This window comes from Cynocephalus volans, chromosome 13, assembly GCF_027409185.1.
Source record: "Cynocephalus volans isolate mCynVol1 chromosome 13, mCynVol1.pri, whole genome shotgun sequence".
NCBI classification, from domain to species: domain Eukaryota; kingdom Metazoa; phylum Chordata; class Mammalia; order Dermoptera; family Cynocephalidae; genus Cynocephalus; species Cynocephalus volans.
In genome coordinates this window covers 104,758,462-104,830,550 of record NC_084472.1, presented here as the reverse complement: position 1 = coordinate 104,830,550, position 72,089 = coordinate 104,758,462, and positions in this window count along the sequence as shown.

Genomic DNA, 72,089 nt, shown 5'->3' with positions numbered 1-72,089 from the left:
AATCAAAAAATTTCTTGAAACTAATGAAAATAAAGATACATCATGACCAAAACCTACAGGATACTGCCAAAGATCAATGAAACAAAAACTAGATTTTTTGAGAAGAGAAATAAAATAGACAAACCATTGGGTAGGTTAACAGAGAGAGAGAGAGAGAGAGAGAGAGAGACCCAAATAACAAAAATCAGAAATGAAAAGGGAGACATTACAACCAATACTACAGAAATATGAAGATTCATTAGAGATTAGTATAAACAACTGTATACCAACAAATATGAAATCCTGGAGGAAATGGATAAATTTCTGGATATACACAAACTACCAAGACTGAACCAAGAAGACATAGAGAACCTGAACAGACCAATAACAAGCAATAAGATTGAAGCATTAATCAGAAATCATGCAACAAAGAAAAGCCCAGGACTGGATGACTTTACAGCTGAATTCTAGCAAACCTTTAAAGAGAAATACGACTTCTTCTCAAACTTTTCCAAAAAATTGAAACAGACGCCATTCTCCCAAACTCATTCTATGAGGCCAACATCACCCTGATACCAAAACCAGATAAAGATACAAGAAAAAAAGAAAACTTCAGACCAACATTCTTGATGAATATAGATGCAAAAATCCTCAACAAAATGCTATCAATCATATTACAGCAACACATTAAAAAAATTATACACCATGATCAAGTGGGATTCATCCTAGGGATGCAAAGTTGGTTTAAGATATGCAAGTCAGTAAATTTGATACACCACATCAACAAAACCAAGAACAAAAACCATATGATTATCTCAACTGGTGCAGAAAAGGCATTCAACAAAATTCAACATCCTTCATGATTAAGACTCTCAGCAAATTAGGTACAGAAAGAAATGATCTCAATACAATAAAAGCCATTTATGACAAACCAATTGCCAATATCATCTTGAATTGGGAAAAGCTGAAAGCTTTTTCCTTAAGAACAGGATCAAGACAAGAATGCCCCTCTCACTACTCCTATTTAACATGGTATTGGAACTACTAGGCAGAGCAATCAGGCAAGAGAAAGAAAGAAAGGGCATCCAGACTGAAGAGGAAAAAGCCAAACTGTCCTTGTTTGTAGATGACATGATCTTATATAGGAAAAACCTATAGGCTCTACCAAAAAACACTTATGGCTGATTAACAATTTTGGTAATGTTGCAGGATACAAAATCAACACCCAAAAATCAATAGCATTTTTATACTCCAATAACAAACTAGCATAAAATGAAATTGAGAAAGCAAGCCCATTTACAGTAGTCACCCCCCCAAAAATAATAATAATAATAATACCTAGGTATCAATTTAACCAAGAAGGTGACAGATCTCTACAATGAGAACTACAAAACACTACTGAAAGAAATTAAAGAGGACAAAAAAAGATGGAAAGACATACCATGGTCTTGGATGGGAAATCATGAAAATGTCCATTCTACCCAAATCAATCTACACATTCAATGCAATCCCCATCAAAATACCAATGACATTCTTCAAAGAAATAGAAAAAGCAATCCAAACATTCATATGGAACAACAAAAGACCCTGAATAGCCAAAGCAATACTGAGCAAAAAATAAAGGAGGAGGCATAACACTACCCAACTTCAAATTATATTACAGAGCTATTGTAACCAGACCAGCATGGTACTGGAATAAAAACAGACACTTGGATCAATGGAACAGAATAGAAAACCCAGGAATCAACCTACATAGTTAAGAGCCAACTGATCTTTTACAAAGGCAGCAAGAACATACATTGGGGAAAAGATTGCCTCTTCAATAAACGGTGCTAGGAAAACTGGACATCCATATGCAGAAAAGTCAAACTGGACCTGCACTTCTTACCATATAGCAAAATCAACTCAAAATGGATTAAAGGCCTAAATGTAAGACCTGAAACTATAAAATTACTAAAGGAAAATATAGGGCAAACACTCCTGATAATAGGACTGGGCACAGACTTTATGAATAAGACTCCCAAAGCACAAGCAACAAAAGAAAAAAATAAATAAATGGGATTATATCAAACTAAAAAGCTTCTGCACAGCAAAGGAAACAATCAACAGAGCAGGAAGATAACCTACAGAATGGAAGAAAATATTTGCAACTATACCTCTGATGAGGGATTAATATCCAGAATATACAAAGAATTCAAACAACTATACAGTAAAAAAACAAATAATCCAATCAAAAAATGGGCAAAGGAGATGAACAGACATTTTTCAAAGGAAGACATACAAATGGCCAACAAGTATATGAAAACATGCTTAGCATCACTACTCATCAGAGAAATGCAAATCAAAACCACATTGAGATATCATCTCACCCCAGTTAGACTGGCCATTACTAAAAAGACTGAGAATGAGAAATGATGGCAAGGATGCAGGGAAAGGGGAAGTCTTCCATGCTGTTGGTTGGACTGTAAATTAGCACAGAAATTACAGAAAATAGCATGGAGATTTCTCAAACAACTACAGATAGAGCCACCATATGATTCAGCAATCCCACTACTGGGTATATATCTAAAGGAATGGAAATCATCATGTTGAAGGGATACCTGCACTCCGATGTTCATTGCAGCTCTATTTACAGTAGCCAAAATATGGAACCAACCTAAGTGTGTATCGACAGATGGCTGGATAAAGAAAATATGGTATATATACACAATGAAATGATACTCAGCCATAATAAGAATGAAATTCTGCCATTTGCAACAACATGGATGAGTCTAGAGAAAATTATGTAAAGTGAAATAAGCCAGCCAAAGAAACAGAAGTGCTGCATGTTCTCATTCATAACTGGCTGCTAGGAAGGAAGGGAGGGATGAAGGGAGGGAGAGAAGGAGAAGAGAAGAAGGAAGAAATGAAGGGAAGAAAAAAAGGAAGAAAATACCACAACAATACGTTGAACTTTCAGAAGGGGAGAACAAATCTAAGGATACTAGAGATGGGGGGAAAGGATGGAGGGGGTTTGGGAACTAACAGGTCAGGCAAAGGGCATAAAGAAATATCATGATTTGTAAGAATGAATATGCAAATCTAAATTTTAAAAAATTTAAAGGAAAAAAACTACATGTATCATGTCTAAAAGACTTAGGAGCCAACTTGGATAGATTTCCACTGCACAAAGATGGGACAGTTTCACTGTAAATAAGGATAATAACCACAATGAGTTAAAACATCTTAAATTAAATGACGAGTTCATATGATACTCATAAATTAAAAAATAAAGCCTTCACTGGTCAACTTTACAGTATGCTAAGCATCTAATTTATATTTCTGAAACTGGTAAAGGGAAAGGAACAAGCATTTATGATGTTTCCTATTCAAAATTCAAATAGTAGAAGTTGTCTTATAAAAACATTGCACTTAAATAGGATCAGATCTCTATATCTTACTACCAATTTACATAAAATACAGAAAGAAGACTATTAAAGGATGCTATGGAGATACAATTGACAGATAATTTTGTTGTTTTTTCAACAAAACATTGCAAGGAAAGAAAAAGAGATGGCAGGGCATTTCATAGATTAAAATGACTTGGGTATTTCAGTCAGTTGAAATATATGGATCTAATTTGGATCCTGAGTAAAACAAACACTTAAATAATGTATAAGACAATTACATAAATGTGAACAGTAATTGGATATTTAAGAATATTGAGGAAATCTTAAGTTTTTAAACTGTAATAATTGTCTTATGTTCATATTTTTACAAGAGTTTCTATCATTTATATAAATATAAAACTACCTGCAAATGGAATCATAGGAAGTTTGAGATTTGCTTGTGAATGGTGTGTGTGTGTGTGTGTGTGTGAGAGAGAGAGAGACAGACAGACACAGAGAGAGAGAGAGAGAGAGAGAACCAGGTGGAAGGAGAGATGAAATAAGATTGGCCCTGATGTTGCAGTTTGGTAATAATGACATGTAAGTTCATCATGCTAATCTCTCCACTCTTGTATACACTTAAAGTTTTTCTAACAGAAAGTTAAAGAAATCTTGTTGATTCAAACTAAACTGGTTTAATCATGAATCTCATAAATTGATGTTCACATATATGTTAAATAAGTTACTTCTATAATGAATCCTTTATGAAAAACTTTTAAATTAAATACAGACACATAAACAGCTCACTCTGCAATAAGCATAAATTGAAATTCCTTCTTCTCAATTCTATTGTGAACTTCTTGAAGACAAGAATATGTTTTTAATTTTTGTGTTCCTAGCGTCTCTTATTCTCGACACATGGTTGGCCTTTGATATTTTTATAGATTAACAATTAGCCTTTTTGTCTAGGAGTACAGGCTCTGAGGCAGGCGGACTATGTTCAAATTCCAGCTCTGCCACTGAATTTGCAACTTTAAGTAAGTCATTTCTTCATAAAGAAGGTATTTTAATAAGTACCTAATAATGTTATCTTTAGGATTGATGAGATAACGGAAGTAAAACACTGAGTACAGTGTCTAGGAATAGCAGGTCCTCAGTAAGTGGTGTTCTTAATTATTGTTAGTCTTCATCAATTTTTTTCTCTGTGATAAAATGCATCAGTGCAGCATGTCATCTTTTCCTTGAAGCAATGTTGACACAAATTCACCAATTCAATACAAAATTTAGCCTGATGGAGTTTGGATGTATTGTCCTCCCAGAACTCATGTGGAAATATGATCTCCAATGTGGCAGTTTGAGTCATGGGGTGGATCCCTCATGAATGGATTAATGCTCTCCCTGGGAGGTGGGGATAGTGAGTGAGTCTTCACTCTATTAGTTCCCATGAGAGCTGGTTGTTTAAAAGACCCTGGCACCTCCTCTCTCTCTCGCTCTCTCTTGCTTCCTCTCACCATGCGGTCTGCTTGTACCCACAGCTGCTCGCCATTTTCTGCCATGAGTAGAAGCAGCCTGAGGCCAGTGCCAGATGCAGCTGTCCCAGAAACATGAGCCAAATAAGCCTCTGTTCTTTATAAATTTCCCAGTCTCAGATATTCTGTTATAGCACTACAGAAACAGACTAATACATCACCCAAGTGTACATGTTTCTGTCTTAGACATTGTTCTTGTCATTAAAACATCCAAAATCTAGGTGAGGTTAGTATCATTAAAATAAGAAATTAAGTCTTCCACTTCTGGAAAGATGGAAAAGATATACTTTTCCCCATTCCTCCCACTAAGTACAGCCAAAACCCCTGAACATTATATATAAGCAAACATAAGAAGACTCTGCAAGGTGAAAGACAGATTGTCTACAGAGCTCAAAATCTAAGGAACATCACAGCAGTCTGGGATTTCTTTTTGCCTCAAGTCTTCTGGACTAGGTGCTAGAGAAGCCAGAAATGCCAATAAGCACAGACAAATAATAGTAGCAAGAAAAGCCTGCTCTTGCTAGCCAAGGGACCAGGAAATGGGCAGTCTAGCAGGACAGAAAATTTGTATACAACAACTATTCTCCTGAGCCAAACACCAGCCCAAGTTCATCGACAGGGCTGATTAGGAAGCCTAGATTTCTCCTTTGTCTGACTGTTGCAAGCCACTCCTCATGTATCCCCAACCAGAGTGGTATCAGAAATAGCCAAGGAGGGAGCTGGGACTTTTGCCACCATCCAGCAGTAACAGGGACTCTCCCTGCCATGGTGTCAATGGAGGCCAGCTGGGGAGCAGCAGTTATGAGTCTCCTCTCCTCTACTAGGATGTCAATGGAGGCCAACTGGAGAACCTGGACTTCAGCCCCCACTGGGCACTAATGAGGTGACATTCACCTTTTCTTACGGGTGTGGTTTCAGAGAAGTCCTGCTAAAACAGAGGATTTAAGAAAGAACCACAGTATTATAAAATAATGCACCAAATGTTTAAAATTCAAACAAAAATCACTCATAAAGAACCATGAAAATCTTAACTTGAATGAGAAAAGACAATCATCAGATGCCAACACCAAGATGACACAAGTGTTGGAAATATCTGACAAGGATTTTAAAGCAGCTGTTGTAAAAAATGCTTTAACAAGAATTAACAAACACTCTCTTGGGGGGAAAAAAAGAGAGAAAGCCTCCGCAAAGAAGTTGAAGATATAACAGATAGACAAACGGAAATGTAATAGCCGAAATTAAAAACTCAATGGATGAGCTTGAAAGCAAAATGGAGAGGACAGAGGAATGACCCATTAAACTTGAATACAGAACAATAGCAATTAGCCCATATAAACAACAGAGAGAATGTAGACTGAAAATAAAATGAACACAACCTCAGGGACCTATGGGACTGTACTAAAAGATCCAACATTTGTGTCATCAGAATCTCAAAAAGAGAGAAGAGATACAATGATCCTGCAAAAGTATTTGAAGAAATGATAATGGCTGAAAATTTCCCAAATTTGGTAAAAGACATAAACCTACAGATTTAAGAAGCCAAGAAAACTGCACAGAGGATGAACCCAAAGAAATCCATGCCAAAATATATCATAGCCAAACTTCTAAAAACTAAAGACAAACAAAACTCTTGAAAACAGCCAGAGAAAAAAAGACACCTTACCTATAGGGGAAAATAATTTGAATGACAGAAGATTTTCACATTAGAAACATAGAGGCCAGGAGGAAGTGGCACAATATTTTTCAAATGCTAAAAGTAAAGAACTGTCCACCCAGAATTCCATAGCCAGTGAAAAGTACTTTGAGGAATAAAAGAGAAATCAAGACATTCTTGGGTGAAGGAAAACTAAAAGAATTTGGTTCCAGCAGATCTACCCTAAAGTAATGGCTAAATGAAATTCTGTAAACAGATAGGAAATGTAAGAAATGTTGGAACGTCAGGAAGAGAGAACAATACAAAGAGTAAAACTGTGAGTACATACAGCAGAATTGTCTTCTCTTTTGTAGCTTTTTAGATCATATTTGATGGTTGTAGCAAAAATTATAACAACAGTCTGATGTTGTACTCAATGTATGTAGAGAAAAACTTTAAGACAATTGTATTATAAATGGGAGAGTGTAAAGGAATGCAAAGAAAGGTAAGGTTGTCATAAGATGACTCTGATAAGGTTTAAATATAATGTAGTATCTAGAGAAACCACTAAAAACCTTATGCAAAGCGATATACTTAGAAACACTATAGATAAACCAAAATGCAACTCAAAAAAATTTCACATAACCCACATGAATGCAGATAAAAGAAATAAAACCAGAAACAAACAAACAAAAAGGTAAAACAAGCAGAAATGACAGATACAATCTCTAATATAACAATTATATTTCAAGGGCATTATGCTGAATGAAAAAAGTCTATCACATACTAAATAATTCCATTAATATAATATTCTCAAAATGAAAAATTATAGTTAGAGAAAAGAAATTAGGAGTTCAGGATGGTAGGGATCAGTGGTGGGGGTGACTTCAAATGGGTGGTGTGAAAATCACTGTGGTCATGGAATGGTAATGCGACTTGACTGCATTGTGTTTTATTACAGTATAATAAAATGGCATAGGACTAGAAACCATACAGTGTACCGATGTCACTTTCCTGTGTTGATATTTTACTGTAGTTCCATGAGATATAGCCACTGGGAAAAACTGGATGAAGGGTATGGGGGATTCCTTTGTAATATCTTTGCAACTTTCTATGAATGTATAATTATATCAAAATTTAAAGTTAAAAAAAGAAGTATAAAAAAACCAATGTTTTGAAAGTTATAAGGTAAATATGCACCCAGAGGTGTGCTAATGAAGATAAATTAGGACCTGATTCAACATACATAAACCAAGGTCAGCTTGACAGAGGAGGCAACATTTGCACTGGAACTTGAAGTACGAATAAGAATTTGTCAGGCAAAGCACCAAGCTGACCAAGACATTCCAGTTTTATGGAATCGATGTGCCCAAAAGAGAAAAATGGGAGGGGAGAACACATCTGGAGAATGGCAGGCCGTTCACCAAGAATGAACAGCTTGAAGAAATAATAATGGCTTATGGTTATGTCGCATTAGTGGGCAAGCGGCAGCAGGTCTAATGAACTAACCCTGCCCTCTCTACAGATATTTGGTAAAATCAAGTTTATTTGCTCATGCAGATGCTGTCTAATGTCCTTTCCTTAAAATACACGTTATGTCCCCATGGTTTTATAATGGAACTTTTTTATGTCTCATGCCACTGACCTTCAATTATCCTTCCTGGTCATGCACGTGTGCTCCAGATTATAATGGAAGAAAGAGAACAGAAGAATCCAGGTAGAAAGTGAGAAGAGGCAGAACTGGATTTTAAACATGTATTGAATAATGAGTTAGGATACCACTTTAAAAAATATACATATATATATAACTACCAAAAAAGCATTGATCCTATGGAATGGAAAATATCTAGAGGGGCCATCTGGGGACCGAATGCACAGAATGCAGGGATTACGGGCTTTGTTCAAGGCTCCTGTGAAGGAGACTATATGCTGTGGTAACTACCACAAAGTCTGTTTCCATCAGAAATTTGGTACTAGCCCAAGTTTTTCTTGTGGTTTCAGGTCATATTCCAATGACTGAAAGAACTGGCCTGCATCTTCAGAAAAAAGAATGAAGCTATTATTGTTTGTCTGCATGTGTCAAATATTTAATTAGTTCCTTCACATTCACTTGTCAAATATTTATTGAGCATTTATTTTGTGTTAGGCATTCTTATAAATACAGGGGCCTTTCAAAGCTTAAAAGCAATAAAATAAATTTGTCACATAAAATATTAGAAATTTTTGCACGTTAAAATAAAAGAAAGAAATATAATTAAGATACTCAACAAACTGGGGGAAATGTTTGCCAAAAAATAGTAAAGACAAATGTTTAATATCCTTAAAATACAAAAAGCTCACATAATTTTTCAGTTGAAAAAATGGCATGAAACTAAAATAGATAATTTAGAGATGAAATATGAATGTGAATAAATATTTGAATTGCTATTTATCCTTACTATTAATTGAAGAAATGCAAATTTGAACAAAATATTTTCACTATTAAAGAAAATAAATATACACTGTTCCCAAGGGTGAACAAATACAAATAAGTTCAGATTTTTTGGAAAGTCTTTTCTGAATATGAGTTAAGAGTCTAAAAATGTTTAATAACTTTTAGAAATGTTTTAGAAATGACACTTGTAAGAATTTGTCATGAGAAAATCAAAAGGCAGGCACAGAATTTTATATATATATATATGGATATTCATTTAGATATCAGAATAAAAAAATTTAAAACAACCTAAATTTCAATGAGGGAGCAATAATGTAAATAGCAGTACATTTACAAATTGGACAATTATGTAGACATTGAAAATAATATTTTTGAAGATTGACATGGCAAAATACTTAAACTACAAATAAAGTAAGAAAGTAATAATCGTGTATGTATGAATCTTTTGTAAAATAATATTATGCATATATTTTTTTCCTATTATATTTTCTATATCTTCCAGATTTTCTACAGTAAACATATTTTACTTTTGCAATTGTCAAAGCAGTAATAAGTTTAATATATTTAATTATATTACTTCATTTGGGAACCATATTTAATTTTTTTTTTTTTTAAATTTTATTTTGTCGATATACATTGTAGCTGATTAATGCTCCCCATCACCAAAACCTCCCTCCCTTCTCCCTCCCCACCTCCCCCCCAACAATGTCCTTTCTGTTTGCTTGTTGTATCAACTTCAAATAATTGTGGTTGTTATATCTTCTTCCCCGCCCCCCCCCCCCCCGGTTTGTGTGTGTGTGTGTGTATGTGTGTGTGTGAATTTATATATTAATTTTTAGCTCCCTCCAATAAGTGAGAACATGTGGTATTTCTCTTTCTGTGCCTGACTTGTTTCACTTAATATAATTCTTTCAAGGTCCATCCATGTTGTTGCAAATGGCAGTATTTCATTCGTTTTTATAGCTGAGTAGTATTCCATTGTGTAGATGTACCACATTTTCCGTATCCACTCATCTGATGATGGGCATTTGGGCTGGTTCCAACTCTTGGCTATTGTAAAGAGTGCTGCGATGAACATTGGGGAACAGGTATACCTTCGACTTGATGATTTCCATTCCTCTGGGTATATTCCCAACAGTGGGATGGCTGGGTCGTATGGTAGATCTATTTGCAATTGTTTAAGGAACCTCCATACCATTTTCCATAGAGGCTGCACCATTTTGCAGTCCCAACAACAATGTATGAGAGTTCCTTTTTCTCCGCAGCCTCGCCAGCATTTATCGTTCAGAGTCTTTTGGATTTTAGCCATCCTAACTGGGGTTAGATGGTATCTCAATGTGGTTTTGATTTGCATTTCCCGGATGCTGAGTGATGTTGAGCATTTTTTCATATGTCTGTTGGCCATTTGGATATCTTCCTTAGAGAAATGCCTACTTAGCTCTTTTGCCCATTTTTTAATTGGGTTGCTTGTTTTCTTCTTGTAAAGTTGTTTGAGGTCCTTATATATTCTGGATATTAATCCTTTGTCAGATGTATATTTTGCAAATATTTTCTCCCACTCTGTTGGTTGTCTTTTAACTCTTTTAATTGTTTCTTTTGCTGTGCAGAAGCTTTTTAGTTTGATATAATCCCATTTGTTTATTTTTCCTTTGGTTGCCCGTGCTTTTGGGGTCGTATTAATGAAGTCTGTGCCCAGTCCTATTTCCTGAAGTGTTTCCCCTATGTTTTCTTTAAGAAGTTTTATTGTCTCAGGGTGTATATTTAAATCCTTAATCCATTTTGAGTCGATTTTAGTATACGGTGAGAAGTATGGATCTAGTTTCATTCTCCTGCATATGGATATCCAGTTATCCCAGCACCACTTGCCGAAGAGGCAGTCCCTTCCCCAGTGAATAGGCTTGGTGCCTTTGTCAAAGATCAGATGGCAGTAAGTGTGTGGGTTGATTTCTGGATTCTCTATTCTATTCCATTGGTCAGTGTGTCTGTTTTTATGCCAGTACCATACTGTTTTGGTTATTATAGCTTTGTAGTATAGCTTAAAGTCAGGTAGTGTTATGCCTCCAGCTTTATTTTTTTTGCTGAGCATTGCTTTGGCTATTCGTGGTCTTTTATTGTTCCATATAAATGTCTGAATAGTTTTTTCCATTTCTGAGAAAAATGTCTTTGGAATTTTGATGGGGATTGCATTGAATTTGTATATCACTTTGGGTAGTATGGACATTTTCACTATGTTGATTCTTCCAATCCAAGAGCATGGAATATCTTTCCATCTTCTTGTATCCTCTCTAATTTCTCTCAGCAGTGGTTTGTAGTTCTCATTATAGAGATTTTTCACCTCCTTGGTTAACTCAATTCCTAAGTATTTTATTTTTTTGGTGGCTATTGTAAATGGGCAGGCTTTCTCGATTTCTCCTTCTGCATGTTCACTATTGGAGAAAAGAAATGCTACTGATTTTTGTGTGTTGATTTTGTATCCTGCTACTGTGCTGAAATCATTTATCAATTCCAACAGTTTTTTTGTAGAGGTTTTAGGCTGTTCGATATATAGGATCATGTCATCTGCAAACAGGGACAGTTTGACTTCATCTTTTCCAGTCTGGATGCCCTTTATTTCCTTCTCTTCTCTGATTGCTCTGGCTAGTACTTCCAACACTATGTTGAATAGGAGTGGTGAGAGTGGGCATCCTTGTCTAGTGCCTGTTCTTAAAGGAAAAGCTTTCAGCTTTTCCCCATTCAGGATGATATTGGCAGTGGGTTTGTCATATATGGCTTTAATTATGTTGAGATACTTTCCCTCTATACCTAACTTATAGAGGGTCTTTGTCATGAATGAGTGCTGAACTTTATCAAATGCTTTTTCAGCATCTATAGAGATGATCATATGGTCCTTGTGTTTGAGTTTATTAATATGGTGTATCACATTTATTGATTTGCGTATGTTGAACCAACCTTGCATCCCTGGGATGAATCCCACTTGATCGTGATGAATAATTTTTCGTATGTGTTGCTGTATTCTGTTTGCTAGTATTTTAGTGAGGATTTTTGCATCTATATTCATCAAGGATATCGGCCTGTAGTTTTCTTTTTTGGTTATATCTTTACCTGGTTTTGGTATCAGGATGATGTTTGCTTCATAGAATGAGTTTGGGAGATTTGCGTCCGTTTCAATCTTTTGGAATAGTTTGTAAAGAATCGGTGTCAATTCCTCTTTGAATGTTTGGTAAAATTCTGCTGTGAATCCATCTGGTCCTGGGCTTTTCTTTGTTGGGAGCCTTCTGATAACAGCTTCAATCTCCTTTATTGTTATTGGTCTGTTCAGATTTTCTACGTCTTCACGGTTCAGTTTTGGGAGCTTGTGTGTGTCCAGAAATTTATCCATTTCCTCCAGATTTTCAAATTTGTTGGCGTATAGTTGTTTATAGTAGTCTCGAATGATTCCTTGTATTTCAGATGAATCAGTTGTAATATCGCCTTTTTCATTTCTAATTTTTGTTATTTGAGTCTTCTCTCTTCTTTTTTTTGTTAGCCATGCTAATGGTTTGTCAATTTTATTTATCTTTTCAAAAAACCAACTTTTTGATTCGTTGATCTTTTGAATTGTTTTTTGGTTTTCAATTTCATTCAGTTCTGCTCTGATCTTAATGATTTCTTTCCGTCTGCTAACTTTAGGATTGGATTGTTCTTGTTTTTCTAGTTCTTTAAGGTGAAGTGTTAGGTTGTTCACTTGCCATCTTTCCATTCTTCTGAAGTGAGCATTTAATGCAATAAATTTTCCCCTCAATACTGCTTTTGCAGTATCCCACAGGTTTTGGTATGATGTATCATTGTTTTCATTAGTTTCAATAAACTTTTTGATTTCCTGCTTGATTTCTTCTTGGACCCATATGTCATTAAGTAGAATGCTGTTTAATTTCCATGTGTTTGTATAGTTTCCAGAGTTTTGTTTGTTATTAATTTCTAGTTTTAATCCATTGTGGTCTGAGAAGATACATGGGATAATTCCAATTTTTTTGAATTTATTGAGACTTGATTTGTGACCTAATATGTGATCTATCCTGGAGAATGATCCATGTGCTGATGAGAAGAATGAATATTCTGAGGTTGTTGGGTGGAATGTTCTGTAGATATCTGCCAATTCCAATTGGTCTAGAGTCTTGTTTAGATCTTGTGTTTCTCTACTGATTCTTTGCCTAGATGATCTGTCTAATATTGACAGTGGAGTGTTCAGGTCCCCTGCTATTATGGTATTAGTGTCTATTTCCTTCTTTAGGTCTAATAGAGTTTGTTTTATAAATCTGGCTGCTCCATCATTGGGTGCGTACATATTTATGATTGTTATGTCTTCTTGATGGATCAGTCCTTTTATCATTAAGTAGTGTCCCTCATTGTCTCTTTTTATGGTTTTTAGTTTAAAGTCTATTTTGTCAGATATAAGAATAGCCACTCCAGCTCGTTTTTCTTTTCTGTTTGCATGGTAAATCTTTTTCCATCCTTTCACTCTTAGTCTGTGTGAATCTTTATGGGTGAGGTGGGTCTCTTGTAGGCAGCATATAGTTGGGTCCTGCTTTTTGATCCAGTCAGCCAGTCTGTGTCTTTTAATTGGGGAATTTAAGCCTTTAACATTAAGAGTTGTTATTGAAAGGTGTTGATTTATTCCTAGCATTTTATTGGTTGTTTGGTTGTCTTAGGTGTCTTTTGTTCCTTGCTTTCTGATTTACTGTTTGGTTTCTTTGTTTGTTGGTTCCTTAGGTTGTAGATAGTGTTTTTGTTAGCTTGTTTTCTCTTCATGAATGCCATTTTTATTGTACTAGCGGGTTTAGATTTTTCTTAGGTTTTTATGGCAGTGGTAGTTATTTTTCAGGAACCAAACCCAGTACTCCCTTCAGGATTTCTTGTAAGGGTGGTCTTGTGGTAGTGAACTCCCGCAGTTTTTGTTTGTCTGAGAAATATACTATTTGCCCCTCATTTCGGAAGGATAGCCTTGCAGGGTAGAGTATTCTTGGCTGGCAATCTTTGTCTTTTAGTATTTTGAAAATATCATCCCATTCCTTTCTAGCTTTTAGGGTTTGTGATGAAAAGTCTGATGTTAACCTGATTGGGGCTCCCTTATAGGTGATTTGACGCTTCTCTCTTGCAGCTTTTAAGATTCTCTCTTTGTCTCTGAGTTTTGCCAATTTGACTATGACATGTCTTGGAGAAGGCCTTTTTGGGTTGAATACGTTTGGAGATCGTTGAGCTTCCTGAATCTGAAGATCTGTGATTTTTCCTATACCTGGGAAGTTTTCTGCCACTATTTTGTTGAATATGTTTTCAATGGAATCTCCATTTTCCTCCCCTTCTGGAATACCCATGACTCGGATATTTGAGCGCTTGAGGTTGTCTGATATCTCTCTCAGATTTTCTTCCATGTCCTTGATTCTTTTTTCTTTCTTTTTGTCTGCTTGTGTTATTTCAAACAGCCCATCTTCAAGTTCAGAGGTTCTCTCTTCAACTTCGACAAGCCTGCTGGTTAAACTCTCCGTTGTGTTTTTTATTTCGCTGAATAACTTCTTCAGTTCAGCAAGTTCTGCTACATTTTTTTTCAGGACATTGATTTCCTTGTATATTTCCTCTTTCAGATCCTGTATACTTTTCCTCATTTCATCATGATGTCTAGCTGAGTTTTCTTGTATCTCATTCAGTTTCCTTAGAATTATCACTCGAAATTCCTTGTCAGTTATTTCAAGGGCTTCTTGTTCTATAGGATCCAGAGTATGAGATTTATTAACTTTTGGTGGTGTACTTTCTTGATTTTTTGTATTTCTGGTGTCTTTTTTTTGGTGTTTATTCATTGTGGCAGGGGGTTTCACAGTCCACCGGTTTGAGACTAATGACTAACTAGGATGTTGCTGTGGTTGCCAATTTGGTATGGCTCCCGCCGTGACTGCTCAGTTGGCCTCTAGTGTCTTGTGTGTGTGGTTGCCTCGGGTCTTGGGCTTCTCCGGGGATCCACCTTTCTGGTCAGCTTGTACTCTGCTGGGCTGGTGGATCACGTACCACAGGGTGTGTGATCTCTGTTGAGCTTTCACTTCCTGTACAGGACTTCTCCCCGTTCCGTGTGCTCTGGCCCAGGCTGTTAGATCGTGCAGTGGCGACCCCACCGGGTGTGTGGTTTCTGTCGAGTCTCCGCCTCCCTGGCCGCATGTCTCCCCCCTCTGTGCACACTGTGCTGGGCTGGGGTGTGTCTTCTGCACCCCTCGTCTATCAGCTGGGCCTTCAAGACCCTGCTCAGCACCGCCTCGCCCAGGAAGTCTACCAGGTTTCTGCTAGGCACAGACGACCGGTCTCTCTGGGTGCCTTTGTAGCACTGTGTAGATCTTTCTCGGGTCTTGTTCACCTTTGTATCCCCCCGGTATAAACCGAGTCTAGTGCCCGCCTGCAGCCTGCTCTCCGGCAGGTTCAAGCGGACCTGGGAACTCTCCTACCACACTATTCCCAACCAGAAATTCGTTAGGCTTTTTTCCAAACTGGTGGTCGCAGAGATGGTATCTGCCTCCCAGTAACAGGAAGTTTACCGGGGCGGAGTCCAGGGTGTGGTGGAGTGACAGTCGGCCCGCCCGTACTTCCTAGCCCTCCCAACACTGGTCGGGACGCCCCACACCCCCAGCCCCGCCAGAGAACCGCGGAGGGAGTGGGAGAGGAGGCCGGCCCGCAGGGTCCGGAAAGCCCCGCGCCAGGCCAAGCAAATGGGCTCAGTGATGGCCGAGCAGGGCGGAGCTGCCCGCACCTGGGAAAATGGAGGCAGCACCGAGGCAGTGAGTGGCCTGGTGGTGCAGGTGGGAGTCGCGTGGGCATCCACCCCCCGAACAGAGCTGTGCCAGGGATCACTCACAGTGCTGTGCCAGGTCAGGCGCTCGCTCTGTCTCTGGTTTGTTGCCTTCCGTGTTCTCGGCGCTGCCGCCTCGGGCTGTTCAGTCGCGGCGCCGCTCGGGCGCTCCCAAGAATCTTCTTTAATGCCGGCCTGAAACCTCGAATCCTGAATAGGGCAGCTGGCCGCTTTCAGTGCGGCCCCAGCCTCCGGGATCCTGGCTGCATCCACAGCAGCCCTGGCGCCGTGTTCCCTGTTTCAAGACTCGCTTTTGCAGCTAAGAATCAGTTCTTTTCCTGCTCCACACTTCAAAGCTGTTGCCTGTAAATGAGGCAGCCTCTCCTGCCGGGAGCAAAGTGGCGTTGAGCCCCCACGACCGGCCAGCAGCAGCAGTCCTCCCTTAAGAGATGGCCAGAGGAAGGTCCACAAGTTTCCCGGCTGCCTGAGGCCCAGTGGCCACCTTTTCCACCTCAGCTACTCCGGCCAGCCGCCGCAGCCGCCGCCATCTTGAAACTCTGGGAACCATATTTAAAATTAATTTTTCTAGAAATATGTTTTAGTAACTTAATGTAAGGTGTTTCTTTATAAAATCTATTAATTCAAAATTATTATGTATTTTTTTGTTTGTCTGTTTTCCCTAGTTGAATGTTAGCTTCATAAAGAGTGAAGTTATATCCATATTTGTAGTATAGCTCTGTCCAAAAGAACTTTCTGCCATGAAGGAATTTTTTTTTATCTGTACTGTCTGGTATGGTACCTACTAGCCACATGTAGCAATTCAGTACTTGAAATGTGGCCAGTGCAATTGAATAACTAAATCTTTAATTTAATGTAATGTTAATTAATTTAAATTAAATTTATGTGACTGGTCTTTTTCACTTGCAAAGCCCATGCTCTTTTTTTTTTTTGTCTTTTTCGTGACCGGCACTCAGCCAGTGAGTGCACCGGACCGGCCATTCCTATATAGGATCCGAACCCGCGGTGGGAGCATCGCTGCGCTCCCAGCGCTGCACTCTCCCGAGTGCGCCACGGGTTCGGATCTACACACTGTATTGAACAGTGTGATACTAGAGCCCAGAATAGTGCCGAACAAATATTAGGTACTATATAAATACCCGTACAGTGTATGGACAGGTGACTAAAATTATGTGATGATTTGACTTCATTTGATTATACTGGAATAAGAACAGAGATGAAACTCAGCGTTACCCAATATATAATATTAACATTAAAAATGCACCAGTTTTGGAAGTTCTTGGCCCTAATAGCAAAATGAAATGAGAAATGGTGGCTGTAATGATAATAATAAAATTAACACTTGTTGGTGTGCTTACGTGCTCTATAAATATAAATTTACTTAACCCCAAGAAGTAAATAATATAATTTCCCCTCATTTTACACATAAGGAAACTGAGGCACGGAGCAGCAAGGTAACTTACTCAAGGATGCACCACTGGTGGATCCAGGATTCAGATCCAGGTAGTTTGGATTCATCTGTGCTCTTGGCCTCTATGCTGTAATGTCTAGATGAGCAGATACCCTTTCTAATGACTGGGGTTGTGTTTAATGTTAAAGCTAAAGGTCTTTTACAATGAACTGAGATTAATTTAGATGGGTTTTTTAAATTGGGCCTTGCTATGAACTGAACATGTGTGTTCCCCCCACCCCAAATTCATATATATAAACATTAATTCCCAATGTGATGGTATTTGTACATAGGACTTCTGGGAAGTAGTTATGTCACGAGGGTGGAGATTTCCTGATGGGATTAGTGCCCCTATAAGAAAAGACAGGAGAGCACTTGCTTCCTCTCTCTCCAACATGTGAAGAAACCAGGAAGAGGGCCCTCGCCATGCTAACTGTGCCGACACCCTGATCTCACACTTCACAGCCTCCAGAACTGTGAAAAATAGATGTCTATTGTTTAAGTGTCTATGGTATCTTGTTATAGCAGCCTGAACTAAGACAGACATCATATATTAGAGTACAATGAACATAATACACAATGTCTTTGTTTTGAGTTTTTCAATGGATATACATGAACTTTTGAAATTTGTCCCATTTGTGTTAGATTCTAAAGCTACAAATATAAAGAAACTGTATTACCTTCTCTCTTGGAATTCAGAAGCCAGTCAAAAAACCAAAAAATGAAAAACAACAAAAAAACGTGCTGTGGCTTGAATGTGTTACCTCCAAAATTCAGTTGTTGCCAACGCGATAGTATTAAGAGATGAGACTTTTAAGAGGTAGTTAAGCCATGAGGGTTTCTTCCTCATGAATGAGATTAAGGCCATTATAAAAGAGGCTTTGTGCAGCATTTTGTAGCTTGCTCTTCTGCTTTTCTGCCAAATGAGGACTCAGCAGCAGCATGGCACCATCTGGTAAGCAGAGGTCAGCCCTTGCCAGACACCAGTTCTGCCAGTACCTTGGTCTTGGACTTCCCAGCCTCCAGAATGGTGAGAAAATGATTTTCTGATTTTTATAAATTACCCAGTCTCAGGTATAAAGCAGCACAAAAGAACTAAGCAATACATAGAGAGAGATAACAAATGTGGTAAGCACAGAATTGAAAATATAAAAATAGTGTCCTGGGAACCCAGAGGAGGGTGTAGGCACTTGTGGGAAGACTTGATCCTGAGATGGTGGTGGTCCCAATTTCCACCCTGCTTTCTGTCCTGTAATTCACCCTGGCCCTCATTCCTGTTGTAAGATATCCAGGGATCATAGTCAAAGCTTGAAAATTTGGATTTGATCCACATTTGCAATTTTTTAGCTGATGACTTTGTGTTGAGTTGTTTTGAGGTTTACATAATGTGTTCAAACATCCCTACCCTGTAGCTCTCATGGGGTTTTTATAAAAGTCAAAATGAGATCTTGCCTGTTACAGTCCAGTACAAAATGTAGAGCACTATGCCAGTGTCAGGAATTTCTCTGATTTGTTCATCTATACTATCTAAAATGGGTGGGAAAGCAAGTTTTTATCACAAAGACCTTGGGTGACAGATGGCAAGCCCATGCATAAATAATGAATGTAGTGGACTCGCTGGAATGTTGTCTAGACTTCAGGGAATTATCTGATCTCGCTTGCCAAAGGATCTCATTTGCAAAATGTACTGTCAGTGGCTGCGCTGGCACAAGTGGTGTTGCATCGCAGAAGACTGGCCAGAAGACCAAAGACACAGCACGGCAAATTGAGTGTGCAAGGCTGGTGTCTCGAAGGGCACCACAGGAAGTAGCGTCAGATCTTAATTTGATATTACTGTTAGCAGATTACAGGAGGGAGAAGAGATGGTCAATGTTTGAAGAAGAGTGGAAATCTGCCAGCTGTGACTTGATGCTCATCAATTTGGCCTAAACCAAAACAACATTTGTAAGATACCTTATAGCTTTCAAAGCAGACTCAAAAAAGATTTTCCCTTTATCCTAAAAAAAGAAAAAAATAAATAAAACCCTGACACTAAACAGTTTGTGTTAGGCACCATCATTCCCATTTTACAAACAAAGAAAAAAGACCCAGGTTAAATGATTTTTCTCAAGTCCTCACAATAAAACTAACAGATCAGAAAGGATTTCCAACCCGAAGTCTAATTATTTCCATCATACCGTAGCAAATAGGTGTGTTTAAAAGCAACTGAAGTGGGCTAAGTTGGCTCGTGACTGATTTCACAGGAGAAGTTGTAATTGTAAAGTGAAGTTGTAATTTAGCAGGAGGAGAGTCCATCCTGGGAAAGCTGTGTTGCCAGGTAGATCTATTTATGACTCTCTTAATTGAGATCAATATTCAGAATTACTCAAGATTTTTGCCGAATTAAACAGGAAAATAAATGTAGAATAGGGCTTTACCTTGTCAACTTCCAACCAGACGCAGGGATTTCAATGAGGAGTTTCTTGCTGGATCTTTCCCCCAGGCAAGCTCACTTTCCCGGAGCAGCTGTCTGTGATGCCCAGAGGCTGTCTTCTTTGTCAGCAGCATTTTGAGGATTTGCCTTAAAACAGGAGTTCCTCAGGCAGCCCTAGGGAATCTGGCATCTCTCGAAATCCTCCTATCAAAGATGGGTTTTGCCTAAAGCCCTAACCATCTTATAAAAGGCAAGGGAAGATAGTGGCAAAGAACCAAGTAATTGAAGCAAGAGAAATGAATTTGGCCTTTCTTACTTAACTGCTCAGGCAGAAGTCTCTTGGAGCAGTGTTTCTCAATTTTTATCGGGCATAATAGAATCATCAGGGGATCTTATTAAAATGCAGATTCTAATTTAGTGGGTTTGGTGTGGGAGTGAAGGTTTTGCATTTCTAACAAGCTCCCAGGTGATGCTGAAGCTGGTTTGTGGACCACACAGTGAATTTTTAGGTTTTAGAGCATCTGCTTATCAATTGAATTTGCCCCAATTTTCTTCTTGCTGTCTTTTGAGCAAATCTTAGAATCACCCCCCAGGAACTTGAAAAAATTCAAATTTTGGTTTGTAGGGTCCAGGACTTTGCTTTTCCAACAAGCACCTTGCTGTTTCTGGGGGCTTTAGAGAAAGCACAGTGTGTGACCCAAGGTGCCCAGAAATACTCAGCATGGCCAGTTTATAGCCTTTGGAATCTATAAGTCTTAGCTAATGAGAGATTTCTTTACTGGGGAAAGATGACAATATAAAATTCAATTAAAGTATTTCAGCCTATAAATTCAGCAAAATAAGATAAAGCTAGTGGGGGAGTTCACAAGGGCTTCTGCATTACTGCGCACAGAAAAGGAGTTTCAAATCTCTTCTGATTATACCCTCTTTAATTTTATTCTGAAGGACACATGTAGCCCTACAGCCAAAACTGAGTCATATTTTCGTTTTCAAAAACTTTCTATAGAAATCCACTAGAAGGTCTCTGTGTTTCTGCGGGCAGAAATCATTTTGAAAGATGTGTGTTTTTTGGTGACAAGTTGACTATAAAGTAGCAATATAAAAGTGGATAAAATTGGCCCACGGTGAAGACAGAATTAAGTCCTGGTGATCTCCTGACTCACTTTGCTTAGATGACCACTCAGGAAAGAGAGGAATCACGTGGTTTCAGCTGCCTGTACTAAACTACAAGAGGGTGGAGGTTGTCAGAGAAAACCAAGGTGGGGCCAAAAGGGCCGTGGATTAGGACCCAGGAGACATTAGTTGTAGTCCTGGCCCAGCCACGAAGTGGCTTTGACATCTTGTACCATCACTTAACTTCATTGGACCTTCGTGTCCTTCATCAAGCATGAGAACAGCATTAAAACAGATTGAAAATAAAGTCCCATCCAGCTGGGGAATTCTGTGTTTTCATGACCTGAGCAATTATCTTCTTCTCTCTAGTGCTATGATGAACTGAAGACAGCTGGGAGATCACTAAAGAATTTATTAATGCATGTATGACAGTTGTGTGTCTAGATTTAATTATCTACTTTCTAATTTCATTATGGCAAAGTTGTATGTTGTGAAATGCCTTATACTTGAGAATGTTACCTGTTGTTTTCTATTCTTTCTTGTCCAGTCACTGCCACAGACCAAGTCTCTGATTCCAAAGCATTGAAGTCACAGAGCTCAAATAAATTGATGAAATTTGGCTCCATTTTACAATGACCTTTTCATTAATCTGTCTGGTCTTTTGTGATTTACTTGGAATATTTGCATAATTTCGGGTATTTTCTCCAAATTTTTACTAGCAAAATGATAATTGCTGGTATGTTTCAATTCTAGAGCTTGGTGGTTAGACTACAGAATACGTTTGGGCCCTTTAAGGAATGAGTGTGTATGTGTGGAGAGAAAGAGCACTTAAGGTTCAGCTTAAACCTTACCTCCTTTGTGAAAACCATGCCAATTCTCTTAAATTATAACTAATTAATCCTTCTTCTTTGATCCTACCAATAAATTGAAAATTGCTCTAGCATCAGTAACTGGGGTCAGCTAAATTCCCAAGGCCCTGGGAAGTCAGTATGTGGCAGTAGTCATGCCCCCCCATCCTGGAACATTGCTAAACAGTTTGCTTTAGGTCTAGAGTCCAAACATGGTGTCATCTCATAGAGCTATAAATTTACCTAAAGAATGTTGAAATAAATGATGTGACCCTTACTGACGAATTTAGCATTTGTTAGATGTAACCATTAATGAATCACTAACATGTCATGCTAGATAACCAAAGTGAAGCCTGATTAAGGGGGTCGTTCCGTGTCCTCCCCTCCTACCTTCTCTTGTTGTGATTATAAAACTACTGAAGCTGTGTTTGTATACTACAGTACTTCCCAAGGTCACTCAGAGGTGTTTTCCCAGGCTGCAGTCACTCATATTGGCTCAAACAAACTCTTCCTTATTTAAGTCATGCCTCAGGTTGCTTCCTCAGGCCAACACCACAAATCACCACACTTTCTTCTGTTAACCTTCAGCGTACTTCTAGGTGTTAGTGAGCTATCTCAGGCAACACGTGGTCCCAGTTTATACCAAATGCTGAAATAACTGGGCCCACTGTCTTTAAGAAATTGGTTAAAATGTGACATAAGAAGAAATATATATTTGGTCTCTGCCCCTGGTTCCTGGTATAGAGCTTCTAAAAACATTGTAACCTCTTAAGTGACAGGTGATAGGAACATCCTTTGTTATTTATAATAAGCCCTTTCCACACTTATTACCTGAGTCTATGCTAACGAGTTGACTCTTGAAGGATGGGGCCTGGTTGCCAGAAAAACCAACCATGGGATTGAAGCTTTGGAACTTTCTGGCCCCATCTCCTAACCTTTGGGGAGAGAGGCTGAAGATCAAATTAATCACCAATGGCCACTGATTTAATCATGTCAGTGTAATGGAACTTCCATAAAAACTGTAAATAAAGAGGTTCAAAGAGCTTCTGTGTTGGTGAACACATCCATGTGCCAGGAAGGTGGCATAACCCACATCCAGAGGGACAGAGCTCCTGCATGCAGGACTCTTCCAGGCCTGGTTCCATGTACCTCTTTATCTGCTTGTTTGTTGGCATCCTTTATTATAATAGTCGTTATAATAAACTGGTTAATAGTAGGTAAAGTGTTTCCCTGAGTTCTGTGAGCTATTATAGCAAATTATCAAAGCTCAGGAGGGGGTTGTAGGAAACCCTGATTTGTAGTCAAGTCAGAAAGAAGTGTGAGTAATCTGTGACTGCACTACTTGCCATAGGCATCTGAAGGGTGGGGGTGCCTTGTGGGACTGAGCCCTTAACCTGTGGGGTCTGTGCAAACTCCAAGTGATGTTCAGGACACTCAGTTGGTGTCTGCAGAGAACTGGAGAATTATTTGTGTGGAATTTGACACATTTGTCAACAAATGACACATTTGGTGTAAGAAATGTGAGTTTAGAGAAACAGTTTTTCTTTTTAAAAATACTTACTAAAACCACCACCACACAGAGGACTTGGTAGGAATCTCTCAGCTGGGTAAACAAGTTTCATAGGAAAATGAGTGTCATAGCCTAAAAATTTGGGGATCCCTCAAGAAGAAGAAAGAAAGGAGGAATGTTTTCCAAACTGTGGCCTAAGGTAGCCTACGTGCATATAGAAGTCCAGTTCCAGCTGGCACAGCCAATTCTGTGAACCCAAGGAGCTTATTAACGTGCCTGATCTCGTTTCCTCAACTATCAAATGGAGATAACAATACCAAGCTCCTAGAGTGGATATGATCGTTAAATGACACAATAATAAAATAATAAAATTCAACAGAGCCTGGTCTGAGGTGTTCAGTAAATAGAACCTAAAAAAGAAGAAAATTCTACTGGAGGGAGGTGCCAGCTGAGAGTGAATGGGGCTCCGTCTACTGCCAGATGGGACAAGCCATAGAGATAAATTCTAGGGCCAAATACGGGCAAGAGTGAAGCTTAACTCGGGATTTAAGGATCATGGGGCATTTTTTGATGTTAGCTGTTACCGAATACTTTCAATCCACCATTCTTTTGGTCCTTTGTTTGTCTTCAAGCCATGAGGCTTAGGAGCTGCTGCCTGGCTCTTATACTTTATTACACATGCCCCACAGAGGAGACCGCCTCAATACAAGGAACACAGGAATACTTTGCAGTATTTCTTTCTTCAAGTATAAAATACTTATTTTGAGACAAGAAATTATTAAAATTATAATTGGCTATTGGTAGATAGAAAATTGGAAGCTAAGAAATGAATTATAAATGAATGGAAACCCTGTGGATAATTTTTGTTCTTCTGAGTAGTCTGTGCTACTTAGAGAAACAAATCAATAACTATTATTTAGAGCTTCCCTCTAGCTTCCAGTGTGTTAGGAGCCTTTTCTCTATCAGTGATCCTGTAATTTCATCACTGTGGTGTCATTAGCACTCCACAGTTAGCAATTAACTTTTATCCAACAGGCTCAGTTATAGCTTTAGGAAAAAACTGTCAGTCACATGGAATATGCTCAGATTTCAGTGGAATAGCTAGTTCTATTTAAGATAGATGAAACAGCTGTTAAAGTTATGGTTAGAGCTAGAGTAAGTATTGATTTGCAAGAACCAATTTCCTGTTTTTAAGGCAATCCGAGGAACCAAACGGATATCTGTGTCAGTCATTGTTAATCTTGGTAAGAAGCAAAGTGCTCACTGATAAGAGCACCATAACATTCTGGTTTCTTGCAGAGCTCATTAATGACAGTTTCCTTTTAGATACCAAAATACGCATTAGTATTCACTAGTAACACCACTACATTTGTAGGGTGCTTTCACGCAATTACTTTAAATGATCCTCACAATAATTCTCAGAGGTAGTGATAATTATATCCTTTATTCTGATTGGAAACTAAAGCTCACAGAGGTTAGGTACCCTGTCCTTCCTCCCACAGCTATTAAGTGACACAAAGCCCAGGTCATTTTTACTCATTTTCATGAGTTCTTCTGAGCAAAAACATATTCCTGGATCCTTGCCCTAGATCTACCATTAAATCTCTGGGTGACTTTGAAAGCTGCCTATCTTGACTTCAGTTCCTCAACTGTCAAATCAGCTGTGAAAACGGAGTTGGTTCAATGTTCCCCATCAGTGGATCTCATCCAGATATGAGATCTATGATTCCAGACATCTCCAAATGAACTTCATATTTCAGCAAGAGTACCTTAGTATTAATTATTGATGAAATTATATCATAATGTCCTAGTCATTGTCCTGTAGTATATTTTGTTAGAGTAATGATGTTTTTAGTAATATGAGCACACTATGCAGCATTTGTCTTTTAAATCTTTGCAAAGAGTGTTTTGGTGAGTCCTTTCCTTTAAAATAGTATGCAAGACTTGTAGATTATACTTGTAATAATATTAATCATTAATTTTCCCTCAAGTTCTAAAAAAATTGCTTTTGACATGTATTACAAGTAACTGGAATGATTTAAATAGTCAAAGCAAAATAATTAACAGATGGACAGATTTGCTCTTACTCTGGTGAGTAGGAATTCATCCATGTTTTTTTATATTAATGTGAATTGGCTTACATATAAAATGCCCTGAAGGAGAGGAAGATTCCAGAGACCAGTCTACAGATAATCTACATACTAGATGAACACATTCCAAGTAAAGGGAAAAAATGGCCATTTTAATTCATCATGGACTAAATTAAATATAGAAAGAAATATAAGCTTTTGTTAAGAAGATTAACTTTTTTGTTTAATACAAGGACAGTTGGTCTCAAAGATTAAAATTGAATACAATCCAGGAGAGAAACAAATGACTTTTTTTTTAATCCAGAAAAACATTTTGCAAAGAGAAAAAAAGAGAAAATAACCTATGAAATAAATTCAAAACCCCCTAGAATGTTCTTTGAATTGTCCGCCTCTTTTGAAGAAAATCCCTGTAGACCTCGCTTGTTCACCTCACTCTAGTTGAACTCTAAAGGAGTTACACTCTCTTCTATTGCATGTTCTACTCACAGACCATGAGGTCCAAAAAGAGTTTAAAGGGAGTAAAGGAGGTCTGGGACACACAGTTTGATGGGATTGGGACACTTTATTTTCAATGAAGGAAAATGTTCGGATCAGAACTTTCCTTGAGTCATTTTTTTAAAAACTCCATATCACTTTGACTGCAGATTTTAATAATGATACATACATGTAAATTAACAATGGAATTTTTTTCTGCAATTGACATACTGACATTGTTTTTCCTTGTCTTTCACTTCAAATACTGAGTCATATGACATTAGTCATCAAAGTTATTAGTAGTTGGTTTTAAGTCTTCATCAAAGGAAATGCAAGAAAGTTTCATAATTCTAACAAATATACAGAAAAAAATTATTATGGAATGTAAGAAATATGAGGGTCCAGTAAACACAACATATACATACATTACACACAGATATGAGAGTTAGTGCACATGCAGTTCTTTTTTTTTTTTAATAAAAATCTCCCCAGGACCTCAAGGCATGCAACAGTTTAAAAAGGAACTACTCTGGTTGAATTAAAGAGTCCCTTTTCCCTGTATTCCTGGTAGAAGTCACTGAGAAGCCACCACAGTTGGAAAGCCAATGATGGAGTCCATGTCCTTTCCACTTTATACATGAGGAAACCGAAGCTTGGTCATATTGAAATACTTGCCAGTCTCAGTCACTCACTAGCTCACCCACCTGAGACTGGAATGTAAGGCTTTTACCCCAAGTGCAGGGATAAGTTGGTAGCAAACTCCTTCCCTCAAATATTCAGAGTCCTGCCTTCTCACCACAACCATGCTTCTGACTTGGATCTGTGACCTTGAACAAGACAGTTTACTTCTTTGAATTGCTGCTCTTTTGTCCTAAAACAGAGATGATGCTAGGAAATATTTTAAAGGGCAAAGGAAGAGCAGATCTTCCACAGGACACCTTTATTTCTACAGAAATGGCTCCAGGCAAAACCCTCCAGAAATCACCAAAAGTCTTCAACTACAGAGAATCAAATGGAACAAAAGCACTAACAGAAACACCAAAGAAAGCAAACACTAAGAGAGACCCACTGTTCGCCTGGGCATCCATGCTGGCCTATTTCTTAAATACAGAATAGAATGCTTGCCATAGAATAATGTGTATTTTACTACTGCAGTGCTTTCCAAAATTTTCCAAAGAAGTACCTCTGTCAGCAGGGAAATATGAGTGTATTACCCTCCTCTGTCTATCAGCAATCTAGTGTGCAATTTGACATGGCTAGTGGCAAACAGAAAAATTAATTGGAATCTCATTTTTATAAACATGTATAATCTTTATCATTTACCTCTTTTACTTTGCCTTTCTTTTTGCATTTCAAATTATGAATTAATTTTAATAGAAAATAATGTATATTCGCTTAGATACACTAAGTTTTAGAGCAGGACATGGGGGGAGGTAAAGGGGGAGAAGTAAAGACATGGATCATTCTAAAATGTCTTTTAATTATATGACCAGGTAATACACATGGAGACCAGAGGATGGTACAAACATTTTCTCCTTTGAGTCACCTTTTAGTCCATGGTAATATTATCTACGATGAGCATAGATTAATCCCTCTTCTCTGTTCTTCTATGATCCAATGGATTACTAAGTGCTGATGTGCACTAATCAATATTTAGTAAGAAATTTATCCATCTATATCTGAACATCCTAGCCATAAACCTTTTATCATGACCTATAGAAAAAAATTGGTGTCTAGAGAATTATAGATTATATGCTTATAAATACATAAATTTGACTTTGCAAAGTATTGTGATAATAGATATTTTTTAAAAGTTTTGTTCATTGCTATTAATAAACATACACACATGTATAAATACACATGTACAAGGACATGTCATAATTACACAGTAAGAGGAAAACTCTTACACAAAGAAATATATTTCCATCTGGTTGAATCAGCTATTTTAAAAAGGAGCGGGAGGGGCTGAGGTGTGTTGGAGGTAGCTCCCGCTGGCTCTCAGGAGCAAGTTGTGAGCATATTTTCCCCAAATCTCTTCTCAGCTCCTCGTTCAGTGACATCATGTTGGTGGCGTGAATCAGCCTAGGAGGGAGTATTTGCCCATGGGAATACACAAACATCACAAATCAGGATTCCTTTTCCCAGTCTTGGAGAGCTGGTTGTTATACATTTGTTGGCACACCACATCTGGTTTACAAGCCGTCATCAGCAGTTTTCTTTTTTTTTTTTTTTTAATAGGATTTATTTATTAAAATATTTATTATTCAAATTCTTCAGTTCTCAAGTCAAATTAATTTTTCCCATTTCTGAGTTATAATTTTCTTTTAATTTACTGTGTAAGCTTGTCAAACCATTTTATGTCTCTATCTCAATTTTCCTAATCTGTGAAAGAGAGTCAAACTAAAATATCTTGAATTATCTTCAAACACTAATATTATTTTACACCGATTTCCTCTGCTCTGGTGAAAGCAATTAGAATTGGCAAAACATTAAAATTAGAGAAACACTACAAAATTACTACTATATTTTCCCTTTATGTTGCAAGTACAAGAAAAGCATATGCAAAAATTTTGGGAAAAATCAAATTTTCCAAAATATTCTAAACGATTTAAAAGACCGATTTAAAGAAAATCATACATAGTAATTGAATAGTAAGTACAACAAAAATGTATTTTGCATATTAAAGATTAATTGGAGTTTTTTTAAAAAAATTGCTAACTTTTGTTAATAAAACGGCTCTGAGATAAAAATAGCACATTTAAATAACCCTAAATAAAGACTATAATCTTAAAATTAAACTCAATTTATGTGTTACGTATTTTTTAGTTATTGATTCTCATGCACATTAAAAAAGGAATGCAGTTACTTGTAAGTTACAGTTAGGTTAATACAAATAATTAAAAGAAAATTATGGATTTTATAACTTTCTCACACTCTGTAACAGCCTCTTTAATTTAATTGCCATTTCTCCCTTAATTTTATTATCTGTGGGTTCATCAGAAGTTCTCAAGACTTCTGAATTCATGTTATGAACAGACAGACTTAAATTTGCTGATACAGGATCTAGCTTTACGTATCGGACTTCTTTCACTTATGTGATACTTTTCAGATACATTCATGTTGGTTCGTTTATCAGTGGTTTTCCTTTGTATTGCTAAGTAGAATTTTATTATATGGGTATACACATTCACTAAATGATAAGCATTTGGGTTCTCTTCAGTTCTGAGGTATGGGTTTTGTGTGGACATATAATTTTATTTCTCTCTGGTAAATAACTAGGAGTGGGTATTCTGGGTTATATGCAAAGAACATTTTTTACTTTTAAGAATCTGCCAAATTGCTCTTCAAGAAGCCTCTGCCATTTCAAATTCTCACCAGTTATATATGAGTTCCAGTGGCTCTGAACCCCAGCCAGTACTTCATATTATGATTTTTTCTTTAATAATTTTAATCATAAGGTGTATTATGGTATCTTATTATGGATTTAATTTGCATTTCCCTAAAGGCTAATGAAGTTGGACATTTTTCATGTGGGTATTTGCTATTGGTATCGGTTTTGGTGATAATTGGCTCATTGTTTTATTGGAATATTTGTTTTATTATTGAGATAAAAGAGTTCTTTATGTATTCTGGATTAAAGTTCTTTATTATATACCTGTTTTAATATTTTCTCCAAGTGTGGTTGGTCTTTTCATTTTTAAACATCTTTTGAAGAGCAGAACCTTTTACATTTTGATGAAGTCTATTTTATCAATTTTTCTTTTACGATTCAGGTTTTTCTGTCCTAAGAAGTTTTTGCCTAGCCTTAGGTCACAAAGATTTTAGCCTATGGTTTCTTACAGAAGTCTGTGCCTTTGAATTTTTACTAGGTACATGACCCATTTAGAATTCATTTTTGTATGTGGTCAAAGTTCATTTTTATCCATGTGGGTGCTGGATTGTTTCAGCACCGTTTGCTAAAATGACACGTCTTGATTACTGTAGTTTTATTGTAAGTCTTGAGATCAAATAGAGTGAGCCCTTGAGCTTTGTTCTTTTATAAAATTGTTTTGGCTATTCTAGCTCTAAAATTTAAGATCATGAGCTTGTCACTTATAATAAAAAAAAGTCTGTTGGAGTTTTTGTTTGGATTGTATATAAGATCAATTTGGGGGAGAATTGACAGTTTAACAACAATAAGTCTTCTAATCAAGAGCAGTATATACATTTCCATTTGTTTAGATTTCATCAGTTTCCTTATCCATGTTTTGTAGTATATAGCATACAAGTCTTAAGGTTATTTTATCAGATTTAATGCTCAAATGTTTTATGTTTTTGATGTTTTTGTGAATGGTACTTTTTTAAAATTTCAATTTCTAATATTTCATCGCTTGTATATGGAAATTCAATATATTTTTGTTTATTTACCTTGTATCTTAGGTACCTGCTAAATTCAATGATTAGTTCTAGTGATTTTAGTTCTAGGGTTTTTTTGTTTGTTTTTTGTAGATTCTTTGGGATTTTCTTTGTAGATAATACCTGTGAATAAAGTTTTATATTTTTCTTTCCATTCCGTGCTCCTTTTATTTCTTCTTCTTGCCCCTGAACTGTTTGGGATCTCTAGTACAATACTGAACAAGACTGGTGATAATAAATATCCTGGCCTTTTGCTGTCTTAGGGAGGACTTATTCAGTCTTTTACTATTAAGATGCTAGCCACAAGTTTTTATTTGTTTTAGATAGATGCCTTTATCGGATTGAAGGAATTCCCTTCTTTTTATAAGTCTGAGAGTTTTTATTTTTAAATCATAAATAGATGTTGAATTTTGTCAAATGCTTTTTCCACATCTATCACAATGATCCTATATGTTACCTTTTTTAAAGTCTGTTAATATGATGAATTATATTGATTGATTTTAAAATGTTGAACTGATGTTTTATTTTGGGGATAAACCACCTATGGTCATGAAACATTGTTCTTTTTATTTACTAGATTTGATTTGCTAACATTTTGTTACATAGTTTTGCATCTACGAAATGAAGGATATTTTCTAGTTTTCTTCTAATGGCTTTCTCTGGTTTGGGTAGAAATTAGAGCAATAATGGTCTGATAAATTGATTTGGGAAGTGATCCTTTCTTTTCTACTTTCTGGAAGAGTTTGTGTACAATTGGCATTATTTCTTCCTTAAATGTTTTAATAAAATTCACTAGTGAAGCAATCTGTGCTTGGAGTTTTCCTATATAGAAATATTCTGGTATATCCAGACAATGGAATTATTCAGTGCTAAAAAAAAAAAAAAAAAAAGGGCTATCAAGCCATGAAAAGACGGAGAGGAAACTTAAATGCATATTACTAAGTGAAAGAAGCCAATACTGTCATTCCAACTATATGACATTCTGGCAAAAGGCAAAACTAAGAAGACAATAAAAATATCAGTGGTTCCCAGCGGTTGGGGGTGAAGAGTGATAGTGTATACTAGGGCCTACGCTTGGTGCTGTGCATTCTATGGGTTTGGACAAATAAATAATGGCTGCATCCATCATTATAATATCATACAGAGTATCTTCACTGCCCTAAAAATTCCTCTGTACCCCACCTCTTGAACCCTCTCCACCTCCATTTAGCACTGAATAATATTCCATCATCTGAGTGCACCACAGTTTATGTATCCATTCACCTACTAAAGGCCATTTTGTTTGCTTCCAAGGTTTGGCAATTATGAATAAAACTGCTGTTAATTATCTGTGTGCAAGTTTTCTGTGTTGACAGAAGTGTTCAGTTCATTTGGGTAAATACCAAGGATTGCGATTGCTGGATCATATGACAAGAGTATGTTCAGTTTTGTAAGAAATTTCCAAACTGTCTTCCAAAGTGGCTGTACCATTTTGCATTCCCTCCTCCAGCAGTGAGAGTAGCTGTTGACCCACATCATTGTCGGCATTTGAGGATGTAATGTTCTGGATTTAGCCACTCTCGTAGGTATATGGTGGTAGCTCATTGTTGCTTTAAACAGCTTTCTATATGCTTATTTGCCATTTTTGTGTCTTTCCTGGTGTGTGTCTGTTCAGGATAGCATTCCTTTATCGGGTGTCTTTTGCAAATATTTTCTCCCAGTCTAGCTTTTCTTTTTATTCTCTTGACAGTGTCTTTCACAGAGCAGTTTTTAATTTTAATGAAATGTTTTCTCAATTCTTTCTCTCATGGATCATGCCTTTGGTGTTTTTACCTAAAAAGTAATCACTATACCCAAGATATTTATCCTGCTTGGGGTTCTCTGGTTTTCCAGAGTCGAAATTTCCTTGGTCTGTGGTTTGATGTTTGACATTAAGTTGGGAAAATGCTCAGTTATTGTTGCTTCAAGCATTTCTTCTGTTTCTTTCTCTTTTTCTTCTCTTTCTGTATTCCCACTACTCATACGAGCATGTTATGCCTTTTGTATTACTATCATAGTTTTCAAATATTCTTTTTTATTTTACTTTATTTTTTATTAATCATAAGTATTCATGGAGCACACAGCCAGTCATCAGCACCCATGCCCAAATGTGATGATCAGACCAATACCATCAGTATGCCTACCACCTCAGAGTGCAGTTATTCTCCATGTCACCCACCCAACCCCTACCCAACCCCCTTCCCCCACCTCTACCCCAGCAACCCTAGGTCTGTTCTCTCCCTCTGCAATTTCAACACACTGCTTAACATAATTTTCTCCAAATTCATCTATGTTGCTGCAAATGGCAGAACTGCACTCTTATTTTATGGCTGGGTAGTATTCCACTGTGTATCTGTACATTTTTCTTATCCATTATCCATCAATGGACATTCAGGTTGATTCCACATCTTGACTATTATAAATAGGGCTGCAGTGAATCATAAGAGTGTATGCATCCATTTGACATGAAGATTTCCATTCTTTTGAGTGGGATTGCTGGATCATATGGTAGCTCTATCTGTAGTTGTTTGAGAAACCTCCATACTGTTTTCCATAATGGCTGTGCTAGTTTACAGTCCCACCAACAGTGTAGGAGAGTTCCCCTTTCTCCACATCCTTGTCAGTATTTGTTATTCTCAGTCTTTTTGATAATGGCCAGTCTAGCTGGGGTGAGATGATATCTTGATGTGGTTTTAATCAGTATTTCCCTGATGATTAGTGATGTTGAACATTTTTTCAAGTACCTTTTGGCCATCTGGATGTCATCATTCAAGACATGTCTATTCAACTCCTTTGCCCATTTTTTAATTGGATTATTTTATTTTTTACTGTGTAGTTGTTTGAGTTCCTTTTATGTTCTTGATATCAAACCCTTGTTGGATGTGGAGTTTGCAAATATTTTTTTTCCAATTCCACAAGTTATCTTTTTACTCTGTTGGTTGCTTTCTTTGCTGTGCAGAAGCTTTTTTAGTTTGATGTAATCCCTTTTTTTTCTTTTGCTGCCTGTGCTTTGGGGTCTTACTCATAAAATGTTTGCCTAGTCCTACTTCCTGAAGTGTTTCTTCTATTTATTCCTTTAGTAGTTTTATAATTTCAGGTCTTATACTTAAATCTTTAATCCATTTTGAGTTGATTTTGGTATATGGTGAGAGGTGCATGTCTAATTTCATTCTTCTGCATGTAGATGTCCATTTTTCCCAAAATGATTTATTAAAGGGGCAGTCTTGTCCTTAATGTATGTGCTCACTGTCTTTGTCAAAGATCAGTTAACTGTAAGTATGTGGGTTGATTTCTGATTTCTCTATTCTGTTCCATTGGTGTGAGTGTCTGTTTTTATGCCAGTATCATGCTGTTCTGGTTCCTGTAGCTTTGTAATATAATTTGAAGTCAGGTAGTTTTATGCCTCTGTTTTTATTTTCCTTTATTTTTGCTCAGGATTGCTTTGGCTCTTTAGGCTCTTTTGTTGTTCCGTATGAACGTTAGGATTGTTTTTTCTATTTCTATGAAGAATGTCATTGGTATTTCGACGGGGATTGCATTGAATCTGTAGATTGCTTTGGGAAGAATGGACATTTATGTGATGTTAATTCTTCCTGTACAAGAGCATAATATGTCTTTCCACCTTTTTATATCCTCTTTAGTTTCTTTCAGTAGTGTTCTGTAGTTCTCATTGTAGAGATCTTTCACCTCTTTGGTTAAACTGATTCCTAGGTATTTTATTTTTGTGGTGACTATTGTAAATGGGCTTGCTTTCCTGATTTCTTTTTCTGCTAGTTCATTATTGGAATATAGAAATGCTACTGATTTGGGGGTGTTGATTTTTTATCTTACAACATTCCTGAAATTGTTAATCAGCTCTAAGAGGTTTTTTTGTAGAGTCTTTAGATTTTTCTATATATAGGATCATGTCATCTGCAAACAGGGACAGTTTGACTTTGTCTTTTTCAAACTGGATGTCCTTTATTTCTTTCCTCTTGCCTGATTGCTCTGGATGGTGCTTCTAACACTATATTAAATAAGAGTTCTGATAGTGGGCATCCTTGTTTTGTTCCTGTTCTTAAGGGAGCAGCTAAAAGCTTTTCCCCATTCCAGCTTATATTGGTGGTGGGTTTGTCATATATGGCTTTTGTTGTGTTGAGATACTTTCCTTCTATACCTAGCTGGCTGAGGGGCTTTATCATGAAGGGGTGTTGAATTTTGTTGAACACATTTCTAGCATCTATTGAGATAAGCATATGGATTTTTTCTCTGATTTTGTTGATGTAGTGTATCACATTTATTGACTTGCATATGTTGAACCATCCTTGTCTCCAAGGGATGAATCCCACTTGATCATGGTGTGTAGTTTTTTTGATGTGCTACTGTATTCTGATTGCTAGTATTTTGTTGAGGATTTTTGAATTTATGTTCATCAGAAATATTGGCTTGTGGTTTTCTTTATTGGTTGTATCTCTGTTTGCTTTTGGTATCAAGGTGATGCTGGCCTCATAGAATGAGTTTGGGAGAATGGTCTCTGTTTCAATTCTTTGAAATAGTTTGAAGAGAATTGGTATTAATTCCTCTTTAAAAGTTTGGTAGAATTTAGCAGTTAAAACCATCCAGTCCTGGGCTTTTGTTGTTGTTGTTGTTGTTGTTGTTGGGAGACTCCTAATTACTTTTTCAATTTTGTTGCTTCTTATTGACCTTTATGGGTTTTTTATTTCTTCTTGGATCACTTTTATTTGTTTGTATGTGTCCAGAAACTTATCCATTTCCTCCATGTTTTCAAATTTGTTGATACGCAGTTGATTGTGATAGTCTGTAATGATTCTTTGCATTTCCATGGTACCAGTTGTAATGTCTCCTTTGTCATTTTTAATTTTTGTTATTTGGGTGATCTTGGTTCTTTTTGTTGTTGTTGTTGTTGTTGTTAATCTAGCTAATAGTATGTCTATTTTGTTTATCTTCTTAAAAAGTCAACTTTTCATTTCATTGATCTTTTATATCATTTTTTGTGTCTCTATATCATTTAGTTCTGCTTTGATCTTAATTATTTCTCACTATCTTCTACTTTAGGGATTGGATTGTTCTTGTTTTTCTAGTTCTTTGAGGTATAGGACTAGGTTGTTTATTTGTAATCTTTCTATTCTTTTGATGCAAGTGTTCATTGTGATAAACTTCCTTTTTACTACTGCTTTTGCAGTATCCCACAAGTTTTGATATGATGTGTTTTCTAGAAATTTTTTGATTTCCTGCTTAATTTCTTCTTAGACCCATAGGTCATCTAGGAGCCTGTTATTTAATATCCATGTATTTGTGTAGTGTCCTGAGTTTCACTTTTTATTTATTTCTAGTTTTAATCTGTTAGGGTCTGAAAAGATACTTGAGATGACTTCAATTTTTTTTAAGTTGTTGAGACTTGATTTCTGACTAATATGTGGTCTATCCTGGGGAATGTTCCATGTGCTGATGAGAAGAATGTATATTCTGTAGTTGCTAGATGAAATGTTCTATACGTTCTGCCAGGTGCAATTGGTTTAAAGTGTAGTTTAAATCTTGTGTTTCTCTATTGATTTGTTGACTGGATGATCTGTCCAATGCTGACAGAGGGTTGCTCAGGTCCTCCACTATTATTGTTTTGGGTTGTATCTCCTTCCTTAAATCTAATAGTGTTTGCTTTACATATCTGGGAGCTCTGGTGCTTGGTGCATATATATTTATGATGTTACATCTTCTTGCAGGATAGATCCCTCTGTCATTATATACTGGCCTTCTTTATCTCTTTTTACAGCTTTTGATGTAAAGTCTATTTTACCTGATATAAGAATAGCTACTGCTGCTCATTTTTTAGTTTCCATTTGCATGGTATGTATTTTTCCATGATATACCATATCTTTTCCATATCCCTTTGCTATTAGTGTGTGGGTGTCTTTACAGGTGAGGTGACTCTCTTGAAGACTGCATGTAGTTGGGTCTAGCTTTTTAGTCCAATCCATCATTCTGTGTCTTTTGGGTGAGGAGTTTAATCCATTTAAATATAAGGTTGTTATTGAGAGGTATTGTCTTACTCTTAGTATTTTATTGTTTTTGGTTTAGATGTTTTAAATATTTTTTGCTTCTTTCTTTCCCTTTTGTTAGTCCTCTTCAATTATTATTATTATTATTTTTTGAGGTGGTAAGATTTAGTTTCTTTTTCCTTTCTTGTTTGCATTTGTGTTTTACCAGTGGGTTTCATTCTTTCTTGTGTATTCATGATAGTGATTATTGTATTTAGATTCCAGGTATAGGACTCTCTTGAGAATTTCTTGCAGGGCTATTTCTGTGGTGATGACCTCCATAGTTTCTGTTTGTCTGACAAATACACAATTTCACCTTCATTTCTGAAGGATAGCCTTTCTGGGTATAATATTCTTGGCTGGCAGATTTTTCTCTTTTGGTGTTTTGAATATGTCATAGCATTTTCTCCTTGCCCATACAATTTCAGTTTAGAAGTCTGCTGTTAGTCTGTTGGGGGCTCCCTTGTATGTGACTAATTCTTTTCTCTTCTGCTTTTAGGATTCTCTTTGTCTTTGAGCTTTGCCAGTTGGAATATAATGTGTTTTAAAGAGGATCTTTTTGGATTGAATCTCTTTAGGGATCTTTGAGATTCTTGGATCTGAAGGTCTGTGTCTCTCCCTATATCTGGGAAGTTTTCTGTTATTTTTGTTGAATAGGTTTTTAATGCCTTTACCTTTTTCCTTTTCTTCTGGAACATCTATGATTCAGATATGTGTGTGCTTGAGGTTGTCCTCTATCTCTCTTAGACATTCTTCATTTTATAAAATTATTTTTCCTTTTTTTTTTGAGATCAGAAATTCTTTCTTCTGCTTGCTATAATCTGCTGCTCAAGCTTTCTGTTTTTTTATTGAATGAGTCCTTCAGTTCCAGAAGTTCTGTTACATTCTCTTTTAAGGTATTAATCTCTTTGTAAATTTTCTCCTTCATGTCCTGGATATTTTTTCTTGTTTCATTGTGTTGTCTAAATGAGTCTTCTCTTATCTCACTTGAGTTTCTTTAGGATAGTTACTCAGAATTCCTTTTCAGTCATTTCAATGATTTCATGTTCCATAGGGTCTTGTACCTGAGAATTACCATATTCCTTCAGCAGTGGCATATTTTCTTGTTTTTTTCATACTTCTAGTATCTCTACATTGATTTCTGGTCATCTGGTAGATCCGTTGCTTCTTCTATTGCTGTGGAGTGGACTTTGAGGAGTAAGACTTCCTTCTCTTATTCCAGGCTCCTCTAGTGACTCTCCTTATGTCAATGCAATCCAATATGTGGCAGGCCACCTGCAAGGTGGCTGTTACTGAGGCAGTGAGCCATCTTTGCAGCAGTAGAAGCTGTGGTAGTGGCTATTGTAATTCACCTCTACAGAAGCTGTGTTGGGCCTTCCTGTCACAGTGGTGCTGGATCCTGCCTTCTGTGTGAGTTGCGGGGGGGCAGGAGGAACAGTTCTTGAATATTCTGTTCTCTATTTTTTGAGTCTTTCTTCTCTTTGCTTTTCCATTTTTGAAGTTTCTATTGACATATCCTCAAGCTTAGAGATTCTTTCCTTAGTCATGTCCAGTCTACTAATAAACCCGTCAAAAACGTTCTTCGTTTTTGTTACTGTGTTGCTGATCTGTAACATTTCTTCTTTATTTTTTTCTTAGAATTTCTTTCTACTTACATTATCCACCCATTCTTGTATAATGTGTATTTTTTCCATTAGAACCTTTAGCATATTAATCATAGTTGTTTTAAATGCACTGTCTGATAATTATAACATCTCTGTCATATGTGTATATGGTTCTGATGCTTATTCTGTCCTTTCAAACTGTTTTTTGACTTTTAGTATGCCTTGTAATTTTTTCTTAGAAGATGGACATGATGTACTAGGTAAAAAGAACTGCAGTAAATAAGTTCTTAGTAATGTAGTGATAAGGTGTTGGACAAGGCGAAGAATTCTTTAGTCCTATGATTAGGTCTCAGTCTTTTGGTAAACCTGTGCCCTTATAGTGTAAACTTTGCCAGTGCTCTTCCATTTTTCTTCATTTCTTAGGGGTGAAAGGATGACTAGAGAGGCCTGAGGTGTTGGGTATTTCCTTTACCTTAGGCCAGTTAAGCTCCTATAAACCCCCAGCAGATTAGGCTCTGATATAATAGTTTCTTCTGAGGGCAGGTCTCATTAAGGAGATCAGAATGCACTGGTGTATTTCAAAATAGTTCCATTCCCCTACCCCCCAGTGGAAGCATGAGGGAATTTTTCTCTGTTATTCCACTGTGAACCTAGCAAGCTCCTGGAGGTAAAACTCACAAAAGTGTGAGGGTCCCCTATGACTGGATCCCCCTGGAGTTCTTAATCTCTCAGGCTTCTCAACACTTACATCCAGAAGTTTGACAACTACAGCTTAGATTTTCACATGCTTGTACTGATTCCTATGGAGGTTTCTGCTTACGAGTTTCTATTCTAAGTTGTGATTCTGTGTATCTGCTTTACTCTCTCTCCAATTTAGATTTTGTTTATTTTTTAATCAGATTGTTTATTTTCTGATTGATCAGTTTTAACAGATTTTTGTATAGTTTGGGTAACAGTCCTTTATCAGATATGTCTTTTGCAAATATTTTTTTCCCAGTCTGTGGCTTGTCTTTTCATTCTCTTGACTCATTTTCTTTTTATTAGTGTTTGTGTGACATCTGTTCTTTATATTTATTTTGTGTGTGTGTGTGTGGACAGCATAGTATTGAATCTTCCATTTTATCTCTGCATTTTAAATTGTGTGTTTATATTGTTTACATTTAATATATTTTTATATGACTGGATTCAACTTTATCATCTTGCTAGTTGTTTTCCATCTGTCCCATCTATTTTATTGTTCTACTTTTTATCTTTTTTCCCCTATCCTTTGGATTAACTGAATAAATAATTTTATAGTACCATGTTATCTCTGCTAAGTTTATTACTTACACTTTATTTATTTATTTTTTTTTTTAGTGGCTGTTCTAGGGTTTCCAGTGTACATCCTTAAATTATCCAAGTATGCTTTCAAATAATATTATGCCACTGTATACACAATGTAATATCCTACAATAGTTTACTTTCATTTCCTGTCATATCCTCTGTGCTATTTTTGTTATACAAGGATACTTCAAAATATTCATGGAAATATTTGTATTAACTTTTAATTCTATTTTTCCATGAACATTTTGAAGTACTTCTTATATATTACTTCTACATATGTTATAAATCCCACAATATGTTATTACTATTTTTTGACAGTCAGTTATCTTTTAACATTGTTAAAAATGAGAAAACATGTCTTTTATGTTTACCTTTATTTTTTCCACATTTGGTTATCTTTATTTCTTTGTGTAGATCAAAATTTTCACCTAGTGTTATATTCCTTCAACCTGAAGAGCCTTCCTAAACATTCCTTGTGGTGCAGATCTGTTCCAATTAATTCTCTTAGTTTTGTTTGTATGAAGTTTTTGTTTTCTCTTCATATTTTAAAATATTATTAAGTACAGAACCTGGGTTGATGGTTCGGTGTTTTTTTCTTTAAGTACTTTGAGGATGTCACTCTACTGTTTTCAGTTTGCATAGTTTCTGAAGAGAAGTTTGCTGACATTCTTATTTACATTTCCTTATATGTACATTTACATGTACATTTGTATATTTGAGTGTGTGTGTGTTTTATTTTGGCTACATTCAAGATTTTCTCTTTTTGTCTTTGATTCTCAGCAGTTTTGCTACCTGTTTCAGAGGCACTTTCTTTTAGATATCTATTACTTTTTCATTCTCTGTACTTTTGGATCTATGCTTGTTTTCTTTAATTGGGACAACTGTATGAATTGGTTTGGGCTACATGTGACAGAAAACCCCAAATTACAATGGATTGAAATAAAGTCACTTATAAAAGGAATTAGAACATAGGCAGTCCAGGACTTTCATGTCAGGTTGACAATCATCAAGGATTAAATTATTTTTATTTTTTGTTTTATAGCACATTGATGGTGCCTTATGGTCTAACATGGCTACTTGAGCCTCAGTCATTATTTTAGCATTTGTGTCAGCAGGAAGAAAGGGGGTGAGGGGACAGTGCACCCTTCCCTATAAAAAAACAATTAAGAAACTCCCTAGAAGTCTCACATGATATTTATGCTTATGTTTCTTGGCTAGAACTTTGTCATCTTGTCACACTGGACCCAAGGAGGACTAGAAAATATACTTTTTATTCTGGATGGCCATATAACTAGCTAAAAATCAGTAGGTCTACTACTAAGAAAAAAATAAGGAATATATATTAGAGTAGGAGACTGGCAGTCTTTTCTATAGCTGTGTATGAAAGTCATCTTTTAAAACTACAGATAACTGGTGCTTCAATTACCTATTGCTGTGTAACAACCATCCCAAAACTTAGTGGTTTAAAATAATGATATTTTATTTCTTACAATTCTGTGCTTGGCAAGGCTCAGCTGAGTGGTTTTTCTTATCTACATGGTGTCTGTCGAGATCACCCATGTGGTTGATTTCAGATGACAGCTTGGCTGGGTCTTGAACATCCAAGACAGCTTTTCCCACATGCTGTACCTTGGTAGGGAACACCATCTAGAAGGCTGCAGCACCTCCCTCTCTCTCCATCAGGACAGGCAGCTCACTCTACATCATGACTCAGGGCTCTACAAAGACACGTATAAGTTGCCATGCCTTTTAAACCTAGGTCCAGAACTGTCACAGCTGCACTTCTGCTGCATTCTACTGGTCAAAACATGTCACAAAGCCATATCAGATATGAGGTCAGGAGAAATAGACTTCACTTCTATATCGTAGAGGCAGCACATGCATAGAGTGATAGGAGAAATTGTTGGTGGCCATCTGTGGAAGCAATCTACTACATCAAGTCACCACTTCAGAGACTCTCAGCAGGCTAGGGGTTTGCTGATATAATCTGTATTTAGGATGGAAGGAAAGAAAAAGGAAACTCAGAGGTAATTATACACAGAGAGTAAGAATTACTGTCTTAGACTGGTTTTACTGCTGGAGTCCCAGTAGAAGAGGTCTTGTAGAGGAAAACTGACTCAGTAATTCCAATTTTAAAGTATCTAACTTAAGAACATGTTTTAACAAGTGTGAACAGGTTTATGCACAAGGATATTCTATACATCATTTTATTTATTTTTTTAATTGAAAAGTATTTGATTGTCTATATTCATGGGGTACACAGTTGACTATCAGTATTTGTGTACAATATGTTATGATCAAATCAGTAATATTAGCATGCTCATCATTACAAATAGTAATTATCCTTTGTGTCCATTACCCAAACCTCATAGACCCCTCCCCCTCCCCTGTTTATTTTATATACTAATGAAAAACTGGAAATAATTGAATGTTTACCAGAAAGGGAAGATTTATCTAAAGGGATAATAAAATACACTGCAATTTTTAAAAAAATATATAACAATGTTAGAAAGGTTTTCACCAAATGTTAAGTGACAAAAGCAGCCTAAAGATGAGACTATAAATTGTATATGGTGTAATCTCCTTTTCATAAAATTGTTCATAGGAAAATATCTGGAAGGATATATATCAATATGTTAATAGTGCTCATATTATGGTTTTTGTTTATTTGTTTGTGTTGTATTTTCTGGAAATTTTTCTTACAATAAACAAGCATTATTAATGTACTAAAATAATATCAAAGAAAATATTAAATACTAAGTCAATTACACAGCATCCACTTGGCTTGGTTTATGTCTCCCAGACACAGCCATATGAGTAATTTTATGTGAGTCCTTATTGTTCTTCCCAAAAAGAGAGTTAATTCAAACACTTCCTTTATGGATATGATTCTGCTTTGTGAGCCCTGCCATGGGGTGATGCTTGTTCCAACACTTCTTAGTAAAGGTTATTGCTCAGTCCTTCAGCTACACTTTGGAGTAATTATAATAGAACCAGCAGTGAGGTTATCACCTCTGATAGCAAAATTAAACAAGGTCCTGCCTGGGAACCTTGATATTTTCTAAACCTGCATAGAAAGCTAGAGGCTCAAATGGAATTGAGAACCAGGGCAAAAAGATTTAAAGTAAAACCTCATTTCAAAAGGTCAAAATTCCACATTATTTTATTGGGTTTTAACTAACTAAGTCAGTAAGGACTCACCAGTTATCACGTGTCCATTTTTGGCAGGATGTTAAATGAAATGGTGACCTCGGTCAATAGCAGATACGTTCTCTGTCTTGAGAGAGAGAGAACACAGACCCAGAAAAAAGCCATCAGGAACCCCTACAAAGCAACCCACCCACAAGTAGACACTGACACAAGGGTCCCGGGCATGCAGGGTTTACAGAGTTCTCATTTGTTCCTGAAGAAAATGGACTTTTTTTTTCTGTTTTTGTTCTTACATTAATAGAAAACCATGTGATTCAAGCCCCCATCCTTCATGCCTGGATAAAATTCCCTCCAAATGGGTCTGCTCAATTCTGATGTATTTATGCTCCACTGCCGGGTCATTCATGATAAATCCTGCTCAAAGCCCATCAGCAGCTCCCTGCATCACCTCTAGGATATATATCCTGGCTACCTGAAGTTTTCAGTGAGTGGTCTAGCCCAATCTACTTTTCCAACATTAATCCCTATCTAGTATCTAAAACAAACCCTTAACTACAACCAATGGCATCTACTCTATCAAACTTACCTTTGGCATTTGGACCTCTGTGCCTTTGTTCAACATCCGTATTCTTTTAATAATATAATCTGTTTCTACAGATTCAAATCCTACCTAATTTTCAAGATCCAATCCAAATTCTCTGCCCTCTTAAAACTCTCACTTCTGCAGATCTATCTACCGTCATTGATGCACTCTTTCTTTCTTTATGTTAGGGCTATTTATTTGATGCCATCTAAAAATTGCTTTGAATTGATATCATCTATATTCTGCCTTGGGTTGTTAATTTTCTTTTCAATTTCATTATAAAGTCATTTTATGTTAAAATTTACTTAAGGAATACACAAATACGTTTTTATCAAAATGCAAAGTAATAAAAATTAACCTTATTGAGCACTTAATATATATAGGCATGAGTACCTTGACATGTATTTATTTCTCATAACAACTCTATGAGGTAGTTAATATTATTTAAATTTTTCTTGATAAAACTGAGGTACAAAGAGGTTAAGTAACCTGCCCAGTGTGTGCAGAGCCAGAACTCTTAACCTCTGTATTGCACTATTGCTCTTCAATATAGAATAATATGGAGTAAAAATATTGCAGTCTATGTGAATGGCGCCTGAACAATTATATGAGACAGACCTTTGTTAACCTTTGGTCAATTGTCTTTCCAGAGTCTTATCTATTCATTTGCATATTAATTTACATGCATAAGTACCAGGTGTGAGTCTCAGTCCATGACGTATGTAACTTGATTTTTCTATAACTGAACTTAATCGGTCTTAATTTTTCTTATGGCAGAAACATACTCTTATTTAATTTCACATCTCCCTGGCACTTTTTCTCTGGTTGTGTCTAGATTCCACTGGGGATCCTGGTACTACACCCAGGGAGATATCGGGGTCTCTATCCTTTGAGATATATTCATGTCTCCACCTGATATTTAGTTACCAATGGCAAGGGCTCTTCAGATCAGGGTCTCTCTTAGCTACTCCTTTGCCAACTCAGAAGCACACTGAAAATCATTCCACTATTCCCAAACCTCTCTTGGGCAGCAGCAGGAAACCAGGTGGGGCTGCCAAAAGCCCTTCACCGCCCATGCATTTCTCTCAATCACTCCTGCACTCTCCTAAAGCAGGAGGAGCTCTGTGGCCTTGTTCCTAAGGACCCTATGCTTGGGAAAATGGATAGAAAGCAGCTCAGGGTCACTCTGCTCTTGGATTCCTCTAATAATTGTAGAGTTTCCATTATCTCTTTTCTCCCTTTCGCCTCTGGCACGGTGAGCATCTGTCTCAACTGATACCTAACCTGTTTCTTTCTCTCCTTTCTCCGATACTTTTATTCTACCACTTCAGGAAAAAACGTGCTGTAGCTGATGGTGTCAACTGAACTAACATGACTTCTGGGATTTGAGCTTCTTAAGGAAGCCATGCCATACTTCTCTGGGGCTTGTTTTCTCTTCTCTCTGACCTACTCCTTCCTTACCATGAATCTACTCCATTCATGGGAATGAAAAAAAAAACTGGGCATCCCATTCCTCTTGTTATCTGACTAATACTTTCCTTACATGATGGTTCAGCTCCTTTCTTCATTGCCTCTGACTAGTCACTCCTCTTTCTGAGACTATGAGTGCCAGAGAAGAAACTAAGATCTAAAAGTGTTATGTTTCTTATAGTGAGATGAAAATTTTTCATGAGTTTATCAGCTAGTGTTCTTCTAAGAATTACCTGTTCGCAGTCCTTTCCTACGTTGGGGAGTTGTTTATTTTTTTCTTCTCAATTGTAATGTTCTCTGTATGGTTTAGATTTATTTTCATTCATTCACTCAACGAATACTGATAGAGCTTATTATTTTCCAAAATGTGTGCTTAGTTAGAAAAACAGAGTTCATGTTCTCATGGAAGAGGAGAAATTAATTGGAAAACTAATAGGATAATCACACTAATTAATGCATTATTCTAAAGTAAGATACATGTTCTGAATAATGAAAATAACAATTGAGAAATACTAACAAAGAAATATGACCAAAAGAGGGATATAAAGAAAGTCTTCTTTTAGGAAATAATATTTGAACTAAATTGTTGCAAATATTTTTCTCCATCTCTTTCTTGTCAAATTTTTATGGAATATTATTTCAAAACTGTATACAGTCACATAATATCCCCACATTTGCCTTAGCAAACCCACAATATATTTTAAAACTATACAGTCATCTCAATAGCTGCTTAAAAAAGCAGTAGATAAAATTTAACTCCTATTCACATGACTTGCACATTTCTCATTTGGTTTATTCCTAAGTATTTTTTGGCTGTTTTCTTTGTTGCAGTTGTTGTTGTTTTTAATTTGCTTTCTGTGTATTTTCACTGTTTTTCTTTTCCTATTGTATACAGAATTGTTTTTTTATCTATTACATCTTCTAATTGTATAGGAAAGCTGTTGCTTTTTATGTGTTTACACTTGGCACTGTTTCTTAACTATCTTATCAGCTCTGACTTTTCAAAATTATTTTTTAGATTTTTTTTCTGTAAAAAATCAAATTGTCTATAGCTATTAAAGCTTTATCTTGTCTTATTGCATTACCTTAGGCATTAAGTGCATTATTGTATTAATAGTGATAATAGCCTTATTACCTAAAGTAACTGGAAATAATTATAATGTTTCATTATTACATGTGAAGATTATGGTAGAATTTTTTTATATAATCTTTCTTACACTATGCAGCATTCTTTTACTATCTACTAAGACTTTTATTATTATCAAGAATGAGAATTGAATTTTATCAAATGCTTTTTGAGAATCTGTTGAGATAACCGTACATATTTTTCCTTTCATGTCTGCTAAAGTAGTGAATCACATTAATAGGTCAGTGTATGTTCAATCCTCTCTGCATTTATGAGAAAATCTCTCTTTTGTCATAAAGTATCACTCTTTTCTTATATTACTGGTTTATTGAAAGAGTCAATCAGCTAAGGCTTTGAAAACCTATGATTGAGTTTGAGCATTTTGTAAGTATCTGACTCTGATCAAGTCATTTAGTTTTCATTAACCTTTGCTCCCTCATGTATAACATGAGCACATTTCACTCTCTTCACAAAGTAGCTGTTAGGATCACATGAAATTGTAAAATTCTTCTACAGTAGATAAATAAATAAATGTCACTTATTACATATGATATTCAAGAGAACTGAACGATTGTACTTGTATACCCCAGATGGCAAGCATGAGACACCTAGCACACTATTAATGAGGACAAACTGAGCACAGTGACTACCTGTCTGTGCAACTACCTTTATTCCAGGGGCATCAGCTCCACCCATCGAGCAGATGAGGAGCCCGAGGCACACAAGATATAAGTTAATTTTCCCTAAGACTGTACTAATGTTAGAAATGTTATCGCATATTTGTCTGAGGGTTCAGTGATCTCAACCAATAATTCTTGGTTAGTAGCTCTGGCTTCTTCCTTAAGAATAAAGATGATTTGGGTGGTTAAAAAAAAAAAGAAAAGGCCTGTGGGGCGATATTTTGAAGGTTGTCCACTAGATGGCATTACGAGCCTATCAGAATTGTTTTACCTAGACATTTATTCACCAGTTAAATACTAATTAGTTAAAGACAGTAGAGAATGAAAGTTGGTGACAGTAGCACTTTCTTAAGAGAAAGTTGTCTGTCTCCGTTTGTTTGAATATAAGCTAAAGATAGCAACAACTAAAGCTATCCAGGTACCTTGTTGCTTAGCCCTCACTTGAAAGCAATCACCCATATAAGGAAAATAATTAAGCTGCAAAAAAATGGACAGGATACACTCTCAGAACAACATATAGTCGGTGAGATATTTTATCAAAAACTAAACATATTTTGTACTCGATTGAATTACCTACCCCCATTATGAAATAAGCAGATTCCAAAAGACCTTAGGTAAGTAGATCAATGACAGAACTGAACATGGCTTTGAAAGAAAGCTGGGTAGGAAGACGATGTTGAAATAATTTCAGGTTTAAGTCAGAGAGGGTCACTTATTGTGCCCTCTCTTCAGGATTCCTTTTGGCAACAGAAGAACACTTGGATGGAATTTAGATAGCAATAACAAATAATGATTATTAGCTATTATGTTAATTTTCATTAATTCTCATGACAGGAACTAACTGAATTTAGACCCAGGACTTTTTTATTAATTCGTTTGTTAAATTGATACATAACAATTGTACATATTTATGTGGACGTGTGATTTTTTGACACATTTATACAATGCAAAATGATCAAATCAGGGTAATTGGGATATCTATCCCCTCAAACATTTGTCATTTCTTTGTGCTGGGAATATTCCACATCTTCTAGCTATTTTGGAACATATGATAAATTGTTAACTATAGTCACCCTTCTATGTTATCAAACTCTAGAACTTATTTCTCCTATCTAACTGTAGTTTTGTACCCATTAACCAACCTCTCCCTATCCCCACCTGCCACCCTCCCCAGCCTCCGGTAACCATTATTATAATCTTTACTTCTATGAGATCAATGTTTTTAGCTCCCAAATACAAGTGAGAACGTGTGGTTTTGTCTTTCTGTGCTTGAGCCAGGACTTCTTTGATGGGGACACTGAAAGTAGCAATTGCCCACCCTCAACAGACATTGGCTTTTCTGTTGTGTTCTACTCTTTCTGATAACCTCATTTATTCTTCTGCACATCCCCACCTGCTCCGTACACGTTTGCTCACTCTTGCAGCATATTAAAGAATGAGGCACTTTTACCTCTCCTTAGTCTCTTGAGAAAGAAAGGACATCCCCGTGCCGGCAACTCACACTATTCAGAGTAAAATAGAGTAGTGTGTGGGCACTGTTTGCAGTCATGGGTGGAAATACGGTCTCCAAGAAACACACTTAGATTTCAGCCATAAGCACAGCTCGTGTTCTGTTCTCAGTCACTTTTGGAGTATCCTTATCATCACAGGCTTAAAATGATTGCTTCATAGGTTTTAAAGGAATCTCTATGCAACTATAAAATAGTAGAATTTTTATCAGCAATTATTCTATGACTTTTATAAATGAACATGCCCAATAAGGAAGAAACCACTTTCCAATGGCCAGGGAGTCTTGGGAAAAAAGAAGAAAAATACCCCAAAGACATAACGTATAATTCTATTACTGAGAATCAAAAGTTCATGATGTCAGGAAACCTAAGAAAAGTAACACAACCTTCCTGTGTTAAAATTTCAGCTTTAAACTTTACCTCACAGTTTGAGGAATTCTATCTTCTCAGTTAATTAGTGAATGTTCAACATTTTATAACATGACACTCTTCTGAAATCAATCAAAGTTCAAGTAGAGAATTCTGTCTGGCTGCCTGGTTTTCAAGTGTTGAGTCATGCTGACTAAAAAGCTCGGGTGCAGGGAGGCAGGATAGGAGGATTCTGGCCTCCATAAAGGTCATGTGAACGGCAACCACTTCATCCTAGGAGTGGAGAGCTCTCTAGGTCCCCGTGTCAGAACTCCCAACCAATGGGAGAGAGAGAAGCTTGAACTGCCCCTTTTAATTCAGGGGGAGAAAAATGTTTGGAATGTTATTTGCATAATTGTGACCTCAGTTCAGCACAACATGCCCAGGCAGGTAAGACAGAATCTTCTATCCTGTAGGTAGAAGTCCGAAGGGTGTACTTATAACATTTCAAATACAAAAAATACTTATTGTGGAATAGCATTCTCATCTATACAAGGTGAGACTATAACACAATGTGATACATTTTTTTAAAAATCATTAAGTATAACAGAATATGTACAATCAAATAAATGTTGGCTCTTCTCAGAAGTGATAAATCTTGTCTTTTGAGAATAGGTTTGAGTTTTGTTAACAACCCAAATGCAGAGGCTCACTTAAAAAGCTGAGTAACTGGAAAGGTTGACGTTGTGGTGGTCAACCTTTTGTAAAATAGGAGGTTCTTTTGTTTTCCCAAGGACTTTCCCTGCCTGTGGTAAGGGTAGCTTGAGATGAAGAGTTGTTATTGTGATATGGTGATGTGTGCTTCTTTCCCACATTGGACAATTCAGGACAAAGACCGCAGCAACTTGGACAGTCACCTTTATGGGCCTTTAAAGGACTCAATACATCATAATCCAGGAGGCCTAGATCTAAACCCCTGAGATTTCATTATAGGAATTCCAAAAATCATGTGAATTTATCCTGCTTTAGAAATCCAGCAAATTTTCTAAAATAAAGTCTAATGCTCTAGGAATATGTTTTGAGACTATTTTTATGAAAGTGAAATTTGCTTTATTATTTGCACTTATGATAATTAGACTTGGCTTATGGGAAACATGAAGAAAGACAAACAAGAAACATGTTAGATTAAGATTGTCTACGGAGAACTGACTTAATCTAGTCTCTATCTTCTTTAGCAACACAATCATAAGATTTGGACTAACACTGCAAAATGAGATAATTGGATTAGGTAAAGAGGAAAAGTTCCAGGACAAAGCTGAGCCTTCTGCCCTGATGATCTTTGAGTTGGGAGTGGAATATGTGGCCGCCTATCCAGAGCACTTTAGATTCTGTGATGCCCAGTTTCAGAAGGAACGATGGCTTCTTCACTGGCAATATACCATGATCCCTGCTTTTAAATTTCAAGCAAAGCTCTTTGTTCACAGAGACTTGGGGATTTGTCAGTCTTGATAAAATATTCACAAAGGATACCTGATGAGAAGTAAAGGAAAGCAGCCTTCCTCATTGACACCTGTAAATTACAGCACGTCATGAGGTAGCTTTGAGCTATACATTACCAAAATAAAGTATAGAAAATAAGCTCTATGTCATATATATGACATATATGTATACATGACATATAGAAGAGTACTTCAAAAAGTTTGGGGAAAATAGAATTAAAAAGCAATAGGAATCTTACCATTAACTTTTTGAAGACCCCTTGTATATGTATCACCTATATGAAAAAACATTTGAAAATTTTCTTTTCAGGAAAATATTTCTGTGGATTTGGACAAGATTTTCTTGCCAGTTCTTTCTTTCTCTTTTTATTCAAAATACTCCTCTGCCATAAGAACTTCAGTGACTAAAATGTGATTATCTTTCTCATCAAAGGAAATTGTACCATTTATGTTATAAGCCTCCCTCTCTCTAAGTCAAACGATATTAGCTTTCCATTTCATCCTAGAGCAAACAGCCTTTAGGAGCAGGAGTGAAGAGGTGACTGGAAAGAGGTACAGTGGAAGAATCCTGAATGTGGGAACCAGTTCCACCTCCGCCTTTGAGCAGCTGTGTGCCTTTGGGCAGATCACATGACCTCTTTGGGCTTCCGTTTCCTGAACTGTAGAACAAGGAGTCGAACCAGAGAGTCTCAAAGACGGTGGATTTACAAACAGGCTGCACGTTAGAATCAACTACAGGCTTTGAAGGAGACAAATGTTTTGAAGAAAGGAATAGTGTTGTATCCTCAGAACCTACCACAGCACATGGCACTTAGGGTTGCCAGACTTAGCAAACAATAACACAAGACATTCAGTTAAATTTGGACTTCAGATAAACAATGAATATGTTTTTAGTCACGATGAATATGTCCCAAATATTTATCTGACAATCCTACATATAATAGGATTATATGTAAAAAGATATACAAAAAAGATATACAAAAGATTGATTGTGTAATGAATAAATATCACAAAGCATCAACTGATGGGAATTCTAAATAAAGAACGTGAAATGGTTGTGGGTATATGGTTCAATGGTTTTTCAGTTACACTACGTAGAGGTTTCTCATTAATTGGTTTTTCAAGCTTTACTAGCCTTGATTGAAGCCCTTTTTTACCCTTTGACAAGAACTATTACATGCATTGGAATGCTTTATGCTGTGAGTAAAGCATATCTCAATTAAAATAGCTGAAACTATAGGGAGATTTATGGATTTACTTAACAAGAGGACTGGATGTAGGACAAAGTCACCATGGACCCAGGCGTTCCTGTCATCTTTGTGCTGGCATCCTCAGGGCGCTGGCTTTTGTCTTCAGGTTTGTTTACTTATGATTCCAAAATGGCTAGCATATCTCTATAGATCATATCTTCATGTAAATATATTTGGAGGAAAGAAGGAAGAGTAGTTTTGTGTGTACATGTCTTTTTAACTGGAGGAAAAAATCTTTTCCAGGGATTTCTATCCTGGAAGACTTCCTCTTAGAAATCATTGGCTAGAATCTGGTTTCGTACCCACGCCCTAGCCCAAAGGGAGGCTGGATGCAAGTTTCAGGTGTTTTCACTCCTGCTGGTAGCAGACAGGTTCTGTAAGAAATGAAGAAGGTAGATGGAAATAAATGTTACGAAGGCAACTGGGTGTCATCCCTAACGATCACATCTAGGATGAGCCTTTCCTTTTGAATGGTACTAACGCACAGGTGGATTCTTGGCTGGTGGTCTAATCTGAAGGAGAGGGGAATACTTCATAGTTTTTACAAGGCAGTTCTTTTGGAGGATTTTATGCATTAAACTCTCACCAAAAGCAAAGAGGCATCTATGATGGTCCCAACATAGTCTTTTAACCGTGTTATCATTTAGACAGAATGATCAGAGCTTTATAAGTATACAATTATATCCCTTTCTGCCCAGAAAAAAAATGAAATATTTGAAGAATCCCTTTTCCTTGTCTCATTATTCATCTTAGTTTTTCATACCCAGAATATGGCACAAAATCCCACTGAGTATATGCACAAAAGTCTCAGAGCTGGCAGAATCCCCATTTATTTCACAGAGTGGGGCTTCTCAGTTGGAATCCATCCAAATGTACTTTCATTCTTAAGTACACTATTAGAAAGAAGATAATACAGATAATAGTTTTCTTTTGATACCAAAGATTGCTCAAGATTCGTAAAGTGCTCTACCCACTTGTTTGAATCTCCAGCCACTTTGATTGGGTGAAACAGAGCAGCGTGTTGCAGTGTGGAGGACGCTTAGCCACCAGCAAGACCTGCAGAAGAGCCGTGGCTCCAACTTTCATACGGTGTTATGTGCTTTTGCTCCCCACGTAAAAGGAGTGTGAAACTGGGGTAAATTCTTCCACAGTGCTCCTAAAGCACAAGTATTCAAGTGTATTTTGCCAAAGCTTACATAAAATTCCAAGTGGTATTCAAAACACACTTAAAATGCTACATATGGAGAAAAGAGAAACCTAGTATTTAATGAATAGCTTTGGTATGTCAGACACGATGCTAAATGTCTGACGTCTTTGAATTTATTTAATCTTGAAAACAACTTTTTGAGTTATTTTATAAAGTATTGATTTATCCAACGTCACATAATCTAATGAATATCAGAGACAGAGTGAGAATTATTGCCAAAGACTACGTCTGCAAAGGAAGATATGAGTTTTTACAAATACACACTTGATAAGATAACTTTTTCTTATGCTGTATCTTTGCCTTTCTCTTAAAACAGAATTTCTGCTTAGGGTTGAATTTCAGAGCTGGCTTTACACCCAAAACTTCACTCATGATTACTAGTGAGACAGCCAATCAGATATTTTCTTGAGAAAGATTTGTACATTTTCTACACCCCAATGGCGAGGATAGGCACAGTCTGGAATTCACTCCGCTACACATTCCAAGCATAGCAAGTCAATCATTAGTTATTCTCAGGAAGAGTGGTCAAAGAGCTCTTCCTTCTTTGGGTGATATGATAGAACCGTTAAAAACAAAACTCTGGGTACTTAGTAGTTAAGCAACACCTGATCCAACATCTGCATTGTTACAAGATCCTCTAATTCTCCACTGCTTTATCACTTTCTGAGAGTAAAGAAGGAGACACTATGGTATTTTTGTACTGAAGGAACAATTAGCTTTTGATCTTTCCTAACCTAACCAAGTAAATTTTGAATTGTAACACAAAATAACATAGTCTCTGAATCTTGAGCTGTGTGCAAGTTCTTGAAAAAGGCTGTGAGGTATGGGTGAGAGTTTGCAGAGGCCATTTGAGGAAAGCACAGGACTGTAGAGGACGCCTGCTTGAGAACACTGAAGAATAGTAAACAATGGACTCCAGATATCTCTGGAAAAGAGGGGAAAGAAAGAATTTAAAGGTAAAAAAAATAAGTCCAGTAAAAAAAAAAAAAAAAAAACCCAGAAAGAAGCCACGGCCCAAAGACTCTCTTTCTAGGTGTCTATTCATCTTTTTCTTTTTCCCAGTAACTTGGACATAGGAAGTGTTTAATTTGTGGCTTTAGGGTAGACAATTTGCTTATTCAGCAATCTGTTTAACAATTATTTACATCCTTTGCTGAATACCATTTACGTGTCAGACGTTGACATTGATATAGAAACAAAGTAGAACTATAACTTGGGATATAAGATAGAAAGGGTCACCGCAAAAAAGATCCAGGTACCAAAATCCAAGGAAAAAAGATGGAAACAAATTTTCAAGCAGTCATTCTTTAGAGCGGCCCACAATGCCAGGTCATCTTTATGCTTTCCCACCTACTTCTTATGTAAACTATCAGTAAGGCCCAAGGTCCTCAAAAACTCTGCTCACTTGAAAAAAGTGTCTACATTGTTTGCACATTTCACAATGTGCAAAGAACCTGTGGCAGATGGGCTTTTGAATAGAACTAATAATTACAGGGAGAATTAAAAAGTGGGGTGTTAGTCCTTTAAAATAGTTTAAGTCAAAGATCTCAGACTTGGGTGTGGATTTCAACTTTGCTGCCCTGAAGAGATGGCTTCAGATTACAGTGTTTAAAAAATTCATCTCTCTCTCAGAATTCTAATTCAATATTAATTTTCACTTAGAGAAATGTCTTTTGGAATTTAGCCTGAGCCAAAGGAAAACTTCTGCTGACAGTCCCCTACATGGAGCAACTGTGTTTTGCCACTCCCAGTGTTTCTGTCTCAACCTTTCTCTTGGCTATGATTGATTTGTTTCTGAACTCAGAGGGGGACAGGGCATAATCAATTCTTACTCTAAAATGCCAGCGTCACCTAGACTGGGGCAGCCTGCCCCTACTTGCCATTAGTGTCAGGCTGAGACCAGAGAAATCCTTCATGGGTTTCTTATGACTGACTGTCTTTGGAGAAAATTTCCTCTGATCTGGAACAGAGGTCATTGACTCGTACCCTGGTTTATTAAGGGACAACATTGGTTTACACAACTAAAAGGAGACATTCCTTAATGGTTCATGAAACCAGGAAAAAGGCTGACTGAAAAAACGTTAAACATATATGTTAAAACTGAACACCAGATTGTCCCAATATTCAGAAGACTGATGAAAAGATTTTCAGTTTTCATTCCAGGGTTGGTCTCCTGAAGACACATGCAGTCTCAGATAGTACAGGTCTCATCTCTGAATTTATTTTAATGAACTTTTAGCCAAAACAGCTGGTAAATAGGTTTCCTTGACATCCTTATAAAATCCCTTAAATCTGTTCAACAAAAGCACACTGAAGAACCCTATTTGAAAGGACTCCAAAAGGTCATTTAGCCCCCTGGGTCTCAACTGCTGTGCCACACCCCCTGAATGTGTTCAGATATCTCATTGTTTTTTTGAAGATTCCCTTTGATCTTTCATTTCTCCACTAGTCTAACACCTTATCACTAATTTCTTCAATGGGTATAAGGATTATTCTCCTCGTTCCTACAACATTATATAAATCTGCAACACATGAAAAGAAAACTATAGTGCTGGACTTGCTACTGTGATAAAGACCTTGGCTTGTCATAAAAAGGTTTATGAAATAAAGCAAGACACATAATACCTTTGAAGGATCCTAGAAAAGAGGCATTCTCATCTCACTCGTTCATCCAGGACAGCCTTCTTTAAGTCTTGCATCTGTCTTCTCCACATTTCCTTAACCAAAGTGCATCTGATGACTAAGTCTTGTCACCAAGTCTCCTGGGTTAAGACTTTGATTTGTGTTTCTCTCTTTTCCTTTCTAATATATTTCTCTGGTTGCCCTTCATTTATTTTCCATAGCATCTAATGCCTATATAGTGCAAAAGCCTCACCATGTTCCCTTGTGGATTTATATGGGTGCAAAATGGTACATATCAGAACAGTTTTTAATTTCATATAGCTGTGCAATTGGCTGTTGGTTTCTGCCTCTTCTAGAAACCTTGCCAGTACCATCTGCAGGCCCTCTAATTATCTTTCTGACCAGAGGGTAACTGGCAGGAATTAAATATGTTATGATCTTATTCAACAAAATCTTAGGATTCCAGTGCTTTGGCTCAGAAACAATACCAGCTGGCTTTCAGTAGGAGACACAGGTTAACAAGATCCCCACTTTAACTGCAGTGTTGCTTCTCTGAGTCAGTAAATACTGTTGACACGTAGGAGTAGCAGAACTCAGACCCTACACAAATGCCAGTCATTGGCTGGTCAAAATAATAGGACTGGGTATGTAAACAACAGTAACAAAAAAATTTCTGGATGCTGGACATAGCTTTTGGGGATCAGGAGGAATTATTGTGACTGGCTTTGGGATCACAGCAAATTATAGGGTCAGGCTAACTAATTGCAGCTTTAAGGATTCTCCGCCAGAAGAAAACACTCGCTAAGATTAAAGGAAAAGAGCTTGTTTACTCACCCTCCATGTAACAGGTGACCTGGATGTGAGGGTGGGCAGGATACCTGTGCAGCCACGTAGACCGGTGTTGATTCAGCTGACCTGCAAATTATCCCCTTCCATGTCACCCAAAAGTGGCTTCATTTACGTATGACCACAGGTTAACAGTTACAATCCTCCTGCAATTCTTCACTCTTGACCTCTGGCCATTTAGTGTTCACACATAACTATGTAACTTGCTTCCGTACGTAGCCATCTGTATAGAGGTTGTTTCTGAAAAAGGACACACATACACCCTACGCTCATGTAGTTGTAGTGCTGTTGTTATTGTAGGAAAGCCTGGAGATTTTGCATTAGTTGAAAGGGACCCTCCTGCTTTTATTTTGTGAGTACAATCTCAGGTGGAATGAAATGTAGAGATATGCATGAGAAGAAAGAAAGAAAAATAGACATGGAATGGGTCCCTTATTATATGAGACTAATGAGGGAATTGGTCTTATTTAGAAAGAAAATTTGAGCCCAAATTCCACAGATCAGCTTGCAGAGACAGAGCATTGGGCTACTCTTCCTCTGTTTATTTAAAAATCAACTTTACTGAGGTGTTTGTGTATAATATATTGCGTTCATTTAAAGTGCACAACTCAGCTTATATACAGGTGAAACCACTGCCACAACAAAGATAGAGAATATTTCTATAACCCTAGCCCTCCATAGTATCTTCTTTCCCCTTTTCTGTCCATCGCTCCCTCCACCTATGGTCCTAGCTAACACTGATCTGCTTTTTTGTCACAGCTTTTTTCGCATTGTCTAGGATTTGTATAAATGAGATTACATTTTTACTTCTGGCTTCTTACACTCAACATGATTTTGGCATTTACTCATTTTGTTGTGTGTGTTAGTAGTTTCTCTTTACTGTCGAATAACATTCCATTGTATGGCTGAACCGCTCTTTATCTGTCACCTGCTGGTGAATATCTGGATTGTTTCCAATTTCTGATTATTGCGCATAAAGTTGCTATAAATATTTGTGTACAAGTCTTTGTGAGAACATATGTTTTCACTTCTTTTGTGTAAATACTTGGCAGTGGAATGTGTGGGTCGTATGTTTAACTTTTTAAGAAATTACCAAAATAGCTTATTCAACAGGACCATACCATATTACATTCCTACCAGCAGTGTATGAGAGTTCCAGTCACTTGATATCCTCGCTAATATTTGGTATTGGCCATCTTTTAATTATTGTCATTCTAATGGATGCACTGAGGCCTATCATTGTAGAATTGATTTTTATTTCCCTGATGAATAATGTGGTTTACATATTTTCATGCCATTTATATACCTTCACTAGTGAAATGTGTCTTCAAATCATTTGTCCATTTTTTATTGAGTTGTTTGCTTTCTTATCATCAAGATGTAAGAGTTCTTTACATAGTCTGGATAGAAGGCCTTTTTGAATACACACTTACAAGCATTTTTTTCCCCATCTGTGGATCGTCTTTTCATATGCTTAACAATGTCTTTCAAAGAGAGAAAATTTTAATTTTTGTAAGTCTAATTTATTGGTATTTTCTTTTATAATTAATGGTTTTTGTGCCTTATTTCAAAACTTTTTATGAAACCAAAAGTCAATTGAATTTTTTCATCATTTTATTTTAGGAATTTTATAGCATCAGGCTTTAATTTAGGTCTATGATAACTTTGAGTTAATTTTTGTATGTAGTTTGAGATAAAGATGCAGATTCTTCTTTTCTTACATATGGATATCAAATTGTTCCAGGACCACTGACTCTCCTTGCCACATTTGTGTAGATCTATTTCTGAACTCTGCTCTCTTTCACTGTTTCATACGTCTATCTTGATGTCAATACTGCACTATCTTGATTACTGTGCATAGTATAAGTTGTCCATCTTGTTCTGTTTCAAAATTGTTTTTTCTATTCTAGATTCATCAGATTTCCAAGTAATTAGCCTTTCAATTTCAGTGAAAATGCCTGCTGGAATTTTGACTGGGGTTGCTCTGAATCCATTGATCAATTAAGGCAGAATTGGCATCTTAACAATTAAATCTTCCAGTTAACCTATGAACTTCCAATGAACCGTGAATTGGAATCTTCCAATAAACCTATGGACATGCTTTATTTCTCCATTTATGTGATTCTTTCTTAATTTCTTTCAGCAATTTTCTGTAGTTTTCAAAGAGAAATTCTCACGTCTTTTGTTAAATATCTTTCTAAGTATTGTTTTTGTTTATAGGTACTCTTGCAAATAGAATTTTTAAAACTTACATTTTAAATTATTTATTGCTAGTATATTAAAAATACAATCAATTTTTGGGTACTAGTTTTGTATTCTGCAACCTTGCTAAATTTCATATTAATTATAGTAGCTGTTACATAGATTCCTTGGGATTTTCTGCATAAACACTCATGCCATCTGCAAATAGAATCCAATTTTCTTCTTTCTTCCTTCTTTCATTTGCATTTGATGAGATTTTGGTTTCACTTGTTTTTTTCCTTTTTCTCATTTTATTTTCTTGTAGTCAGTTTTTTCTATCGTTGCTCACAGGGGATAACCCAACACTATGTTAAAACTCTGTCCTGGAGGGGATAGGGAGAAGAGAACACTAACGTGGCAGGTGCATAGGAGCCGGTGGGAGGTGATTGGATTTTTGAATATAGTTGTGCATTGCTCTTTCTTGCTTGTTTTTGAATTTTTAAAGAAATTTAACAGAGATCTTAAACTATTGATCACTGAAGGGCAGGAAAACAGCTGATGGAGTAAAGAAAATAAAGATTCTGTGAAGATGTCCAGTTAGCTAGAAGTACAGCTGAATTTTGGCTTGGCTTTGCTGTTGCTCGTGGGCTCAGTCCTATAAGCTGGTTGGAAGCAAGTAGAAACTGTATTAGGAACGTGAAGGCACTGAATTAGTTGTGGCTGGAAAATACTTGTGGACTTTAGAACTAGTTAGTGATTTTCAAGTTAGTGGGCCAAATGTCAGTCACAGGCAAAAATGCCAATGTGATCCCAGTGCTTTCCACTCTGCCTGCCCACCGCAGGCTGCAGAGCCAGGCTCTTCGTGGCCCTTTCCCCTTCTCCAACAGTATTATCCTCACCTCCCAGAGACCCTTTCCTTCTTCCCCCTAACAAAAGTTCCCAAGAAGGATCTGAACCCCTTTCTGTCCCCACCCCTAGCTCATTGTTATGTTTTAACAAGATGTGTGTGAAGATGAAGAGGTCTTAAGTCCCAAACAAGGGAAAGTACAGATGTAATAGCAATAAATGTAAAGGGAAGGAAATTGCATTTATTGAGCCTGTACTGTATGATTACAATGATTGTTGTTTAATCAAAATAAAATTCAAAATAGCATTTAATATCCTCATTATAGATGAGAGGACTGGGTCTGAGACAGTAAGCATGCTCAAGGCCCTGTAAAAATTGGAGAACGAATTTGAACCTCAGCCTGCATTTAAGTCAAGGATTTTTCCATTTCTTTCTTCTGACTCCCCACTTTCATTGCACTCTTTCATTGTGTGATATATTTGCTGACTCATCACTGACTCTGTAATAGTAGCTTGCATATTTTCTGTCTGCAGGAGAATATTCATCATCATATTTCCAATAGCTAGCATGGCAAACAATAGGTACTCCATGCTAGCTTGTGGAATTGATTTAAATCTCAACAAAACCATGTTTCTATTTGTTTTATTTATTTATTCTTCAACAAATACTTTTTTTAGTAGTTGAGCACACAGGTCTGGAGTGGGAGTCAGATAAGTAAATAAGCAATTCACTGTACACAGTGATACCAGCTAGGGTAGGGGAATGCATAGAGTGTTCAGGAAACCCGGAGAAGAGTTACCTAACCTGGCCTTGGGAGGTCAGCAAAGGCCCCCGCAGGAGGGATGTATTGACACTAAGTGAGGAGAATGATGTCATGTAAGAGAAGGAAGATGTTCCAGAGGGGGCAGCCCTGTGCAAGACTGGGAGTGAGAGAGGCTGACACGCCCAAGAAAATGTCAATAGCTCAATGTGGTTGCAACACAGGACGTGAGACATAAGATGATGAGAGATGAGGGCAGAGAATGAAACAGGCAGTGACAGTGGGAGGATTATGATGCTCTGTCAAGGCTTTATCCCGAGGGAGCCACCAAGGGTGTGTAATCAGGAGATGGCAAGATCAGACTTTTCATTTAGGAAGAGGATTCTGGCTTCTATTATGGAAAATGACTGAGGGGGCAGGACATCATTTGGGAGATAACTGCTGATTCCAAGTGAAAGACGATGGCGGTCCCATCTGAAGTGTGGGACTGGGGAAAGTGAGTAGATTTGGGAGACAGTAAAAGTAAAAATAGAATTTGGACACTGATTAATGTGAGGAGTAATGGAAAAGGAATTGATGAACATGATTCTAAGGTTTGGGGTTTGAGAAAATGGTCATTTAATGAGCTCTTGAGCCAAGTGAAGGGTTAGTCTCAGAATATCTGCTATGACAGAATATCTTCCCAGACAGTTGACCGAAGCTTAAATCCATCATACTAATTTCACTGGATTATCAGTCCCCACCCATCTCTTCAGAACACCATCATTTCACTTTCTGAGTCACTAAGGCTGCAAACCTCATGTTCATCACGGTTTCCGCCTCTCCTCAGCCCTCCCTCCACTTTCATCCAGGTCTATTCAACATTCCTTACCAACATCTCCCTAGCTGGTTTGTTCTTCCTTCCCCACTGTTGTAGCTCTAGTCTAAGCCCTTTTCACTTCGTGCCTGAACTCCTCCCTCACTAGCATTGTTTCCTCACTGTCTCCTCACCTCCAGTGCTCCCCTGTGCAATCCATCTGCACCCCACGACCAGCATGATTTTTACATGCTGCTTTCATCACCTCGTCCAGCTCATGCATGTGCGAGGCACTCTTCTGCAGCCAGCACACCTTATGCATTTCCAGCTAGGGAACCTGTGCTTGGAATGTGGCTTTCCCCAAACCTTCTCCTCTGCCTCCATAAACAGCCTTCATCCTGTTGGGCTCTTTCCAGTCCCAGCCTCCATGAGCCTTCCGTGACTGTCCACAGCAATCTCTCTGGCCTCTGAAATCCTCTGGCACATAACACCAATTTTATTCAATTCCTTGTGTTCTTCTCTGGGTAAGTCTCTCTCCCTGTCTGAGTAGTAGGCTCCGTAAAGCTGAGGCAATAGGCCACTTCTGCAGCCTGTGGTGCACATGCAGAGGAGAGCGAACCAGATTCTGATCAGCTCACAATTGCTATTACTTCGTGATACCAGTGGCCCTTGTAGTTGAAGACAGGTGATGCCAGTTTGGGTATTTGTCCATTGTGTCTGAGATATCCTTGCTCGTCTAAGTCCTTGCCCAGTCAATAGCAGTGACCTGTGTCAGGAGTCAAGATTGCAGCTCTTTCTGGTTCACATTCCCACACCCAGCCATTGCTCCTCAAGCACATTGCTGGCTCTGAGTGGCTAGATCTGGAGCGTCTTCTATGTTAGCCAGTCGTGGTGCAAAATCAGCTGTCCCATAGGACCTCCAGGAAGCCCTTGTTCTCAGCCTTTGTCACCAGGCCAGGTGCCTGCCATCTTTTGGGTTAGCTCTCCTTTGAGAGACATTCAGTCCTTTTTGTAAATTAGCACATTTTTTCCTCCAGAAACCACATTTTCATACCAAGGTTTATTTCAAGTTTTATATATTTCTGGCAACAGTACTCTTCCTTACCCTTTTCCCTTTTCCCCAGCAAGGAACACCTATCTACCCTACATTAGCACAGTGAATAGGATGAGCAAATGTGTTGGAAGACGGACACCGAATCATACAAATCACTGACCCTAAGCAGAACAAGGCCATTCACTCAAAGTAACATCCAGTTATAACCTTATGCAAAGGAGAGGCTTCTTTTATTTTTAGGAGACTATACCAAAAATTGTCTTCCCCACCCCAACCCCAAATCCGTTCTCCACTCTCCTGTGCCTTAGGAGGCTGCCTTGTATGGACAGCGTCGACAGGGAACCCTTGCCCAGGGCTCCAGTGAGTTTGGCCTACAGGAGGAGGGCACCTGCCTGCAGGCTGGGAACAGGCCAAGTGTTCACTGCCCGCCACCTGCCCACCTCTCAGCACTTGTGGCCGTGGCTTGATCATCTGCGGCGAAGGACTCGCCTGGCACCCCCTCCCGTCCTTCTGACTCTCCGGGCTCCAGCAGCGCCACTCCCTCCCTGTGTCCTTTCAGGCTCCTGAGTAGTAACAGGTTCCTGCTCTTCCTGGACCCTGAGCACTTCAACATCCCTCGAAGGTTCTCCTAACTCTGATTTTTCATTAAACTCTTGTAGGTTAAACTCTTTTCAACGTGCCATCTGTCTGCTGCGTGGACCTGAATACGATGTCCTTTCAAAGAGCACGCAGATTGATCTTTGCCTTTGTAAGGATGGATCTGGGTACATTTGTCTCACCCATGACACCAAGCCTGGTGACTGACCACTACAAAATCACTTATTTACCCTAGATTAAGAAAAAATATTAATGACGCAGATTCAGTCCTTTTGTGTGAAACCAGGGTTCCTGTTGAAAAGCCACATTTCCAAATACGCATTCCATTAGCACTGGTATTTTGATTATGGCACTGGGGGCTTGACCCTTCACCCTACAGGGTTTCCAACTATAGTGAAAGACTGAGACTACGTTATCTTATCCTCTACAATGGGGGTACCTTGAATAGATGCAATGGCCTGTCTAAAACCCAGCAAAACATCTCTGCCATCTTCCAACTTTAAAACTCGAACACACTGTGACTGATACCATTCTTCATGAATCTAGCTAGTTTTCCACTGTCCTAGAAGATGGCCCTGACTGGAGTTATTCCAAGAGGGCTGATGCTTCAATGCCACTGCTTTGAGGGTAATTCAGAGAGGATTTGCTTGCAATCTTTCTTCCTGCTTGACAGGACATTGTTCACTCTCAGAACTGGAGGAGCCACTGGTCATCTACAATCATCAAAGAGACGAACCCCAGCCAGATGTTTTCTGCTCTGCTGCTTGTCGGAGGCCTCGGTGATTCTTGTTTTAATTATCTTGTCTCCATACATCATGTTCTTGAAAGAAATTTCCGACATATTTCCAAGTTATTTTAGCTGGGTATTTTCTCTGCCAATCTTAAAATCAGTGTTCCTACTCTTTGCTTCCTAATGATTCTTCCCAATGGAAAAAAGGAGAGAAAAGGTCTCAGAATTCTTTCTTTCAGAATGTACTGTAACTGTCTCCTGGCAAACGATTTTTTTCATCCGAAAGTAAAGGTGCAGGGTCCAGAAGAGCCAACACATGCAAATTTGAAGCAAAGGTTTCCAAAGCAGAAGTCCAGCACTAGCATTGCCACACATGTGTAAAGCAAATTGTCCAATGGGAGCAGCACATAAATCACTCAATAGAGAGTGCCAGAAATTTCATTGCATTCCTTCCAGAATCAAAAACCCAAACACACAAGAGCTCCAAACTCTTACCTACAAATTCTGAAGGGAAAATGAACTGTGAATAGCTATGGAGAAAGTGTAAGCAATTCATCCATCTGATGGGACCACCTGCTAATCAACGTTCACACAGGATTTTGTAACCAGCTATGAATCAAAATTCTTGAGCTAAGTTTATGGCTTAAAAAGCCAAGGACTCCTGTCATCATCATTGCTGTTATTTACCAGTGACTGAGCCAGAACCTGCATGAGTTGCTGTGTTTCTTAGAGGATGCTGATCTCTGCAGGTTGTGTCTGATGTGGGGGAGGAGCCTGGACCGACTCCAGATGCTAAGGTTGATGGCTAGTGCAGTAAATCACAGTCATAGAAAAGAAGGGCCTTTGCGGGTGACAGCTTTAGTTTCTCGGTGCACTGCATGCTCATGGAAGAGAACTTTACCTGTCTTAGAAATGTCTGAGGAAAGGCACCTCCACACATTTTGTAGTAAACATGCTCTTGTACAAGATGCAGTATTTTGTGCAAAACTTTTTTGAAAAGCATTTATTGGGGGTGAACAGGAAATAAATAATTCTTATAGAAAAGGTCTGCCCTCCCACGTGTAGGAAGTAAGTAGGGTCAAATATGAGGAGCTTCTAAAAGTTGGAAAAAGTAAAATGGATTTTCTTCAGAGGGCTTAGGGATAAAACCAACGCCCTGAAATAGATTAGGGGTGCACAAAGTACTGGTGATGGAAATGCTGAATACCGATTTGATCATTACACAATGTATTCATGTATCAAAACCTCACACTGGCCTCTTTAATATGAGCAAATATTATGTATCGATTAAAAATAAATTAATACAGGAAAAATATAGTTATGTTTTAGTTTGCTAGAGCTTCTGTAACAAAGTACCGCAAACTACGTGGCTTAAAACAACAGAAATGTATTGTCTGTCAGTTTTGGAGACCCCAAGTGTAAAATAAAGATGACAGCAGGGAGGGAGTGACATGAGCAAGATGGCAAAGTGGAGAGGCCAGCCTGCACCCCCCACAGAAACAACACATAGGCAGCTACTCACCAACGAGAAGAGCCTTGGGAAAGCTCAGGGTCCACTGAAGAATACGTAGCAACACAGTGGAGCAAAAAACTGACAAAAGCCACATTTTAGCAGGGATTACTGGGGAGATCCTGAGATGTCTAGAGACTACTAGAAACAAAGGAGAAGGAAGGGCTACCAGGATCAGCCACACAGTGGGTGCCACTGTGGTCCCCAGTGGCTTCCTCTTCAGAGGACACCAGAATCTCTTGCCACTGAGGTTACCAGAGCCATCCCCCAGCATTGACTCCCCCAGTGAGGGAGGTGCCACTGGACACACCCCGCTTCCAAGAAGGAGCCAGTGTTGTGCTCCCTGGGATGGGGCTACTGCCTCTCCAGACCATGCATGCACCCCAGACCCTGGAGCTGCAGCCAGTCTGTATGTGCCGGCACTCCAGGCTCTGCTCCACAGCTGCTCTGTGTGTGCCCACATTCCAGACCCTGGATCTGTAAGCACATTGCCTGAACCCATACCTCAAACACTGGAACGACTTGCTGCAGGTGAACCCTGCCCTGGGCCTGGGGCCTCAGTTGCTCTGTGTGTGCCCATACTATAAATTCCAGCTCTACTGCTGCTCCATGAGTGCCTGCACTTCTGACATCTGAGCCACCATGACTGTGAGCCAGCACACACCCCAGACCCCAGAGAAGCTGTAGCATCTCCTATACCTGCACTCCAGACCTGGTTCTGTGGCTGCACTGAGCATGCCAGTGCCTTAGACTCTGGAGCCACTGATGCTACAGGCTAGTCTGCATCCTGTGCTATAGAGTCAGGGTCTCTCTGGGCACACCTGCACTCCAGACTTTGGTTCTGCCACCACAGCAAGTTGCCGATGCCCTAAACCCCAAAGACACTATAGCTCTATGTGCACCTGCTCTCTGGACTCCAGCTCTTCTGCTGCTCCACTGACACTCACACCTCACAGACCATTTCTGATGATGCACCAGAGCCATTGCCACCCCAGGCCATGACTTCAGCCCTATGGCTGTTCCATGAGTGCCACACATCAGATGCCAGTGACACCACAAAAGGGATCCCCTTGGCCATGACTTCTGCAGTGTAAGAAAAAGAAACCAGGAGAACCCCAGAAATCTTCACCACCAAGCGCCCCAACAGCCCTCACTGCCACTGCAGATGCCCACAGCCTTGGCCCCTGAGGATCACTGAAATCTTTGTCAATGCCAATTTTAGTTGACAGTTGACAGACCAGCATGGGACATTATGCTGCTGTGCTCTCACTGAAGCTGCCACACCCCAACCAGCCAGTGCCCTAGCATGCAGCCATAGCATAAGATCTTTCCCCACCAAAACCAGTTGTAAAGTCTGCAAGAGGTGACTACTCCATCAAATGCCCAGACATCAACACAAAGCAACAAGAAACTTGAAAAACCAAGGAAACATAACACTCCCAAGGGAACACTATAATTTTCTAATAATCCACACCCCCAAAATAGAGATCTATGAATTACCTGACAAAGAAACTCAAAATAGTTTTTTAAGGATGCTCAGTGAACTACAAGAGAACACACAGAGAGACCATTCAATGAGATTGGGAAAACAATACACAGACAAAATGAAAAGTTTAACAGAGAAATTGGAGTACAGTTGTCCTCCCTTCTTTACAAGGACAGGTTTCAACACCTCCAAAGGATGCCTGAAACCACAGTAGTGCTGAACCTCTGTACCATGCTTTTTTGATCTGATAACTGAGATGTGACTAATGGGCGGGTAGCATACACAGTGTGTATATGCTGGACAAAGGGGTGATTTACTCCCAGGAAAAGTGAAGTGGGATGGTGCAAGCTTTCATCACACTGCTCAGAATGGCATGTGATTTAAAACTTATGAATTGTTTATTTCTGGAACTATTCATTTAGTATTTTTGGGCCATGGTTGACCTTGGGTAACTGAAACCCCAGAAAGCAAAACTGCTGATAAAGAGTGACTACAGTACTTAAAAAGAACCAAACAAATTCTGGAGCTAAAGAACATGGTGAATGAAATGAAAAATCAGTAGAGAGTGTCAACAGAAGAACTGGTCAAACTGAGCAATGATTTTTTTAATATGGCCCCCAAAACACAGACAACAAAAACAAAAATAAATAGGATTACATCAAAAGCTTTTGCAGAATAGAGGAAATAATCAGCAGAATGAAGAGACAAGCTACGATATGGGAGAAAATATTAGCAAATGATATATCTTATAAGGGGTTAATATCCAAAAATAAACGAGGGACTCAAACAGCTCAATAGCAAAAAATATAGGTATAATAACCTGATTAAAAGATAAAGGATCTGAGCAGACATTTATCAGAAGGAGACATAAAATTGGCTAACGTTATATTTTTAAAATGCTCAACATTATTAATTGTCAGGGAAATGTAGATTAAAACCACAGTGAGGTATCACCTTACATCTATTATAAAAAGGATCAAAGATAAAAAGTGTTGGCAAGGGTGCAGAGAAAACGGAACTCTTGTATACTATTGTGGGAATGTAAATTAGTAGAGCCATTATGGAAAACAGTATGAAGGTTCCTCAAAATATTAAAAATAGAACTCATATGATATAGCAATCCCATTTCTGAGTTAATATCTGAAATAAATGAAATCAGTATGTTGAAGAGATATCTGCACTCCCATGTTCATTGCAGCATTACTCACAATAGCCAAGATATTGAATCAATTTAAGTGTCCATTGATAGATGAATGGATAAAGAAAATGTGGTATACATATACAAGTGAATACTATTCAGCCTTGAAAAAGAAAATCCCGTCATTTGGGACAAGATGGATAAACCTGGAGGACATTATGCTAAGTGAAATAAGCCAGGCACAGAAGGACAAATGATGTACGATCTCACTTATATGTGGAACCTAAAAATGTTGAACTCACAAAAGTAGAGAGTAGGGGAGAGATGCTGGTGAAAGGGTACAAAGTTTCAGTTAGGATGAGCCAGTTCTGGAGATCTTTTGTAAAACGTGGTGACTACAGTTAATGATAATGTATTGTACACTTGAAAATGGCTAAGAATAAGACAGACACACAGACCAATGAAACAGAATGGAGAACCCAGAAATCAGTCCATATACTTACAGCCAACTGATGTTCAACAAAGACGCCAAGAACACGTATTGGGGAAAGGACAGCCTCTTTAGTAAATGGTGCTGGGAAAACTGGATAGCCCTGTGTAGAAAAATGAAAACAGGCCAGTACTTCTTGCCATATATCCAAATCAACTCAAAATGAATTAAAGATTAAATATAAGACCTGAAACTAAAATTCCTAGAAGAAAACACGGGGGAAACACTTCAGGATGTAGGATGGATATCATTTCTTGTATAAATGTTTTATATAATTTATCTGGAAAGCCCTTGGACCTGGAGTTTTCTTTATGGAAAAATTTAAAATACAAATTCTTTAAACTTTTAAAATACAAATTGCTTTAATGATATTAGAACTATTTGGGTTATCTATTTTTTCTTAAAGGGAGTTCAATAATTTCTGTCTTTTGAGGAAAATTTCCATGTCATCTAAATTGTCAAATTGGAATAAAGTTATTATACTGTATCCTTAAAAAAAGAAAGAAAAAGAGTAGATCTTAAATGTTCTCACTACACAAAAATGAGTATGTAAGTTGATGGACATGTTAGCTAGCTTTATTTAATCATTTCAGTGTATACATATATCAGAACATAATGCTGTACACCATAAATATATACAATTTTTACTTGTCAATTATACCTTAGTAAAGTTGGGGGAAAAAGATGACAGCAGGGCCATGTTCCTTCTGAAATGTGTAGGGGAATCCTTCCTTGGCTCTTCCTAGCTTTTGGTATTTTCTGGCAAACTTTGGCATTCCTTGGCTTGCAGCTACATCACTCCAATCTCTGCCTTCGTTGCCACATGGCATTCTATTTGTGTGTCTCTTTCTTCACGTTTGCCTTCTTAGAGGGATACCCATCACATTGGATTAGGAAACCATCCAACTCCGGTATGACTTAACTAATTAAATCTGCAACAACCCTATTTTGGAATAAGGCCACATTCTGTGGTATTGGTGGTTAGCATAATCCAAAGGAAAAAGAAGCTTGCCCCGCAGATTTTAATGTTATGGTTCCCCTGGCAATATGCTCCCTGTAATGGACAATTATGTCTCATGCTTTCCTAGCTGAAAACTACTTAATAACACCCAAGGAAGCCCACCTATTCTGCTCCTATGCTCGCTAAGCAAACTTCTCACTCTAGTTTAATTTACTCCTCCAAGGACAGTATGTACTACTTGTGTTGACAAAAATATTCTCATCCAGGGTTTGGCATACTTTTTCTGTAAAAGGCATGATTGTAAATATTATAGGCTTTATAGGCCATAGCATCTCTATTGCGACTATACAACTGTTGCTGTGGTAAGTAAGCAGCCGCAGACAATAGATAAGCCAATGGGTGTGACTGTACTCCAATAAAATTTTATTTACACAAACAGTTGTCACACAGAGTTGGCCCACAAGCCATAGTCTGCTGACCTGGTTCTAGACCACGGGAGAATACATTTATTTTTTTTGTTTGTTTTTGCATTTTTGGTAAATTCTAATTTCTCCTTTATATATATCCCCAATAGTTATGTGTACTGCCTTTGAGAAACAGTCACCTTTTCAGTATGCTGACAAACTCAACTCTCTGAGTATGTAAGACTGAATGTCAGATCTAAGTTCTTGGTTAATTCATAAGCTCATTGCTCCTTAATACAGCACCATGGCAAAGGCCTGCCAGTTTTCCCACAAATAAAGGCAGGACCTCATGATACAATTTCATGTGAGGGTTTTTCTTTTTTTTGTTTTTCCCATGCTGTGTGGGGCCTCAATGATCACTGAGACTAACTAGTTTTACAAAGGGAAAGTGAGCCTTAGAAATGCTAATTAACTTGTTAAAACTAGAAGCTAGGAGGAGCCCCAAGTTTCCCAATGCTGGTCTGCTGGTTGTCCTACTACTTCAAGTGGTCTACGATCCACTTCTGTGGTTTGCTGATTTGGACTTTGCTGCTAAAAATCACCACCAAAGCTTGAGAGCTGGGACTTCAGTCACAGAGTAGCAGTCACATAGTTACTTAGTTGATGAAGATGACAGGTAAGGAGATGGCTTGGCACCTAAGAGCTGAGAGCACCTGTGGCCTCTTAGAACCCCTCAGTGTAGTTTGTATAATGTCTTTTAAAAATCTTTAGTGCCATTTTGTATTTATTATACGTGCATTATCTAAACCTGTCTTGAACCTCTTTATGTTTTGGATTTTACAATGAGTTCAGGTAATAAATTCCATATGTTTACTTCTCTTCTAGACAAGTAGCCCTTTCTGTTAATTTAGAGCCTATCTTTATTAAAACTAATGGTGACATTACTGAGAGATGCCCAAGAGTGATTGTCCCAGAAAGCTCTTAAAGGGTGGGCATTTTGAGAATGTCATTTGCAAAAAGGATCTTTGGGTACCTTACATAGCACATTACTCTAAAACAGCACAGACAGTGATTTTCTAACATTTTTAGCCACCAAAACTTGCTAGAAAAACTTGCATGGGATCTTAGATAAAATTTCTAACAGATGCACCAGTCTGCTCTCAGGATTCCCCATGGAATTTAACATTATATCACACACTGTGTTTTTATGTTTTTATTTGTCTCCTGTGCTAGAATGTAAGCAACATGAAGATAAGGACTTTTGTCCGTTCATCACCAGCCACTAAAATAATCCCTGATTCATAGTAGGCATCAATAAATATTACTCAATAAATGAAGTCATGTGTGAGCACCTGCACCCAAGACTGAGCCTGAGGCTTCCTCCTTTCTGCCATCTGGGCCATACTTGAAGATCTTTCTGGTCTGTGGGCTGGATGTGATTCTTATAGAGCTTCGGTATAAAGCTTAAACGTATATTATCTTACTGGATCCCCCCAACAACCCTGTGAGGTAGATCATTCCCAATTTACAGATGAGAAAAGAAAGACTCCGAGAAGATAAGGGACTTGCTCACAGTGTCATTGGTGGAAGGCGATCGTGCCGTAGGGTTGAGACTCCACTCCAAATGCACACACCGGTAGTTTCAAAACGTTTTGACTGCAACTTAGAGGAAGGAGTGCTTTTTAAATTATGATCCAGAACACACACAGACACACATGCACACAATTAAAGCAAAGATGTTACAAAAGAATGCCCTTATTAATATAATATCTTTGATGTTTTTCTTCTATTTGATTTTTTAAAAAATTCTAATTGCAACCACAAATTGAAAAACATGTTCTCTACCATAGATATTTTTCTGCAGAATTTCCCCTCTCATGTCATCTTTTCTCTCCGTTTTTAAAATGAGATAATAATTGCCTTATCCTTCTGTAGAGCTTCCCAGTCTCTCCTTAACGTCACCCAGTTTGGAGAGGAGGACAGTTCCTTCGTGCTCAAGTCAGAGAACATGACACAGCCAGGACACAGTCTGAGGGGAAATTGAAAGCTTTGATGAGGGCAAAGGGGGAGAGAAAATCAAATCTGAAAGCCTGTACCTTTTGGGCAGGAAACAGTTAAGAAACCACTCTATGTGTTGAGCTGCCAAGACCACCACAATGTTCGTACAGAGATTAGACAGAGAACAGATGTGAAGTAACCAGAGTCTTTCAGAGTAAGATAGCGACGACATAAATTAACCTTGCCGAGGGCCTGACAAAGGGACCAGGCACTTTTTGAAGTCTTAAGAGTGAAGCTATTTTTTATGGACTCTTCAAGGTTATGTACCTTTATCCTGCAGAGAAAGCTTAATTAGAGCCAGTTGTTTACAGGCAGGGGAAGTGAGCCTGGTGGGGGCTGTCAGATCGACAGCACAGAAAATAAACAAACGAGCCTGCGAAACAGCTGAGGTTTCCTTAAGTTCTCTCTTTGGCTGATAAGATTCCCGTCACCCCTTGAGATTACTTTTGTCTATTTTCATAAAACTGGAGAAACAAAGAGGCAAAAACATTCCAGACTCCTGACCCTCTCAGATTGGCAAGATTTGAGTCACGGTCCCCTTGGAAGCTGCCCCTTCTGCCTACTAGTGTCATAGTACGCCTACCTAGAGGATGAGCCTTGGTGACTGCTCACCCACGTGGCAGTGCTACATATCCTGCCTAGGATGTGGGCTATATCCTCATCAGTGGATGTCACCCAAGGCTTTGAGGAGGACCTGCTGCTCCAGTTCCCAAAAGATAAATTCTCTATTCAGGGGAGGCCCAGCTAGGGTGGGATTTGAGCCAGAGATGGCTTTGTCAGGGCTGTGTCCCAGAAGAAGATATCGGACACCGCACACCACTAATAAGGGCTAGGGGTCCAAGGCCTCCTGGGAAGTCCTGATTGAATGTCATATCTGTAAGATTTGGAGAATTGAGCAAGAGCGGAGCCTGGTGGCTAGGGGAGGCGATGCTAGACCCTGGACCTCACTCCCATGAACATCGACAAAATGCCTGGTCACTTCGGAAAAGGAACAAGGGAATATAGCAAGGAGGGTGGGGGCCGAGGGAGAGCGAGGAGGCCTCTCTGACTGAGGGTTTTCGTGAGTCCCTGGCTGACTGTTCTGGGTTCCAGTGGCTGGAAACTGGTCGGGGCAGACCTGGGCCCCAGAGCCTCGTTGCCTTGCTTCTGGGCAGCTCTCCTGTGGCCTCTCTCAAATAGGCCTTGCCAGCCCTTCGTGACGCACAGAGCAGCGCTGGGCAGCCCAGGGCCCATCTCAAACTGGTGGAACAGGTAGAAGAGAGAGAAGCAGACGCTGTCCCCTCTCGCAGGCAGGAGAGCGACTTAGCCCTGAGAACGACTGTGTCCTCTCTGTACACTGGTGGTGGAGCCTCTGTTCTGGCTCTAGACAACACTGACCATTGAAACAAGTCACCACCCTTAGCATCTCCTCCACACTGCCAGACATCCCACCTAACATTCAAGTTAAACAGTGCTATTAAAAGAAAAAGGAAAAAATAAATAAATAAATAAGGTTAGTCCCCAGGGAGATTTGAGAGAATGTTCATCATTTGCTCCTTACTTAGACCTATTTTACTTTGCTCGTTTTCCTGTTAGTATAAAGCTGAGGAGCGATGGCAGGAGAGGTGGAAGACTGTTTGGGGAAAGGGCACGGTTTGGGTGTCAGGGCCATTTCTGAGAATGGTAATCTAGGGTGAGGTCGACGGTGGGGCTTCTGCATCCTGGAGGCCCGAGGGCGGTCCTCTGTATTTGGGGGGGTCTAGGAGACCC